Raw genomic sequence first — 66,452 nt, 5'->3', positions numbered from 1 at the left:
CACAGTTTGGTACCTCAACCTTGCTGTGGCCGACTTCATCTTTGTAGCATTTCTACCCCTCAATGTAATAAACCTTGCTTTAGACTTCCACTGGCCTTTTGGCAACTTCATGTGCAAGCTCAACACCATGGTACTTATTCTGAACATGTTTGCCAGTGTCTACATTCTGGTGGTGATTAGTGCAGACAGATGTGTGTCTGTGGTGTGGCCTGTCTGGGCTCAGAACAACCGAAATGTACGTAAGGCCTTGTTTGTGACTCTGGGTGTTTGGGGGGTGGCTTTGATGATCGGCTTTCCATATTCCATCATCATGGACACAGAGCAAGCGTGTGAGAATGAAAACAAAACTCTCTGCTTAAACAGCTACGCTATTTCTGATGACTATAATGCAGAATCTCCCAACATACTGCGACAATTTCGTTATCCACCGATTATCATCGCCCGCTTCCTTGTGCTTTTTGCAGTCCCATTCTCTATCATTGTCTCCTGTAATGCTGTAATAATCCATCATCTCAGAAGAAACCACACACTGGCAAGGAAATCAGGTCGCCCCTTTAAGATCATTGTTGCCATTATCATCACATTTTTTCTGTGCTGGTCTCCCATTTATATTATGGATCTAATTGTGCTGGCGAAAGAAATGGACACTTCAAGTGGTGTCATTGGGATCCCTTTGGCCACCAATTTGGCCTTTCTCAACAGCTGCCTAAATCCACTGCTGTATGTGTTTGTGGGCAAAGATTTTAAGAAAGAAGTCTGCAAATCCATTCTAGCTGCAATGGAGACTGCCTTCCAGGAAGAGGAGAAACGCTCTCAGAGTTATACTAAGTCAGTTAGCACAAATACAACTCAGCTTTGAAAACTGATGTGTAAGGCTGTTAATGACACAAAGAACCATAAGGAAACAATATTACTTCAGAGAAAATCTTTCTAGACCTGTGTTGTTTGAAATATGTGAAAAGGTTTAATAAATATTTATGCCCATTTCACTGATCTTACAATGTTAATTTAATGGAAATGGCTAATGTCATTTGTTTCTTAAGTCATACATTAAGTTTGCATTAAGTTTGTACCATTACAGAGCTGAAAGTGATTGTAAAAGGCCTGGAAAAAAAGAGCGAGTCAGTAATTTCAAAATAAGTATTACATATGTTTCTGTTTCCTGTTCATTTTACTGGTTCTTTTAACCTTTAACAAGTATGATTTGGTTAAGTGGAAAGTGACACTTTAAACACTATCAGTGAGTATAACGTATTTGGTCTGTATGTACATTTACAACAACACCATGTGAATAATTCGATTTTATGGTAATTATTTAGCATAACAGCTTATCTCCTATTAATGTACTGTATAAGATAAATGATATGATGTTACGTTTAACAAAACTGCAGCTTTGTATAATTATTTAGTCTTTAGTTTTATATAGGCATATTCTTATATACAAGTTAAATCAAATGCCATGTCTTCAGTTCCTCTCCTCACATGAATCTCTTCTTATATTTACATTTATTATAAAATATTTACTATTATATAGGACAGGGAGGTTGAACCAAAGTTTCTGGGTTCCAAGATTAACACTATGGCTGTGCTGTTGGGTACAATGAGACTAATATAGTCTGCGGAATTCAAGGAATTTTTTGTCTAAAGATAAACATTTAGTGTCCTAGTTACCATGGTGCTGGCTTAGAGTTTAGTCCTCTTTCTTTAGGTGTCTTTTGGCAACAAAAAGAGCATGTGTTTCCCTCATCTCAGAGTTAATGTTTTTACATTGTAGCCAAGGTTCTTGTGGCATGGCAGTTATGTTTGAAAGAGACATCACCACCAGCATATGGCTCCCATGTACACTCAGCAATGTGCCCATTACCACAAGAAGTACTTACAAATATATACACATCCAAAGTATTGGAGCAAGACACTATAAGGGCCAGATACTGAGATCACCTGACACTGGGTTGAAAGCTGCCAAGCTGACATACCAAGATACTTAGGTACCATTAAGGAAATTACATCATTCTGAGCCATCCAAGCCATAGGTGGTCTTGGAGTCATCGTCTTTTCTGCACTTCTTGAGATCAGCATGTATTCAATAAAATGACCCACGGAAACCACTTTCATGCAGCAGAACCTGATAAAAGAGGATGGGTTAGTCCAAGGGGTCGCTGTGCTCATCTCTAAGAAGGATGTGAAGCACCATAAAACCCAGACCCCTTTATTCTTAATTTAATTTGTAACTTAAATTATCTAAAAACTTGATTGATTACCAGTACTTGCACTATAATAACAAAGCATCAATTCAAATTTTTAAAGGAAAGAAAAAACATAGTATATGTCAGTAACTTGAAGTACTTATTAACTTTAGCATATTTTAGAGCATAGGTGTCAAACTCTGGCCCACGGGCCAAATTTGGCCCGCAGCCTAATTACATTTGGCCCGCGAAGCCATACCAAATTACTATTAGAGCTGGCCTACTGGTATTATACAGCTAATATATATATTGTTTAGTATTAAGCTTTGCTTGTTCCATATTCAGTTTTCCAGCAAAACTTATTTGAGTCCATAAGAAAAGATTCATTCTTATATCTGGAGGAAGATTTTTTTTTTCAATAAATATTAATGTTAGCCCGCGACTTTGTTCCAGTTTTGAATTTTGGCCCACTGTGTATTTGAGTTTGACACTCCTGTTTTAGAGGAATGGAAAATGTGTCATCATGTTACATACAGTTATTTTTTAGTGGATGTGATAATGATTGGTAATTTTGTTGCCCCATATTTGTCATGGTCAATGTCTATGTGTTTTGGGGTTTTATTAATATTCTTTGATTTGGTGTCATTCATTGTTTTGGTTCTCTTAGTTGTTTTCTGCTTATGTTATATTTACAGTTTCTATCTTTAGTTTTCTGTCACTGTGCCTTCCCTGTGTTCCAGGTTTCTTGTTTAGTTACTTTAGTCTCCATGATCCGTGTTCCCTTTCTGTCTCCCCAGTCACTCATGTCCCCTTGTCTGTTTCTTTCCTGGTCACAGTCTAAAGCCTGTGTGTCTTTGTTTTTGTCCTCGTGTTTGTTGTGCTTCCTGTTTTGTGTTGACACTCTCTCATCATGTGTTCATTGTGTTCAATTTTGCTTCCACTGCCCTGTTATGTTCAGTTCCTCCTGTGTTCCCCAGCTGCCTCATCTTCCCTGATTATCCTGCTGTGGATTTACAGTGTAAGTTTCCCTTTGTGTCTCACCTTCATGTTCCATGTACTTAGTGTTTAGTTGTTTCCCAGTTTTGGTTTTGTTAGTTTATTCTTTGTCTCCCTTTTCTTTGAGTTTGTATTTTATGCAGCCAAAAATAAAAGGCTTGTTTTTTGTTCTACTCCGTCTCCTTAGTCTGCATTTGGGTCCACTCTCTCCTTTCTATGCGGTCTGCCAGTGCAGACCTGACAATATTTGGTCAATTCTTTTGTTGGAGCAATTGAAATTATGATTATATAGCACAAATTTAACAGGAAACACACAGTCACAGTAAAGAAACAGAGTCATTTGTCTTCAACTGTCCCATGTCACCTTTTCTTTATGTCTGATGTCCCTAAAAACTGCAGTCTCCAATCTGTAACAAACCTAGCTAATGGTGAAGCTTATTGATTTTGAGTCTGTGGTTTATGAAATACCTGCATAAACCACAGGAGTTCCTATTACAGACTTTCCAAAAAGTCATTCACAGAATCTCTTAACCTGATAAGAGGAAGCCATGTTTTATTAGACGTTCCGTTCCATTACGTTCCAGTTGTTGGTTTTCTTGAGAACTAATAATCACGTTTGTATTGACTGTCATAAAATGAAGTAAAATGTCATGTCTCATTAGGTTTTAGAGAGAACGTGTCCATCCACCATGTATGCCCTATGAAATTCCGAGTTAACTTCTAAATGTTTACCAAAAACTATAAAAAACTATATTGTGAAAAGGAGACAAATTTGCTTGCTTACGTTAGTATTTTGTTTAATTGAAACTGTAATTATTATCGTTTTTGATTTTGTTCTGTGCCCCGTCTTAATCATCACCACACATTTAAGACGTTTTTTCCTGTTCTTGATGTTGAGTTTATCCAGCATTCAGTATAATCATTTATGTTCGAAGTTATTTGGCATATTTCTGTTTTTATCATTATTATTTTTATTATTATTAAAAGTTACTGGAAAAGAAACTGCCATGGCTCCATCATTATAAGACCACATGAACCTATGTCCAGCAGTTTTTACTGGTATTTGCAGATTGTTTTCTTCTGGCTTAAGCCATGCAGGCGTGCAAATTACTGTTGCCAAACCTTTGCTCAAAGGTAGCTGAGCTGGCTGATTGTTGGGGATCGAGATCACAACTAAAGGTGACTGTTGTTGTGATCTGGTGCTATATTGAAAAAATGAATTCAATAGAATTGAATTGAAACTATGTTAAAAAATAATATAATTCTAAGAAAAACATTATAATAATATGATTTTAATATAAACTGGAGAGACAGTATAGCTAGAAAGAAAGATTGAACAAATAACTGATCAATTTCATCTGATGTAAGCAATTGAAGGACCTAGAGGAATTATTACTTTGGCAAGTACACACTTTGGATTTGTGTTTAGTAACTGGGAGAATTTAAAGTATTTAAACCTGATTGCTGGATTGTCTGATCATAACCTGATACTGAAAATTAGAAGAATTATCTGGAATCCCCCAAATGGAGTAAGAATGCTTCCAAAATGCCATTTAGAAAATTACTTAGGATAATGTGTTACTAGTTGATTTGGATGAATGCAGCCCACATTTTTCCAGACCACAAGAGAATACTACTGATATTTTTTCTATAACGTTTGAATTAGAAATGTATTCCTTTGTTAAATGACAATTTATTGGAATTGATGAAAGAACTGATAAAGGATTGAAACTGATGAAAAATCGAGATAATACACCAGATAATAATTTCTAATTATCCAATAACATAACACGCACTAATAGTACTGACCAGCAGAGGGAGCTGTTTATATGCTAAACATTCCACAAATAACAGACCTCAGTCCTGTCAAGTAAAAATCAGCCCAGAATTGCAACTTCTAAACTTCACCTAAGCAGTAAATCAAGAGTTTATATACACGCGTAATTGTGACAGTTTTGTTCTTACTTCAAACTTATGTAATTTAATGATTCAGTGAAGCCAAATCATTCTGAATCGTCAACATTTTGCAATCTGTTATTGTTATTATTATTAATATATTATTTCCCCGGAGACACTCAATGTGCCTCAAGTAAGAAGAGGTACAGTGAGATTTTTGCTTATCTTTCTATAAATATGAAAGGTTCTAACTCCATTGGTCACATATATATTGGTATACTTCTGCATCTCGAAACAATACAATATCCAGCATGGCTTTCAAAGTTGCTTAAAAATATACTGTATAACAGCAGTGGCAGCAGTAAAGTATTGACAGAACATTTGTCAATGTTAAGGTGACCTGTACTATTGTGCACCCTTCTCCCACTGGTCTGTGGGTGCTTTCCAATTATCCATTTTGCTGAGTAAGGTCCCTAACTTAGAGCTGGAAGTATCTGTGTGGCAGCCATTATAAGAGCTGTTCCAATTTTCCAAATACTAAGTAAAGAAGTAGCCAACAACTATTCATGCAAACAATTAAGATGAGAAACAAAGTTGAGCAGATCATATAAATGTTTATTGTAGCTGTATTTTCCATTCCACGCCATAACCTCCTGATATATTTATAGCTTTTATAAATTTAACAAATGCAGTTTGTTAAATTCACCACACTGCTGGAATAAAATCTGCTTCTTGTTGAATTGCTTCCCTTGATAACGAACGGAGAATGCTATATCAGCTAAAGATTATGATCAATTCAATTCAATTCAATTTTATTTATATAGCGCCAAATCACAACATAAGTCGCCTCAAGGCGCTCAGTGTTCATTAGTAAAGTCCTTTGTTGTACTGCAGTATTTAGGATTAATTTTTAAAATGAGTACAGGACAGCTAGGATAAGTGATGGTTGGAGTGAATTTTATTGCTGTCATTGAAATCTTTAAGGTCAAATCCTTAACAACAGGAGGAAAGGAATTACACAGGACCCCAGCAGTAAAATATTTTTTTTTAAATCTATTAACTTTATATGATATTTATATTAATTTGATCTTTTTTTCTTATTTTTACATTATGCTCTAAAGTAGTGATGTGACGTTCTGTATCGAGGCTGTATGTCTGTGAAGGTTCTATCGAGGCTTCAAAGCTTGTGTCGAGTAATGGAGGAGGCGTTTCCGCGATGCGTATTTATGGGAGGAGCTGAAAATGATGACGTCCGAAGCCTCGCTGCCCGGCTGTACCACGTGACTGGTTCATGAAGCGGTTCGGACTTTGCCGCGAGCTATGACAGCGATATATAAACCCCTCAGACTCAGAAGAGAATGGAGCCAGCTAAGAAGAGGAGGATGTCCTCCCCTGTGTGGGAACATTTTGATCTTATTCCTCCCAACAAGGTATGTAAATTTCTACAGAAGATGTATTTTCATAATACTGATGGTGCAATACAATTTATGTTAAGCGGCTTTACTTTTGTACAGGGTGAAGTGTTTGCTATGTGCCAGGGAGCTGGGATATAACAACAACATCCATGCTTAGGCACTACAGAGCTTTGCATGAGAATAGGGGGAACACCGATTGTGGCGTAAGATCAGGTGAGCCATGAAATGCCATGATAATATAGCATGCAGTAATGTTACTAAATGATATAACAATATTATACAACTGTAATAAGTTACGTGTGTGATATTTATATTTGTGCTTTGTTTTTGTTGTCTTTCCTCAGGAGAACAATCTCAAATAGATGAAGACCTGGTTAGCATGGTGATTGAGGACTCCCAGCCATTTAGCATTGTGGAGGACAAAGGATTCAAAAGATTTGTTAAATCATTAAAGCCTACCTATGTTCTCCCCACTAAAAAGGTCATAAAAGCAGTGAAAATTTAGTTTTTACAGAATAAAATGTGGGCAGGATTGCAGCTCAAAGCCTCAGTGTGTAGCTGTCCATACCTCAACGTTACAAAAGCACAACCACTGTCCACACCCCAACCACACCTCACCTCACAGTAAATGATCGTTTCCATTTTAAGCATTTCCAAATAATCATTTTCCATACTGCCAGCATAAATATACACAGTATACTGCCATCACTACAATATACATGTTTTACACACTCCTTTTGTTGTTGACATTTACAGGCTGTGTGCAAAAGGCCACACTCTTCAAATTCATGCCAACTAATATTTTTACGTCCAGTGGATGTCCTACTAGAGCAAATGAAGCTTCAAGATGCTTTGTGCTGGGGTGAACCAATTGGATGAAAAGCTACAGTGCTTCATGAAGCTTCATCTGCCCATCACTACCTGTAATGCATGACAGCACTAAGCTATAGTTAAAATGGTGGCATAGACTCTGTTTTGCATTGTTTGGTATTTTATATGGGTATATGTTATACTATATTTCTGTTCTTTCTGAGTTACCCGGCCTCCGCTCCAGTCCTTCCTGGTTTGGCTGAAACAGGAGGCTGAGGGTGGAGCTGGTTTAAATGCAGAAGCCAATCAAATGGACTGGACCATCTATTGTGATCATGTAGGGGGAATGGGGTTCTTCTTGAATGATGGTTAGCTGTTATCTCTCTAGTTTTCACCTTTGGTGTATATAATGGTTTATTCATTTGCTATATAACTGGAGCTGTTTCTCATTTGGGAGGTCAGTTTGTTGAGTTATGTTTTGTTAAGTAACTTTTGAGTAGTTTTGTCAAGTTAACTTCTTTTATGGGCCCACTTGGTTCTTAAAAAAAGGTTATTTTTTGTCATTTTGAATTTTTATAATCATCTTGTCCTTTTTGGTATTTAATAAAACCCATTTTTTTAAAGTTTACATTTGTACCTGTGTGTTCCTGGCTGCTTGGTTTATGGTACACGGAAAGAATCAAGATGAGACACAAAAAGCATAGAATGCATGAACAAGAGGGACCTGTAGTACCGGTTAGCAGACAAACCGGTGGAGAGCAAATGAAGCCGCTGGCCTTAAATACTGCTGGCTGGTAATCCCTGGATTGCCGTCAGTTGAGCCTACCAGCTGCGTTGATGAGAGCCTTGCCCAAAAGGTGGGACTGTGAGTGAAAACAAGGGAAAAAGCAGCCACTTACCCAGCCTATGACAACTGAAGCCTTTCATTGAACTACCAAATAAACAAAATGGTACTCTCTCTCATGGCAGCACTGCTATAATTTTGTTCATATTTAATAAAATAAACATGTAGACATAAGTGGATACATTGGTTTTGACTGCTAGTGAAAATTGTTTTCTTTACAAATAACTCTCTCACTGAACTAACACAGCCAGTCTCTCAACATGCTTGCACTCTCTGCTCATATTGCCTTCATATTAAATACATTTTTGCTTTTTAAAGAATTTATTTTAAGATAACAAACACTCCCTGGATACTCAGCTCAATGACTCAGCTTCACCAACAGTAAAGACAGCTGGAGGAAAAAGAAAACACCAGAAATGGAAAAGTAATATGATAAGTGTGTGTTCATTTCCCATCAAATTCCAGTTTCTCCAATTCATCTGCTGCAAGCTTTGAGTCTTCAGTGAATGACAGGAAAAAGAGCAAGAAGTGCCACAGTTTGGCAAATGAAGTATGCTATCTAGAACAGTTTTTTTTTTTTTTTACTCAAAAAGAACATTTCAGACTAATTTGGTGATGCATATTATACAAATGCATGTTACAATGAGGTCTGTTTTGTATGACCACTCTTTTGGCTAATTTAACATTTCCAGGCATTAGGAGTGTAAATGTTAGAATCAATTCAACACATTTGTACTTGTCCATGCCACTGCATGTGTTGTGATTGTATTTCTCTCTCTGATGTCCTTGTTTAGAAGCACTGATCTTCAGTCTTTGCTGAAACATTGTACTACATGCAGTTAGGCTCCTTCGCATGCTTGCTGGTTCACCTTGTACTTGAAAGAATACTTACCCGTTGTCTTTGTTTGTGCAGATTCTCTTTGGAATGACTTTCCCTGGAGAGGGATAACTCACTGCCTGTTAGCTTATCAATGTTCATGAGCGAGGTTTTGTGGAGTCATTTGGACCTGTGGGGTTACATTTTAAGCATGTGCATGATTTCTTATCTCTCTCTATGCCATCAGCAGCCCCGAGTCTAAGCTGGGCTCTTGCACTTGCAATTTCAACCTTCTGCAGGTATTCTGTTCTGTCAGCCATCAGCAGCCCCACACCATTGAAGCTCTTATTTCCTTTCTGCATCTTTCAGCCTCCACAGCTCTCTGCTCCCTTGGCCATCTGCAGCGCTGTGCCTTAACCCAAGCTCTACTTCTCTCCTGGCCTTGACATCTTCTGATCGAATGGCACTGGAAGGTGGCCACCAGGCCCAACATTCATGCTGATGCTCCAGACAGTCTGTTACTCAATCCAGCAGACTCGCCTTTAGTCTTGTTCGAGATCCTTTCAGACCTTCCCAGTTTCTCACTCTTCTCTGTGCTTATGCTTGCTATGCCTCTCAGTGCTATGCATTACTCCTAACGTGCAGGCCAGAACTGCCGAGCTTTCTTTCTTTCTTCGGCGCCCTGCTCTAATCCCTTTCACAGCTGAGGTTGCATTCCATCGAGAGGGGCTATCGGAGTCTAACCGCCAAACACCTCTAATTTCTGTTAATCAATAAACCATGTTCATTCTTTCTAGATCTCTCCTTATTGAAATGCTAGTTTTCCATTTAGCTAACTATTACCTTCAGGTGTGTTTAGGCTGTGACTAAGTTATTGTCATTAAACATATTAAACAGTGCAACTATGGTCATTTCATCTACGTCAGCTATTCTGTGATTGTTGAAGGGCTGATCAAGTCATTAGTGTGGAGGGAAAAGAGAAACTGACTCAGGACACAGCCCCGAGGTTCTCTGGTATTGGAGATGGCATGCCATAACATCCTGGGTCTTTCACTTTGGACAGGAGGAAACTGCTAAGGGTTTAGCTTTGGTCTGACATAGGAAACTGTCCATCCATGCATTCATTTTCTTCATCCACTAAATACTATGACATTAAAGTTGAATTAAGATTAAAAATAAGGTTAAAACTAACCCAGCAGTTTTAAGATGCATGTATATAATCTAGTCTTTACATTGCAGTAGGCAGACAAACTTCTTTAAATTTACTAATGATTTAGTAAAATCTAAACGGATGTGAATTTAGTTCAGGGACATCAAAATAAAGCTCACAAGTAAGCTTTAGATGGCAGAGAAATATCTTTGGTCAGTTAAAATCTGATGTGGATGCTCTTCATAGCAGAAACATCCGGAACAGATGGAACAAGCTAAATGGTATGTTCTACTCTATGCTATTATGTCTTATTGGTTGTGGGTTTCCTCAAATTGATTTCGTAACTTTACACTGGTCAAAAACCAAAGCGAGACAGCTAACTGTCAAAGTTATATGAGCAAGATTGCAAAACAGGATGTTAGCAGCCCCACACTGGTCCCCTCTCTTCTGCTTGTAGTAAAAATTCTGTTTTTTTATTTATTTATTTATTTTTTTAATTTTAGCTTGTGATGGGTACATTGACTCTTATTTTGTTCTCTTATTTCACCTTTCCTTTTGTTCTTTGTTTTTATGCAGTTTAGCTTGACTTATATTAATCTTTCATACTTTGTTCCAGGATTCTTCAAAAGTGGCTTCATCCACACCAACAACAGAGCTTTACTAAAGTTGTGTAATCTTTCTTTGATAATTTCCTGTTTTGATCTTGGAGAATTGTGAAATCATGCTGACATAACTCTGGTCGAAATAATAACATAGGCTTATTTATTAAGATTATATAAGTTAAACCACTGTGTTTAACAGAAAGTGTTGCTTTTGTGTGAGCTCGGGAGGGAAGTGTGGCAGTCCGTGAGCAGGAAGTCCGTGGGGATAGCGAATGGGCCAGATGATGCACCGAGCGATCTAGTTGAGCCGGAGGACAGGCAGGTGGCAGACGCCGAACGCCGGGTCGAAACCTGGACACAAGTAGACGGATTAAACACAGTTCCAACCAGAAGTGAATGCACGCTTTCGTGGAAGTCTAGTTACCACTGTGAGGTGATTAACGGACTGGCGTGGAGCATCCGTCAGCGCCGGGTTAAGTAGCTCTTCATGTAATCACCGCGATGGAGAGCAGGTGTGCCGGTGATGGCCCAGCCCGGGGGTGTGGCTACCCGAGCATCACGCATTCCACAGACACAGGACCACGGACCATGACACTACCTGTGAGAAGCTGGGGACACATCAGCTCAAAATCCACAGTGCAGCTGCTCATGGCGTCCCCATGGCGTCCCCATGTTGTCACTGGCATTATTACAATTAAGTAGGGTGGCCCAATTGATAGGATAGTGACTTAAAGTAATTCACAGTAAGGTTCCTGGCATATTTGTAGCTTCTATAAACCGTTTGGTCAATGTTTCGTTTTTAAGACTGTGACTGATTTCGTCCATCTATCTGCAACGTCAAAAACAAAACACCAAAATCAAGCTTATGGTTAAGTTCAATAAAGAGAAATTCTATTCACCTGTCTTGCTGTATGCCTGCTTGTCTATTCTTTACATTATTTCCACTTTCTCACATGGTAAAACTCAGAGCTGACATCATTGCTCAAGTCAAACGATTTTATGCTTGCCTTTTGTGAATCGATCAGCTTACATTCTGCATGTCTTAAATCTCAGTGCTTTTCTGTCAAAAAATCTTTTCATTATTGATTATTTAATTTGATTATTTTAGTATTTCATTATAAAATTTTAGTTTCGATAATACTCTTTGTCCTAGTGGATTAAAAAAGGGATCTTGTTACTTTTCAGTCAAATAAGCTTGTTCAACAACTTCAGTCTTAAAATTCACCCGCTCATCTTAGGGATTTATTCAAAATTGAAGGTACACTGAACCAGCATGGCTACCACAGCATTCTGCAATGACACCTGGTTTGCATTTAGTTGGACTATCATTTATTTTTCAACAAGGCAATGACCTTAAGACAATGGCCCCAATCAGAGTGCAGTGCTGTCAACAAAGCAACGGGTGGCTACTTTCAGGAATCTAAAAAATACGACATATTTAGTTATTTATCCATTTTGTGTTTGCTACATAATTCCATATATCTTGCATCATGTAATTGATGTCCCCACTATGTATCTACAATGTAGAAAGTACGAAAAATAAAGAAAAACTTTTAAATGAGAAGGTGTGATCAAACCTTTCACTGATAGTGTGCATGCACATCTGAAAGAAGAGCTTTGAAAAACAGACATTACAAAATGATTTAATTTTGTTGTTTCTTTATGTCATTCTTAAGACAGTGATGGAGACGACCAATGACTCGTTTGATCTAATCGGTACAACTGCAACTGCAACTGCACCTGATATTGGCAATGATATTGGGCTGATAGACAGTTTGGTACCTCAACCTTGCTGTGGCTGACTTCGTCTTTGTATCATTTCTTCCCCTGAGTGTGACATACGTAGCTTCAGGTTTCCTCTGGCCTTTTAGCAACTTCATGTAAAAGCTGAACACCACCATCAGCTTTCTGAACAGCTTTCTGACCTCCATGACATGCTGGTCAGTCACAGGAGCACGTTCAGTGAGAGACTGAGATTACCGAAAAGCACCACTGAACGACACAGGAAATCATTCCTGCCTGTGGCCATCTCCCTGTACAACGCATCCACTTAACACACTGGTTACTGCTACAACTACACATGTTTCTTTTCCAACTATTTATTTATGAGTGACTTATGTATGTATGTATGTATATATATGTATATATTGTACTATTCTTAGTTAGTGTATTGTCTGTCTTGTCTTAATGTTGGTTTAAAATGGAGCACTGTAACAAAAAATAATTTCCCCCAGGGATCAATAAAGTATTCTGATTCTGATTCTGATGTTTGCCAGTGTCTACGTTCTGGTGGTGATCAGTATGGACTGATCATCAGTATGGACTGATGATCCATACTGTGTTTGTGATGTGGCTCAGAACCACCAAAATGTACACAAAGCATCCTGTGTGAGTCTGTGTGTGTCCCTGATTCGTGCCACCACATTATGTTTTGCTTTAGAGATATAAAGATATATGAGTCAGCGTCGGCGATGACCCTAAACCCTAACCATTACCTTTATTTTTTGGAGAAAATGTCATTTTTGATGCATGTTAGTAGGAATCGTTACATTCTTTGCTGACAACGCAACAATTTAGAAAAAGCAAAACTTCGCGTAAGATTAGATTCCTCAACAATGATGGCTCAGAACACACAGGCTTAAATATTACGTTAAAAGTAACTGTGGTTGTGAAAACCAATTCTGGTGAGGCAGAGTGTGTAGGATGAACGTCATCCTGTGAGATCATAGAATATTTTAGAAATATTGCATTAAAAAGAAAAGCAAACTGACATTATTACGGGAAATCCTTCACATTTGTCCAAATCTGGTTTTGATTTGTTTGCAAAGGTTTATTTCAACAAATCTTTTTTTTTAAGTTTAGCTTCAATCTAAATTCTTATGTTTCCACTAGAATCCGACCTTGATGCTGTTCATGTTTTAGTCACACGTTACTTTTTGAAGACACACAATGTGTGTCAAACTTGTTTCACTACAGCGTCTTTCACAGCTAATAAAGAGACTTCATTTAGATTAGAAAACAGGATGCTGACAGAAAACCTCTACGGTAGCCACTGGAAAATACAGATGATCTCATTTTGGTTTCAGACTTTTTCTGAAAGCCAAATTCAGCAGCGGTTTTTTTTCTCAGAATGGGTTTATATATAATCAATGTGTCACAGTTTGATCAGTGATTCTTCTGGAGTGGATTCATCAACAACCAACAACAGAGCTTTACTAAAGGTAAACAATATTTATTATTTTGCTGCTGTAAAATTGTCAATAATACATTTTTTTTTTGGTTTCACTCTGTCAGACATAATTGCTCAACTTCTTCTGAATCTGTCTGAAACCTCACCTTATCATCCAACAATAGTGTTAAAAATATGACGTATGTAACTGCCTACAAATGCCATATTTTGCACATATTCACGTTAAAGTACAGAGGGTGACACTAATTAATCTTTATTAAAAAAGTCACCCTGTGATTCTTAATTATTTTAGCTAACTGAGCGCTGACTTCTCATGGTTGTCAGTCAACACAAAGCAACAAAACTGACAAAGTTATAGATGCTGCTTCATGAGTGATACATCATGGCAGACAAAGAAATACAAAATGTCCATGACCTCATTTTCCTACACCTCTCACAGACTGATAGCGTCATTAGTGACTTTCAGTTCGTATATGTTAATAGGAATAATAAAGTAACAACAAATCGTCCTCTTTTTAGAAGTATAAGTCATGAACCTATCAAAACCAAACATAAAACTATCTAAACTACCTCTTTATGTGAATTATTAGTCTGCAAAACAACAGCTGTGCATCAAGAGTTAACATATGTTATAAATGTAGACAACAGTTAATCTGTGTATATAGGTCAAACACAACTTGAGCTTTTTAGTCAAATACTTAACATAGTGACACCATTGAATATGCTATCCCAGTGTATATATGTCATAAAAAAAAAACACTACCTGCCATCTTTAGTAGGCTTGATTACTGTAACAGCATCTTTACAGGTCTACCTAAAAAATCAGTCAGACAACTACAGCTCATTCGGAACTGCTGCTCGAGTCCTCACTAAGACCAAAGAAGTGGACCACATCAGCTCAGCTCAGAGGTCTTTACACTGGCTGCCTGTGCATTTGAATAAAGCACCAAATCCACACTGTTTTTTAAGCTTAAACTTCAAAACTTACATTTTAACTACTGGTTTTATCTACTTTTCCTCCCCCCCCCCCCCCCCCCCCCCTCCCTTCCCTTATATAGTCTCGTAAATGTATTATCTTCACTCTTTAATTCTTCCTTTTACTTAACTCATTACTACTGAAGTCTAGAACTAATTCATTTTCTAAATCTGTAAATGAATTAGTCACTGTTCATGCTCTTCTATCAAGAAATAATCTATACCAAAACAGCCAACTACAATTTTTTTCACATGTTCTGCTTTCATAGCCTTGATTATACCTGAGATATCTGACTTACAAGTGACCCTTCACTGCTAAATGCAGTCAGTGTTTAATTGAAGCAGTTAGTGTTTAAGATTTGTTTACAACTAACTAGACATTAAGTAGCAATTTAAAAAATAACTGAGTATCATTCAATGCAATTAGTTATAACAGAAAGAAAAAAATTGAAAGATGAATTTTACATAATGCATTTATATATTTATTTGACAACTGCTGCACCTGTTTACCAGTATGCTGAGTTGAGACATTCTCTGAACACCATGTCTATGGTTGTGTACTCCCTGGCTTTTGTCCTCGGTGTGCTCGGGAATGGAGTGGTTATCTGGGTGACCGGGTTCAAGAAGAAGAAAACTGTTAACACAGTTTGGTTCCTCAACCTTGCTGTGGCTGACTTCCTCTTCACTGCGTTTTTGCCCCTGAGTGTGACTTACACAGCTTTGGATTTCCACTGGCCTTTTGGCAAGTTCATGTGCAAGCTGAACACCACTATCAGCTTTCTGAACATGTTTGCCAGTGTCTACATTCTGGTGGTGATCAGTGTGGACAGATGTGTGTCTGTGGTGTGGCCGTCTGGGCTCAGAACCACCGAAATGTACGCAAGGCATCCTATGTGAGTCTGTGTGTTTGGGTGGTTGCTTTGATTCTCAGTGCTCCATACTTCATCTTCAGGGACGTCGGACCATCGTACCACAATAAGGATATCATCAACTGCTTCAACAACTATGCTCTTTCTGGTGACGAGGACACATATAATGAGACTCATCAGGCCATGATTATCACGCGTTTCCTATTGGGATTTGTTGTGCCCTTTACTGTCATTGTCTCCTGTTATGCTGTTATAATCCATCGTCTCAGAAGAAACCGCACACTGGCCAATCAGTCAAGTCGCCCCTTTAAGATCATCGCTGCCATTATCATCACTTTCTTTCTGTGCTGGGCTCCCTTTCACATCATGGGTCTAATTGAGATGGCAAATCACATGCCAGAATATTCAAGTGAGATATTAGATGATATCACCATAATTGGGTTACCAATAGCCACCAGTATGGCCTTTCTCAACAGCTGCCTGAATCCACTGCTGTATGTGTTCATGGGCCAGGATTTTAAGAGTCAAGTCCACAAATCTATCCACAACATCTTGGAGACTGCCTTCCAGGAAGAAGTTCCTCGCTCTTATATCTATACAAATGCAACCACTCAGAACAATAAGAAGTTAGAGTCTGACACACAGTTGTAATGCGATTAAAGAGATAAATACATTGTACTGTACATAGTGACTTTAACTGTGTCTAACAAATTACCTTTTCTTTAAATTCATGGATCCTCTCAAATTATAGAGTTCATCTCTTAAGATTTAATAATATTAATTAATTAATTTTAGGAATGTTGATCAAAAGCATTCTCTTTTTTAACTATATTATATATTATTACTGTGATATTGTACAGCAAGTTAACATTTCTGGGGGCATTTGAAACACTTTGGAATGCTAAAATATTTTAGTGTAACTTCTTAACATTCTTAATCAAAAAACAAAATAATGCAATGCCTATTACGCACAGTATTCTCCATATGTACCAAAAACAAGTGAGAAACACATAAAAAGTGACAAACAGGAGCAACTTGATATATCCATCTATACTACCTGCGATTGTCTCAGTCCCTGTATCTTTTGCCCAAGTTTTTATTTTCGCAATAATTTTTGTATTTGTGTTTATTTATATTGGGTTTTGTACTTTTATTTACAAATTGTGGAAATGGATTGTTTTCTTTCTGGTTGTCTCAGTTTTGTGTTTGTTTTCTTAGTTTTACTTATTTTAGAACCTAGTTTTCTCTGTGTCCAAAGTAGAGATGGCACGATACCACTTTTTTGTGTCCGATACCATCCATCCATCCATCCTCTTCCGCTTATCCTTTTCAGGGTCACGGGGGGCGCTGGAGCCTATCCCAGCTGTCATAGGGCGAAAGGCGGGGTACACCCTGGACAGGTCGCCAGTCTGTCGCAGGGCTAACACATAGGGACAGACAACCATTCACACTCACATTCACACCTACACTCAAAAAAATGAAACGTTGACTTTAATTAAAATTATTTTGTCAACAGGTTCCACGAAATTGAATTATGTTAGTTTAAAGCAAAAATCTTTAGTTCATCTAATTTAAAAAAACTACTTAAGATTAACAAGACATATTTAAGACTAACTAAATCAAGTTATGTTGTATGAACATAGATGATATATTTTCAGGTTAGATAGTTTAGATTAGTTACTTCAACACATTTCTTATTTGTGGCAGTAAAATGTTAAATTTAAGTTAGATTAATTCAAATATTATATTTTCAGCCACCTTGTGCTTTATTAATTAGTTTTACATAAATCTATTTTGTCAACAGGTTCCACACAAATGAATTAAGTACATCCAACTTATTTTTTAAAATTTATTTTATTGCCAACACATTCAGTGAGCATTTGTGTAAACCCAGTCCAAAATAAAACACAACAGCTCATTAGGGTTAGTAATTAACAGTATGTAGACAGATGCAACATCAAGACTTTAAATTAAATGTCTGTATCTACCAGAAATAGAAGAAAAAAAAAACGCATTGAAGATCACATAACACATTGATAAGATGACACTTGAGTTATGCACATGTGATGCTAGTAAGGTCTGTGAGTGTTTTTTTCTTTTAGTGTCTAAAATGGATAGCAAAGTTGCTATTTGCAATGATTGCTTAGGGTCAGTCCAGTAACACAATGCCAATGAAGTGCTTTCCTTTAACAATGCAAAGTGAAGTGTCCACCTCAACAGCCACAATTTAAAAAAAAAAAATGTAACAACAACAACAACAACAACAACAATAATAATAATAATAATAATAATAATAATAATAAATAGTCCACTGATATTAGCAATCAAAGAAAATTACATCACCATCCCAAATAAAACTTTAACAAAACATGCCAACATTATGGTCTAACAATAAAACAGCTTGTCAGCGTTCAGTTTTTTTGCAACAGCACAGCAGTAACCATTTAACACTCGCCACTGTCAACATTTATTTTACCAGTGTTTGGGCAAAAAACTTCAGATGTAAACATTTTAACATGGAAACAATTGTTCGTCTTTAAAAGTCCACAAAATATACATTCATCCTGCATTCCCAACTTGGATGATCTGATATCCTCGTGTTGGTGTTGTTCCCAGACCATCATGAAAATGTTGTTCCAGGTTCAACATTGCAAGTGACCAATCACATTGTTGTGACGTTATTCTATTCCAAGCCATTCGTGCATTTATGAAATTCCAATGTTGCAAGGACAATATCAATTCTGCTTACTGTTTATTAAAGGGTTACGGTTAGGGTTAGGGTCAGTTGATCGGCGGACAGAGGCGGTTTCACGCAGCTTAAGTACAGTTTTTTGTTTTACGCCGGTTTTTCCCGAAGTCGCAAAAGTATGACGTCACAACATTCTGATTGGTCACTTGCAATGTTGATCCTGGAACAACATTTAGTATGATGATCTGGGAACAACACCAACACGAGGATATCAGATCAACCTCCTAACTTACCCTTATTTTTAGTATGTATTGCAATTACCTTTACAATGCACACAATGTAACACAAACTGAATATGAACATATTTCCACCTCATAACAATATGCCTTGAACGCTAATATACACACCACCCTTCAACATTTCTGGTGCAGTATCATCTCTCAATTAAATCCTTTAAATCTCAATACTTTTGATTGTCTCTTAGCTTTCAGTCTTGAGGTTAACTGAGATTCAGTGCATATATCCCACCCATTAAGAGTGCACATGCAGAGGCCAGGTCTTCCAGGTCATGCAGGACACACTAGATGGTTATACCCACATCGGCTGGAGGAGTGCTGGCATCAGCTCTTTCGATGGTAAAGATAGCAAGGGTAATTTGTTCCAGCTCCCTCTGAACAGCTGTAGCTTAGACACAAAAACATAGAAAAATGGCATCCAGTTTTAAAAAAAGAAAGAAAAAGGGCCAAAGCTACCCTTTAATGACGTAAACACAATATTAGGAACATGCACCCCAGTGCGCCACTATTTCAGACTACAGATTCAACGATAAATATAAATAGTTTGGGTATACAAGAAGATTTCCCAAAACATTTAAACAGGTTCCATGCAAATTACAACAACAACAACATTACAACATGCAACAACATTAGTTATTCAAAATTTGGTTTAATACAGATAAAAAACTAAACTAAAATTACCAACCAATTATTCTTTGAAGAGGATGCTTGGGTCTTCATTCAGGTAAAAAGGTAGTGCCCTGAGGACACACTCCCTCCCCTTTTCAATGGTTTCCTTCTGTAGAGAGTGGCAGAGATACAGGAAGAGAAAACAGATATACTTTAGGATGACAGAAACTCACATTATACGCAAAATGAATGACATATCCACTGCACAGATAGACATGTACACAAGACCAACTAATCATCACATGGACATGAATAGTTAACCTGTTGGGCAGGGTTTCCACCACATTATATATGTCCATAATGGAGGTAAAGACAAACTAATACATCATCTTTTTTGCATTCAAAACATAACATAAAAACATTCACTTCTGGTTTAACCTAAATCAAGGGATCAGATTTTACATATGTTTAGGTAATTTAAATTTTCCAACGTTTTGAGTACCAAACTTTGTCTTGCTTAATATAAATGTAAGTGCACTGTGCAGCTACCATACACTAGCTGTTTAAATTTGAAAATGATCTTATTAGCCATAATATTTTGCTACCAACAGAATAACGCACCTGTGTGGCTGGGGCCAAAGTTTGTCTAATTTTCTTCCCTGCAACGCCTCCTTTTTTCTTGAAGACTTTTATGAGCTGGTCAGTGTATTGGTCAAGTTGTGTAAAAAGCCTTGGAACATGTGCAGCAGTAGTAATCCTCACATATTCTGCTTCCACCTGAAAATATGTCAACAAACACAACATACTGTACTGTAAATATACATACTATATGTACACATATACAAACTAAAACTAATGTAGTAAGACCTCATTAAAGCTATAATTTTAACACAAACATTTACACAAAATGCTAATGGAGCCATTACAGCTTTTATTGTTATTTATCAAGTTCCAAAAAATATTGATCACAGCTGATCTGAAAAGAATTTCATGCCTCAGGCCCTTGAACTGCAACCATGGTTCAGATGTGGAGAAGAAATAACAGGGGCATGGGATGGGTCACAAAAGAAAACTTAACTTATAAAACAGTTTTGTTTTTAAAAGTATAACAGTTCACATACCACATACAAGCTCAGCAATACCACATACACCACATCAGTATAGGAGGGAGCAGGTAAAGGCAGGATCTGAGATTTATAAAGAAAAAAAAAATTAATTCCTTAATTTCAAGAAGCAAATTATTGTTTGAATTACAACTAAATAAAATACTACTCAGAAGAAAAGCAAGAGATTGACACTGCCATGTGCTAACTTTCTATAGAAGCAATTATCACCAGGTCTGTCGACCTCCATTGTCTGTCCACTCATATGTCTTGAATAATTTTATTAAAAAAAGTAAGTGTGTACTTTCACAAACTGTAATTTATAACTACATTGATATGTATAACTCCGCTAGGAAACATGCTGTATTTACAGACCATTTTTACATAATACAGATTACTGATAGAGCAGAACAATGGTGTCACAGTGGCTTTCGCCCTTGACTTTTTGGATTTTAAATGTCACTTTATGCTATCCTTGCTATCCTATTCGATATTTCCGACTCTCGGATTACAGAAAAGGAATCCCAAGAAAGCAAATGGAAAAATAACCCCTTGAAAGAATAACCCCATGAACCCCTGTAGCTAATCCCTTAATAAAACAAAAAACAATAAAAATGTTTCTTACACAGTCCACAAAATAAGCATGTCCAGGACCCAGTAAAACTAATGTAAAACAAGCACACGCAAACGATATAACATGTCTTGTAAGACAAACGCAAAATATAACCATGCTGGACATATAGATACTACACAACATAGTCAAAGAAAAAAGTGGTCTTACCTCTCAAAGAAACAGCAGCTTGGCGCCAAAACAGCCTTTTTCAGTTAAATTTGAAGTCTTGTGCATGAGCAGGCACAAGCCGTGAAACCTTCTTGTTCTGCGCGGTTTCATTACAACTGTTTTTGCATTACTGCCACCTTGTGGATATACAAGGTATATCGATCCTAATTGACTTAACTTAAATGTTATGCGATCAAGTAACACATTAGTATTATGTACGTTGAATAATAGACACAATTACGTAGACTTGATTAGAAAAACATATGTTAACTTAACAAAAACATATATTTTAAGTAAAATGAAAATAAATAATTAATATACACTGAACAATCCACCTCATTCATTTTTTTGAGTGTAGTGACAATTTGGATTAATCAATTAACCTATCCCCACAAGCTGCATGTCTTTGGACGGTGGGAGGAAGCCGGAGTACCCGGAGAAAACCCACGCAAACACGGGGAGAACATGCAAACTCCACACAGAAAGACCCCGGCCTGATGGTGGAATTGAACTCAGGACCTTCTTGCTGTGCGGCAACAGTGCTAACCACCGTGCCACCGTGCTGCCCTATATATATACCTATATGAATCCGATATAGTGTATTTTTTAATCAATAAAATATCTTGCTGCATTTTGTATAAGTTCATACTCAAGTAAAAAAAACAAACACTAAAGCTATTCTGTTATGCCTGTATGCAAAAACTATTTTATAGTTCAGCAATACTGATCAATCTAATAAACGTAACCTACATGATCCTCCCTATTCTGGTATTTTAAACAGTACTTATCAGAAATATTAAGCAACCTAATTAATAGGATTGCCACCAAAAAAAAATAGGGAACCACCCCCCACCCTCCGCTTCGTGATGCATTAATCGACATAATCAACTTTAATTTAATGCACGTGTAAAAGAAAATTCACAGAAATCAATTATTTTTCCACAATAATTAAATAGATTCAACATCTTTCTTCAACAGAACTGCAGACTGCACAGATGGTACTGTCCCAAAGGAAAAAGTACTATAGCTTACTAGAGTATATTAGACTTAATAGTTACTATATACAGTAATGGACTTCTATACATTTTACAAGAGATTAAAACTTTGGATGTAAGATTCAGATAATTATTTATTAAAAGCTAGCTATTTTAAATGAGATCTCCACTTCATTTTTCATGGTGAACCGCCCCCCTTCCCCGTTAATGCCCTACCTGCCCCCCTGGCAAAACTTTGCTAGACCCGCCCCTGCACAGTTACCAGCTGTCAATAAATTCTAACAACAGCTTATCAAGCTTAAACGTGCTGCTGTTGTTTAGCAGCTGGTTTCCTCGTTCTGGCGCAAAGTTGATCAAAAACAAACAAGAGACGGGAGCCGATCAGCTGATCATTGATCAGTTTCATGATTGAAGTAGCAGCAGGAGAGGGAGGGGGAGAGAAGAGGCAGTCGCTCCATATATCGGTTGTTAAGCTTAACGTGGGAATGCTTTAGAAACATTCAGAGATGAACGTAAACACTTGCTTTACTTCTCTCTGGGATAACTTCCTCGGAGATGAAATGCTGGTTTGGTAGTGAGGCTTCAAATGCTCAACCAAACCACCGACAGGTCTTGCACTTGCATGACGCATACAGCTCCCACGTGCTAAGGTTATGAGCTGAGTTACGCCATGTCGCAAGTTTTCTGAGGTGCTTTTGTGATATTTAATGGATCGGATTAATTTTTTTATTTCTCTCTGATATCCGATCCAGTAATTTAGGTCAGTATCAGACCGATACCGATACGTAATATTGGATCGGTCCATCTCTGGTCCAAAATTTGTTCATTAATTGTAAGTTTATCCTGTCTCTCCTATTTTCACCTTCCTAATTTCAGAACTCTGTGTTGTCTCTGTGTTTCTTGTCTTCTTCCTGCTTCATTTTGATAGTTTTTGTGCCTTCTGGTTTTCAGTTCAGCCCCCCACCCCCACCGATTATCCCCTTACTGTTGGCATATAACTGCGTTTTCTTTCCAGCGGTCTTCCTTGTCCCCCCCTTACTCCTTTATTGGGAACTTGCTGGTTACTTTGCTGTTTCACGGAATGGACTTTGTTTCCCTGGACTCTTTTATTCGGTCTATGTCAGCCTGCCTTTGAGTCTATCTGCGTCCCACCTGCGAAACATGAGAGTGGTGCTTCATTAGTTCTGATGGTGCTTCATTGGTAGTATCGTTTGTCACAGATGTCTCTCCTGCCTTAGGTGCCACATTTTTCTTTTGTACAGCTGACTCACATCAGCAATTAAAGGTATTTAAAGGCAGAGAAAGGTGAGTAAGCTCTGGTGCCAGAGTGCCATGTGACGGGTTTTATCTAGTGAGCTGTGTGAGTGTTTGGTGGTTGCAGCTAGTGAGCTGAATCTTGTGATTGTTTGCTCCTGCTTGGTGGAGAGGAGTGTGTTTGGTTACTAACCCTTTTCTGACTTACTTTTCAGTTTACTGGCCGACGCTTGAGTTTTGTTTTGTTTCTTTAAATGGTGATAGTGGCTTGTCCATCTCTTTTAGTTGAGTTATTAATAGAAACTTTAATAAAACTCTTCAATTTAATCATTTTGCCTCTCTGTCTCCTTTTTCCGACCCGGACACTTTTTGTTACTCTCCCTAATCGCCTGGACCCTTTTAGGGGAACATAACAGCTAGTTCTACAACTCATTTGATGAGAAATCATTAAAATCACAGAAAACACATTACATATACCAGCAGAGGGAGCTGTTTTATATAAATGCTTCAGTGTTAAAGGGCAGCAGTCTAAAGAGGAAAACTGCCTTCGGGTGGCTCTGATTTATATACAAAAGGTAGATACGGGAGATGTGAGTTCTGCTTCCTTTATTTCACTTTGTTAAACAGAATTTCCGTATTTATCCTTTATGCTCATGTACACATTCTTTTATCTTTTTCTCCACAATTATCTCGTAACAAAAACCACAACATCAAATCACACTGTTAACCCACGTGGTTACTTTGTTTTCTGTCTATGAATATACAAAATAACTGCGTTATCGCACAGAGTCCTTTACAAAAACGTTTCTGAGTAGTATCATTAACACTCTGATCAGTTTGCTTTGAATCCTTTTCTATATATCTTAATCAGCAATTAGTTACTGATTACTTTTTTCAAGTAACTTGACCAACACTGCTCCCCACTTATCTGTAAGTGATCATGCACCTGTTCTTGGAGCAACTTCAGTGTTTGCCAGTAATGAGCAAAACAAGGCTTTGAGGAAAAAAATGACACATTCAAAGCCGTTGTGCAAAAGTTTCAAAACAATCTGAAACCAAGCTTGACAGTGACACCTACTGGCCACTTTTGCTATTGTCACATCTTGATAATACTCCCCTGTGAAATAATGATCCATTGCATTGCTAGCAATACAGAATTCTCAAGAATGATTTATTATTATTATTATTATTATTATTATTATTATTATTATTATTAAATATACCAGAGAATCAACAATTGTGATTAATGCATGTTTTGGAGAAATACCCATAAAAACAAGGAAGGAAAAATGCTGAGACTGTTAAAGAAAAGTTGTGACTGTAACATACACGTGTATTCTGGGATCTGGCAGCATATTGTATTGACTAGCAACTAGATGTGAAATAAACAAATTCCCCATGTTTTTCGATATCCCAGGACTGTGGACTTCTCAGTGTCAAGCAGTGTGCACACCCAGAAGTCCTGTACAATTCGTAACTAAAATGATATATTCAAAACAGAAAATACTTGTGATTGGCTATCAATGGAGAGAGGCCATGGTTTAAACTTTAGCCCTCCCTGGTTAGTCCTGTCTGTACCTTGCTGCGGTATCACAAATACAGGAGCACCATCCTCCCATAACCCCCACACATTCCTAAGGCAGCCGCTCCTTGGTTATGCTCTGTGTTAGTGTCAGGGTGTACCAGTCTACCTTCAACACCCCCCTTCACACCAAGGAGTTGCACTGAAACTGCACTGAAATGTGTTTCTAATAGTGTCTCATGTGTAAGTAGGTTTTGCATGGCCGTTTGAAAAACCTCTTCAAAAATAGATAAGGCAAGAAATATATAACTACTACTCAAACATATATAACAAAACACCTATTATCTAGTTTGCACATAAATCGGACTGGAAACTTGTTGAATAGGGGATTAATCAAAACCTGAGAGTTCAAAGTTCTTCGTAAAGTAAACAAGTGAAAAGAAAAGGTTACATATCCATGTGACTATGAGAAGGGAATTCATACAGGCTAAACTAACTTGCACACACACATAAATACAGACATGCAAAACAACATGGATCAAGAAGCCACATGTATTGAGTAACTGTGGTAGTTCATGATATAGTTTTGGTTTTGGTTGAACTCTGTAAGACCTAGTGGATAAGAAATGGGCATTTTGTTTCTTTATTTCATTCTTATTTGATGGGAATCATAATTTAGTTTTACATTCATTAACGTACATTTGCTCAGCTGCTACACTGTGATTATTGGACTGAACCTTCTCACCCAACTCCGGGCAGCGACAACTATTATGATACACATAACAAATGCCACTTTGAGTGAAAGGACAGGCAGTTACACTTCCATTTTTATTAAAAACACATTTTTTAAAAAGAAAACAAATAACTGCATTGTCTTATTTTTGTTTCTAATAGTTTTATGAATACCACCTTCTCATGGTTCAACTCCACACAGAAAGGGCCTCGGTCACACAGTCGATCTGAAAACAGGACTCTCTTGCTGTGAGGCAACAGTGTTAACCATCATGCTACCCCATATTTCAAAACTGTTATTTCCTGAAACCTTTGGTGTTCCTTTTTCATGTTTATTTCCAAACTGAAAGTCACAGTGACATCTGTGAGATATGTTACCACTATTAGGATCAGCACACAAATGTTTATATTCTTTTTTTTTGCCTGTCCTGTTTGGATCTTTAGCCATCAGAATTGTTGTCTGAAGGCTAAGAAAGATGCCAAGCGATTTATTTTACCAATTGCATCATCATGGCCTTGCCATATTGGTCCATTTGATTGACCTTTATTATAATTATGCATTTATTTGATTTGATATTTGGTTGTTACAGACGGGACAGACATGACTGGGGATAGGAGAGGGAGAAAGAATGAAAGAATGAGAGGGAGAGATGAGATGGTGAGAAAGGGGGGAAGAAAAAAAAAGAAAAACAAACAAAACACCTGGATCACCTGTATGGGGATAAGAAAAAATAGAAGAGAAAACAAACAAAAAAGAGCAACATACTAAATACAACACCATCACAATAAACTAGTTAACAGTAGATAACAGTAGATACTAAATATTGCATGTTATTGTGCAGTACGCAAGATTGACAGCGCACAATGTGCTTTGACGTAGCAGCCAAGAAGGGTGTAGTTTGTGTCTGTGAACACCCGTGTGTACACCTGTGTGCACACGGGTGTGGATCAGCACGCTTGTTTATATTCTAATTTTTCCGTGCCTCTCATGAATCGTAAAATTCCATGAACTCTATGAATCAACATGTCTTTACTTGCGGTCAAGGAAAGTAAATAATCATTAGTGAGCTATAATTATTAGTGATCTGTATGCTTGGGCGGCGGTTTTAATTTTCTAGAGATATTAATTTATGATAACTTAATTTATGATAAGCGACATTTTACTATTCATGACAAAAATTGGTTGTTGTTGTTGTTTTTTTATTTAAGGGCAGCAACAGAAAAGTTGGGACAGGGTAACAAAAGGCTGGAAAGTAAGTCATTCTAAAAAGAAACCGCTTGAGGAAACATTTTGCAACTAATTGGGTTAACTGGCAACAAGTCAGTAACAAGACTGAGACAAGATTACCTTAAATAGGCAGAAGAAGTAAAGATGGGCAAATGAAAAAAAAAGGCTATATCAATAAACTGTGGAATGATCTCAGAAATTACGAAGACTATGAATAAACTTAAAAATGGGCTTTAAAAAAAGTTTTGATTTTTGTGAGCAAAATGCTCTCATGACTCATCGAGTGAAAACTACTAGCCAGCCAATCGGTGACATGCAGTCTGACAACGTCACAATTTAGTACCTGGTCGGATCGCTTGGAACCCCAGCCGAGCAGGTTCTAAAAATGTACCTGGTATCAGGTTCTATGGCCTAATGGAAAAACCTGAAAACCATGGTGAACCATGTCAAGTCAATCTGAGTAGGTACTAATAGAATTGTATTGTACCAGAGTCTACTCTAAATGTTTGTCAGTGACTTTCTGCTCTACTTTGATTGTTGTGTCTTTTTTGTAGTTTTACTTTCCCTGTCATATTGGGTTTGGGTTAGTTTTCATGTCATACTGAATACTGCCTGCTTGTGTTTGACTTTATATTTCTTGGATTGCTTCATATATACACTACCAGTCATTAGTTTGAACAAACTTTCTCATGTAATTCGTTATTTTCACTTTCTACATTGTAGATACACACTGAAGACATTAAATATATGATAAATAAATTGATAAATATGTCTTATATTTTAGATTACTCAAAGCAGCCACTCTTTGCTTTATTGACAGTGCTGTGAACTCTTGGTCTACTCTCAATGCGCTTCATGATGAACTCCATCAGTTGTGTTGTGCAGAAGTCAGGTTGGTACACAGCTGATAGTCCTAAAATCTATTGAATCCAAAATAATGAATCACAAAATCATAACAAACTCAGCAGCTTTGGTATATATTTTATATTACCATATAATTTAAACTTATTTATGAACACTTGACAAAATGTTTTTAGTTGTTTTTGTGAATAACATTTCGATCAATAACATATTTTTAGCTTAACTGCTTTCCCACTCATATTGTAGGTCTACAGTTTACATTCTGATCACAACACATAAGGTGTTTCCACAAGCAGTTTTACAATTCCTTGCAATGTCATGGAATTATTCCATGACATGAAAAAATACAAGAAGTGGACAGTTGACTTTTAGAGTAAGAAGTAGAGTTAAACAAGACTGCAAAACAGGATGTTGATAGACAGGGAAAAACAGTTTTCATTCTGATTTCTGTTGCTCAATGCTCGATTTTCTTCTGTTGTTGGTCCCTTTAGTTATCCACCTCCTCTGCACGTCTTAAAACCATCTCAGCCTCACCCCCTTAACTTTATCTCCAAATCAGTAAACCTGAGCCAACCTAACAACCTCTTCCTTTGAAAACCTTTCCGTACTTCCACACCAGCGGATTCATTAAACACCTTGTTCTTTCTCTGCCCAATTCAGTTGTACTTTCCTAGAGATCTGGTAAGTCTTTCCTTTATGCTTTATAACATTTAAAGACTTTTTATAGGTGGTGACTTTATAGAGGTAATAATTATTCTGTAACCCACATCTGTAACCTAATTCAGTGTGAATGCTCTTGAGTAAAAACAAGGAAAGAAAGAAAGAAACCCATTAGGAATGTAGGTACAATGAGCTGAAAGGTTCATGTTTTACAATCTGTACTGTTTTATAATATATGCCACTGACTGTGGAGATACCTTGGTTTTCCTCAGATTGTTTCATAGCACAGCTGCCTTAGAGCACTGGTTCTCAAGCTGTGGTATGTGAGCTCCCTCTAGTGGTATTAGGATTTGACAAGTGGTATTATCACTTGTCACATCCTGTTTATGACAGTTAAAATAAATAACATTTATATAAGAAATAAAATTGTCTCGTGTGAACTGTATGTGGTGTACTGCTGTACTTTAATGTCAGTCATAAGGGTGGTACTTCAAGAGCCATATATGTCATGAGGTGATACTCATTGTGAAAGGTATGAGAACCACTGCCTTAGAGAGTTAAGAAAGAAACTGGAGGAAAATGGCAAAATAAGATAGTGATACTAAGGCCATGCTGAAGACAATGCAACAGTGCTGTCTCTCATTTTTTCTTTCTCTTTCATTTGTCTGCAAACTTTTGCAAACTTCGGGTGGATCTGCCTTGTTATAAATGGCAAAATACGACCCACAAATTAGTCTCAGTTATAATAACCTGTCAGAGTTTGATGAGGCATTCATCTGCAGAAGATTCTTCAACAACCAACAAGAGAGCTTTACTAAAGGTATGCCGTCTTTGTTACTTTGCTGTTGTACGATTGTAAAATCATCATGTATTTACTTTTTAATAGATAAACCTCTGACACTTAAGACTTTCCCAGTTTTTAATTACTAAGTCACTCATGATTAATACATTTTCAAGATTCCGCCCCCAAAAATTCAGTTCCCTGAATATCTATATGCATGCATGAATGGATGGAATATATATTTATACATATATAAAAAAAATTAAAAAGAAGGAAATTCATTTTTTACACTATTGCATAACGTAGAAACACTGACTGCTGGGATAGTTATTCACTGGAAGTGTAGTGTTAAATAATCAAATAGGCTAATTTCTTAAAATTAAGTTAAACCACTGAACTTAAGAGACAGCATTACTTTCATGAGGGTAGTGACTTTTAAAGTAATTGCCGGTAAGGTTCTTTGCACAGTTATAACTTCTTTGACCTCTTTATTCGTCAAAATGTGTTGACTAATACATCTAAACCAAGCTGCAGGCAGACATAAATGTAGGCAGCCAAATATAGCATGGTGCAAGCAGTTAGAGTAACTGCAGAAGTTTGTTATCATCTGTCAGACCTAGAGGTTAAGTAAAGGTCTTTTTCACTGAAGAAAAACAAGCAGTAATTTAATTTGGGGTTTTTTCCAATTCCATTGACATAGTGTTGCTCAACAACTGCACAGTGAGTATTAAAGTCCACATTCTCACCCAAACCCACACAGCCATCATGACCATTATGATGGATGTAATTGCCCAACGTTTAGTACATCAAATGGACGATTAGGTAAACCTGTGATTGGATTGTCAAAAACCCTTTAATAGTTATTTTATTTAGTAAACTGAGAAACCACTTTTCATGGGTCAGTCAACAAGTGGCCAACAAAGCTGAAAAATATCACCTATCATTTAAATGATCTTTTTTAATTGAGCATATTAAGTTTAATTGAGCATATTAAATACACATAGTTTAGTCTAGGTTGTATTAATGTGTCACAGTTTGTTCTGATATTCTTCTACTGCACATCAACCCACACCTGACAGAAGAGCCATACATATTTTCTTCTTCTTAAGTGTCTTATTGGATGGCATTGGCGTTTAGACTAGATGCCCTCTCTCTCACACAGTCCAGCAACTCATTTGGTGTTTTCTTCCTTCGGTCTTGTATTCTGCCAGTGACGGTTTCTCGCCTTCTGCCTTGTCTTTGTTCCCTTCAATCTTTTCCAGATTTAATTCCAATTGTCCTTTTTCAGTACTTGTCCCAGAGAGTCTTGCTTGTCTCTCTGATGTTTTATTTAATGATCTTTTGGTGTGTGCGCATTTTAAAACCTCTTCATTAGTCGGTCGTTCTTTGCTTCCATACATGAAGATAGGTGTGATGTAGACATCTAGGACTCTCTTTCTTGTCTTGAAGGAAATTTGTCAATCAACTGTAGTCCTTGCAGAGGTAGCTTTCTTTCCTTTTGCAATCCAAATCTTGATTTTACGTAACAATCTTCATTACTCACAGTAATACCCAAATATTTAAACTTATTGCCTTGTTGTGTGGAATTCTTTAGTATGATGTTGCACTATATTGTCTTTCTTTTTGGAAATGATCATTGTCTAAGTTTACTTGAGATTCAAGAAAATGAATGTGGGACTTAATGTCCGTCCCACTTCTTCACTCTTCTTATATACAATAAGTATTTGTTTTCTGTAGATGTTGAATTGATTACAGTGTCGTCTGCACATCTCAGGTTATTAATGAGGTGCCCATCAACCACAATGCCTGGCACTCCTTTAATCTCGCAAGATATAATCACTGTATAGAGGAAACAGATCAGCTGACAACACACAACTTTGCCCTACACCACTTCTGAGTTTGACAAATTTCGAAACCAGAAGTGAAAATTTCTTTGTCACTTTTGATTGCCACAGTTTGTTCCAAGTGCATGTTCTCCATAATAGGTCTTTTTTTGCCATTGTTCAGAACTAATAATAACTATTAGATTTTTGTAGCTGATAGTGCTGAAGGCTTTCATGTCATCAATAAAACATGAGTACAGATATTTTTGAAGTTTAACTGCTTTTTCTGGGACGCTTATCAATATAGCATTTGTTGTTCCTTTGCGTTCTACAAGTCTGAATTGTTTTTCTTCTAATTCTGTTTCAATCAGTTCCAACAAATAAAAATTTATACTTTTTTTTTGAGGACTGCAAATTTTAAGAATAATTTAAGTTTTTCTGAAGTTCTTGGTCAGATATTTATTTTTTCGTGTTTGCGTTCAATTGTTGGGAAATTACGGTGACATACTCTTTTAGTGTTGTAACATCATTGCTGATTTGGACACTCTTCAGTTTCCTGATAACTGTGACTACATGCATACATTATGCTCAGCAGCCAGTTAAGAATTTTCATATCACATTGTGAATGTTGCTGCCACAGTAGTGCAATCATGAACTGAAGTAGCCATTAACACTGAATGGATGGATTATAATCTAATTTGAGCTGAAAACAGTGCTATCAACTACAAGTGATGACCTTCACTGCTAAATGCATTTTATTTGCTGTTCATTTTGAGCGTTTATTGTCTAAGATTCATAACTAACTATAAATTAAACATTAATTTAAGAGTAATTAATTTATATTTCTGTGCAATATGTGAAGACAGAATTATTATCAATATCAAAAATGACTTTTACATAAATTCATGTTTTTTTCTATGCAGATCTGAAGACATTGATGAAGATGACCAACAACTCTTTCGATCAAATTAATACAACTGCTGCACCTGATAAAAATGACTCTGTGTATGGTGACAAGTATGATGGGCTGAAACAGTCTCTCAACACAATGTCTGTAATCCTTTATTCCGTGGCCTTTGTCCTCGGCGTGCTCGGGAATGGAGTGGTTATCTGGGTGACCGGGTTCAAGATGAAGAAAACTGTTAACACAGTTTGGTACCTCAACCTTGCTGTGGCTGACTTCCTCTTCACTGCATTTCTTCCCCTGAGTGTGACTTACACAGCTTCAGGTTTCCACTGGCCTTTTGGCAAGTTCATGTGCAAGCTGAACACCACTATCAGCTTTCTGAACATGTTTGCCAGTGTCTACATTCTGGTGGTGATCAGTGTGGACAGATGTGTGTCTGTGGTGTGGCCTATCTGGGCTCAGAACCACCGAAATGTACGCAAAGCATCCTATGTGAGTCTGTGTGTTTGGGTGGTTGCTTTGATTCTCAGTGCTCCATATTTCATCTTCAGGGACACTGAGAAAATGTCTGAAAACCAAATCCTCTGTTTCAGCAACTATGCTCTTTCTGATAACTATACAGCACCATCTGTGATTCAGTTTCGTCATCTAGCCATGACTATCACTCGTCTCTTCCTGGGATTTGCAGTTCCCTTCACTGTCATTGTGTCCTGTTATGCTGTCCTAATCCATCATCTGAGGAGAAACCGCACCATGGCCAGCCAATCAACACGCACGTTTAAAATCGTCACTGCTGTTATTGTCACTTTTTTCCTGTGTTGGGCTCCCTTTTACATAATTGGTGTAATTGAACTAGTGAAATTCACGTCTGCTACTCAGAGCAACACATTAGATCTTGTCATAGGTGTCGGGATGCCTCTGGCCACCAGTCTGGCCTTTCTCAACAGTTGCTTCAATCCACTGCTGTATGTGTTCATGGGCCATGATTTTAAGGACAAAGTCCGCAAATCCATCCGAAATGTTTTGGAGACTGTCTTCCAGGAAGAGGAGACACGCACTCGCACTTACACAGGGTCAGTGGTCACCAGTCAAAGCAAAAATAGCTCAGATTTGAATACTGAGGTATAAGAAACCAAATAATTAAACTGTAAATGGCAGACAATTGTGACAACTATCTTAAAAATGATTCTAAATGTTTCAAAAATATCTTAAAATGCTTTGGGGCTTTTTTACTAGCCATAGCATTAATCTGATACATGACTGCATGAATCTATGAATCACAGCAGTCCATTCAGGTTACTTTTTTATAGAACTAAAAGCAGTTATACAATGTTATTGCTTCCATTATTGTTGCCTTTTTTCTGGGCTGGACTCCCTATCATTCAGCTGATAGTATTTATTCCACCAAATGAAAAAATTCACTATGCCATTCAATTGGGATCTTTGTTGCCAAAAATTTGGTCGTTCTTCACTGCTGCTTGAATCCACTGCTGTATGTCTTCTTGAGACAAGATTTTAAGGCTGAAATACAAAAATCCATCCTGAATGTGCTGGAGAGCCTTCCAGGAAGAGGAGACACACTCTCCCAGTGACATGAAGTCAGTGAACACCAGGCAGAGCAGAAAGAAGTCAGATTAGATTACTGAGGTATAAGGCTGTATATGAGGTACATAAACATGTTAAAACCTTTAATAGAAAATTTCTTTGAGACTTTTTACTAGCTGTAAACATGACTCCAGAGTAAATCTTTATAAATCTTTATAAACCTTTAATGAATGAAATTTTGTTTAATTTTGTTCCAATAAACAAAATTTCAAATAAACCCCGCTCATAAAATTATGGAAACAGCTAATGGTACAAATGGTACTGTGATGTATTATTTCTGTGCTGTGTTGTTTTTCTTGCCTCTTTGGCTCACAGCTCTGCATTAACTTTGTGCTATTATTTTTTTTTTTTTTTTTTTTTTTTTTTTTTGCTTTAACTAACTCATGAAGTCTGCCATTCATTTCCATGTATTAATAATCCGTGTTATGTTTTATGTTAATATATTATTATGAGCTGACCACCATTGAGTTTTCATGTAAACATTTACATTTTATATTAAATATTTGACATTCCTACAGTTCCATTAGTAACATATCAGACAATCTCACTGATAGTTTCTCTCTTTTAAAGTTTTTTAACCCCAGGGACGTCAATAAATAGTGACAGTAGTGATCCTCATTTATTCACTGTTCCTGTATTGTTTTATTCGCTGAACAAAAAGTATTATATTTACTTACATACATTTTATTTTATTTATTTATCAGCCATGGTGTGAAAAACAGTATGGGCCATTATCACAAGAGGTTATTGTCTTAGTTTGTTAAAGTTCTCTATTCCCATTCTGGTCAAATTTGGTTTCATCGTTTGTTTACAGTACAGTTACAGAGCCAAGTGACAACAAATCAAAAGACTGCTGCCTGTCAGTGGCCAAGAGCAGCCTGTATTCAGTTTGAATACTGTTATGAATTGAAACAGAACAGTTTATAACTTTATTAGTTTGTAAATAGTGTTTCACTGTTCTATTTAACTTTTGGTGACAGTAGAAAGACTGAATCAGGGGATCGTGTGGGAGAGAAAGGGAGAAAGCTGGATGAAGATGGCAAAGAGAGAGAGTGCAACAGAAATAAGTAAAAGCAGACATGTAGTCAAAGTCAGCAAAAAATTTAAAAGCCATGATCACTTCCATCTAGTTCATATTCATTGATGATGATGTCACATAACTGTATTCTAGGCAGTGTGTTACACTGATATCTAATGCTCAGCTGCAGGGGAAGAGTGGGGCAGTGGGTTGTCAGGGGAAGCTGGTAGACACAGCATATGACAATTGTCTAATCATGCCCCACCACCCACCCCCAGCACAAGAGAAATAATGGTGCAGCTGAGCTGAGTGACAGAGCAAGCTGAGCAGTAAAGTAAACATGAATATTGCAGTCTGACAGCACACTGTAAATAAAACAATTGAACTAATCACAAATCTGTGAGTGTGTGTATTGTACCCCCCCTTCTAAGAAGTGTTAAAGTATACTTTAATACTTCTTAGTGTTTTTTAATTTTTAAGCTAAAAATAAAATAAATAAAAATTCAAAATGTAATACTGAGAAAACTGTGGTGGAATATGACTTGAAAATATATTGAATTAAATGGGGTTTTATACTTTAACATTGAAAGACAGCAAGAAAGAACAAAGTTTTGCTTTTGATCAGATCTGCTGTGGATTATTATAAATTTTCCTATAATATGTGTAGAGATGCATACACATAACAGCATTCAGTTGAAATATGAGCACTTTAAATATAAAGTAGCATACATACCTTGAAAAACTAAATTTTAGTTTTTAAACTCATCTTGATTTTGTAGAGAAGGTGATCAGGCTGTTTCTTCATCACCTGAGACCAGCTACACTGGATCATCACCAGCTTGTATCTTTATCCCTTTTTCACTCAGTGAAGTCTTTCTCTTTTCATGTGCACTGGTAACCAAAGCGTGTGATATTTGAAATAACCTGCTCGCCTTCTCGCACACCCCATACTAGTAAGGCAAACTCACATACAGGCTCAGGGGGACGGGGTGAATCTATATACAAAGATGAGATATTAACACTAAGAACACAAAGGAATACTCTGAATAATACAAGCTAGGCTATATTAAGTAATGTAATGTATGGCACCATGCAGACATGTGGAGAGCATGCAAACTATACACAGCAAGGTCCTGGTCACACGGTGGATTAGAACACAGCATTTTCTTGCTGTGAGGCAACAGTGTTGACCACCATGCTGCCCAGTATTTCAAAACCTTTGGTGTTCTCTTTTCATGTTCGTGTCTAAATCAAAAGTCAGAGTGACACACTGTTAGGATCGACACACAAATGTTTATGTTTACATCTTTCTGTGCCTCTCATACATCGTAAACTTTATTAACAGTATCAACAAATCTTTACTTGCTGGCAAGTGAACTCTGGCATGTCTCCACCGCGTTACTGTAATCTGATTACTTTTTTCAAGTAACGAGTAAAGTAAGGGATTACTATTGCAAAAACGGTAATTAGATTACCGTTACTTTCCCGTAGGAACGCTGCATTACTGCGTTACTAAAACCGTGATTTTCTGCGAGAATGTCTCATGACAGTGACGTAAGCGAGTGCGCCGTTGGTGACAACAGCTGTGTGCAGATCAACAATGGATCATATATCGATTGTGGGAGAGAGTATGAGCGTGCAGCGTTTAAAGCGTGGAAGTACTGACCTTACTTTGAGTTTGATTCCATAAAAAGTGACAAAAACATTAGCGTCCATGGTGCGTGGGAAGAAAACTTCTTTTTACAGCGAAAAAAAACCCTAAACTTCCAAGCAAGCACCGAGTGCGCTATGACATGATGGGAAACTCACAGAGAAACTCGCGGATTCTTCAACTGACCGCGGCACACCTGCACCAGGGTAAACCTCCGCCTACCCTAGTCCTGCTTTACAGGTGAAAATAGAGCAACAGGACCGCTAGTCTTTGACTTTATTTATTTTCTGCTGTGTTTTACTTGCATCTATTTGAAAGACTGAGTGTAAACACAAAAAATATTTTATTTTATGTGCTGGAATGTGCAGAAAATAGGTTTCAATGTTAAACTAATTTATTCAAGTCAGAATGTTGCATATAATTAAATTTTTGCTTGATGCATAAAGTTAAAAGATTAAAACTGATAAAACAAGTTAAAAAAAGAGACTTTTCCATTTGATTACATTTTGTATGATGGATTATGCAGAAAAAGTAGAATTGGGCTGAAAGATCTATCACTTTATTACCTATTCAGGTTGTAAATCGGGTTTTTAAAAAGTAACTAAGTAACTAAGTAATTAATTACTTTTGAAAATAAGTGATCAGTAAAGTAACGGGATTACTTTTTGGGGGAAGTAATCAGTAATTAGTTACTGATTACTTTTTTCAAGTAACTTGACCAACACTGGTCTCCACACCTGCGGGCAATTGAGCTCCCAGCATTTAAGATTAGCACTCAGCACTACTCTTTGCCAAGTGTTCTGCTAACCACAGTTAGTGCTGGCCGTGACAGCTTTTGCTTAAAGAGAGATTGTCATAGAAAGAAACTTACCTCGTGTTTTTCTCTGCAGCTGCTCAGCCGATTTCCACGCTACATCCCAGACAATACTCACCTTTTCTCCTGTCACTGGCCTTAGGCTTGGCAGCTCTGTTCTCCTCAGCTCTGGTCTGCTCAACTAACCTGCCCTCCAGCCGCCCTCATTGCATTCAACAGATTCTCTGCTCTTGGAACCCAGCCACCTCACCCGGAACTCCTACCTCCCCTGTCGCCAGTTCTCCACCTGCAAACTGTAAGGCAAACCTGCTTTGATAATAACTCCTCTGGATCGTATGGACTCAGTCACTAAATGCACTCTACTGTGCATTTAGTGGCTGTGTGTTGAGAATCCCGTGTTGAGAATCCCGCTTGCATTCCCTGAAGGCTGTGGCTTTCCTTCATGCCCCTGAGCTTAAGCCTCTGTAGTCAATGTAACAGCATCTTTACAGGTCTACCTAAAAAATCAGTCAGACAACTACAGCTCATTCAGAACTCTGCTGCTCGAGTCCTCACTAAGACCAAAAAAGTGGACCACATCAGTCCAGCTCTGAGGTCCTTACACTGGCTGCCTGTCCGTCAGAGGATAGACTTTAAAGTTCTGATGCTGGCCTATAAAGCTCTGAATGGTTTAGGACCAAAATACATCAATGACCAGTTGAACCATCCAGCTCATCCATCCAGATCCCTCAGGTCATCTGGATCCGGTCTTTTATCAGTTCCCAGAGTCAGAACCAGACACGGAGAAGCTGCATTCAGCTTTTATGCTCCTTATATCTGGAACAAACTCCCAGAAAGCCTCAGATCAGCTGAAACACTCAGTTTATTTAAATCCAGGTTGAAGACTCACCTGTTCTCAGCTGCATTTGAATAAAGCACCAAATCCACACTTTAAGCTTAAATTTCAAAACTTACATTTAACTACTGATTTTATCTACTGTTCTGATTTTATCTGTTTTGATTTTATATACTGTTGTTTGTTTGTTTGTTAATTAGTTAGTTAGTTTATTTGCTTGTTTTATTCAATTTTAAACCATGCTTTTTATTTGTTCTTGTTTCTAATGTCTCTGTAAAGCACTTTGAATCACCTTGTTGTTGAATTGTGCTATACAAATAAACTTGCCTTGCCTTGCCTTGCCTTGCTCATGTTCAATCCAATTATGTTTGCTTCTAATCATAGCTTCACGTTAAACTCAAAGACTTAAGAAATCTTTGTTCATAGTTGATGGTCTAGTTGTCCTGGTAATGTAATTGTGTTTTGTTTCTAGTTATTGCTTTACATCACCTTTACAAATGTAATAATTCTCAGTTCATAGTTCACGGTCTAATTTTCCTTGCAGTTTAGTGCTTTGTACAATAAAGTTGTGTTATCATGCTAACCTGTGCCTCCATGTGATTTTGTCTATTCTGACATCGGCCTTGACAGATTTGAAGGTCACAGGCAAGAGGTCAGAAACAGATGGGGCATACAATTATTTAAAAGAGAGAACCCCATAGTTTCAGAACATATTTTCTCTGTTGAAGAATTTGGAAAAACAGCATCAAATGTTCCCTTCTGTGAGCAATTAAAAAGAAAAACCACAGGTCAAGTGCCACTTATGTACAGACCATAACTGCTGGTTTTACAGAAAATTTGAAATGATGTTAGTTGCATATGTTGTATAAAGTTATCAGCAGTCTTGGGGTATTTTATTTCCAGTTAAAAACAAGAAAATAGTTTTATTCCTTTAAGCATTTTTATTGTGGAAGACAGAAACATTGAGAAATTTGATGGGGGGGGGGGTTAAGTGCACTTGAAGGATCTTGTTTCAAGTGGCAGTAACACATAACGTGATAAAGCAATTGAAGTAAAAGGTACTGTCATGTGACCGAGTGTGAACCCAGATACAGGACTCAGCTGACTGACATAACTCAAAGTCACAGCTTTACTTAATGCTGGTAAAAAAAAAAAATAATTCCAGAACAAAAACTCAAAGTCCTGGGTCAAAAACTCAGGACCATAAGATATACACAGTGTCGCTTATTCTCCTTCTGTTAAAGTTTCTCTCATAGCGATTCTTTCAAGAAGAGCATCCACATCCAATTTTAACCAGAATTATTATTTTTTTACCAGCATTAAGTAAAGCTGTGACTTTGAGTTATGTCAGTCAGCTGAGTCCTGTATCTGGGTTCACACTCGGTCACATGACAGTACCTTTTACTTCAATTGCTTTATCACGTTATGTGTTACTGCCACTTGAAACACCTTGAATTTCCTCAGACTTCTTTCAAAACTTAACACTGACCAAGCACAAGAAGAACATTGATGACTGTAAGAGTTAACAAGAAATTTCAAGCAAGATGGCAAAACAGGATGCGGTAATTTTTTCTAACACATTATAATTGTTATAACAAGTTGCATGGTACATTAATGACAACACAACAATCATTTTTCTGTCTCTGTCTCTTTAGAGCGGCTGAGAATTTCTCACAGTTTTTGAAAACTTTGAGTGGATATGAGTTGTTGGGGGTGGGGGAGCGTGAACATTTTTCTTGTAAAACACAGAGGGTCATAGCAAATACAGTTTGGGAACCACTACCTAAGGCTAAGGTAGGGAAGGTGGATGGCTTACAGGCAATGGCAGAGTGTCCAGGCCCATGAGCCTAGTGTGCAGGCAGTTTGACTCCCCTGTAGCCTTGCACCAGTGGTCCCGTGCCTGCAGGAGATTTCCTTGCATGCCTAGCCGAGAGCAGATTGCTTGGGGCTTGCCCCCAGTGAATCCGCCCCTGGCCCGTCTGGTCGCCCGCTCATTTCCTAGCCAGGACGCTTGGGTAATGGACACCATGCTAGCTGGGCTACACAGCGCCATTGCAATTCAGGCCTGTCTATCTTACTCTTACAACAGGCCATTCAGATGCAGGTATGATCTGGGGACCCTGGCAACGCAGGCGAGTTCCTGGCTGCTTCCAGTCACCTAGCTTTGCTCATGAACGAGCAGGCCTTTTCCACAAGTAGCTCCTTGGCCTCTTTCTGGGTGGTACACGGCCACCTCTGACTGACTATCTCAATCCCAGCTCTGGCAGCACAATCAGGACTGCCTAATGAGGCTGCCAGTTGAACCTACAGCAATTTTGGCCCAGGGGCAATCCAACTTCTGCAGGAAGTTGGAGTAGTCACTGTGATGGTCAGGACATGTTGAGGGCCTGCTTAGGCATTCTCTGAGTGTAATTAGGCCCAGGGCTTCCGTGACTTAACCTGCTCCCAGGCCGTGGGAATCTCAGGCCTCAGTTGGATATCTTTTGCAGATGCAGCACCCACATGCAGGGCAAAGGTGGAGGACGCGTGGCCAAGGCTCAGCTGTCCACCACCTTCTGACATTTCCATAGGCCAGGCCACCCAGCTCCCTCTCCTGTCTGCTGTGGAATGCAGGGTGGCCTGGTCGGCTCTGGGGGCAGACCCTTAGGTGGTGGTGCGGAAAATCTGCAGGTGCTACCACCTGCAGATTTTCCGCAGACCCCCCCCCCCCCCCCCCCCCCCCATCACAACCATCACAACCTTCACCTGAGTTAGCAACTCCCAGCAGACCCTCACCCTCACAGGTGACATTGACCCGAAGGACGAATGCTTCCAGATCCAGATCCAGATCTGGCAGGGGCAGTAACGTTTCTTACAGTTTTGAGTCCTCCCCTCTCTCTCGCACCCCAGATGTTCACGCCATCCTTGCTCCTATGAGGCGGCAGGACCTCAGGGTCCTGAATTACCTGGACGACTAGCTGGTCTGCGCCATGTCAGAAAAGCAGTGCCGCAACCATGTAGCGCTGCTGGTATCCCATGCTCAGCCTCTAGGGCTGCGCCTGAATCCCAAGAAGTGTAAACTGTAACTGTCTCAGATCACAGCATTTCTGGGTATGTCCCTGGACTCCATCAGAGCTTCCGCATCTCTTCCTGCTGAACGGTGTCCGGTTCTCAGGGCATGCCTAGACCAGTTTGGTCTACCCTCTCGGTTAAGCTTGGGGCTGTACCTCCACCTCATGTGCCTCATGGCTGCCACTGTGCGCCGCTGGACCAGCTTATAGGTGTCCCACCATATCAACATGTTGGAACAGGCTGTCCTCCTGATCTGTCACTCTAGCCGTATCTGCCTCAATTTCAGGGAGTCCATGTTATCATCAGGACAGAGAGTCCCTTAGAGGCTACAGTGAATGCAAACCCCTGTCCAACTCCAGTTGTCTCACTGGTTTTTAGAAGGCATTCTGCAAGCTTATGCCTCTGCAGGGATCCCCCCCGACTCACATTTTGCCACATCATGGACATTGTGGAGGGGCATCTGCCATTTGTGCAGAAGCAACATGGTGACAGGGTTCAACCTTTACTAGGTTCTACCGCCTGTATGTGGTAGCCAGCCCCTCTTTTGGAGAACTCATGCTGGGTGCCCCTCAGCAGCAGCCTTCATCTCCACAGTCATCTCAGCATCTTGCAGGCCGACCATAAGCAGCCCGCTCTGTTGCGGTCCTCGCAAATTGTGGGACTCGTTCAGGCCAGTCTTGCATCTGGCCGACTGGTGAAGCATTCTGATTATTCCATCACCGCACAGCTGTTTTATAGGTAAGCTGTGGGGCATGGCCGGGCAGGCAGGATTATCTTAAAGAAGTATCCATGCACCATGACGAAGGGGTGTTATTCCCTGTACATATAGAAAATATAATGGAGTGGAGAGATATTTAAGTTTTAAGTTAAATTTACTTTAAAGAAAATTGAAGAAATTAGGTATTGTTAGGCTGTGTTATTGTCAATAAGCAATGCCACACGGTGTATATCTCATGGTCCCAAACTTCTTTCAAAACTTAACACTGACCAAGCACAAGAAGAACATTGATGACTGTAAGAGTTAACAAGAAATTTCAAGCAAGATGGCAAAACAGGATGCGGTAATTTTTCGCTATAACAAGTTGCATGGTACATTAATGACAAGACAACAATCGTTTTTCTGTCTCTGTCTCTTTAGAGCAGCTGAGAATTTCTCAGTTTTTGAAAACTTTGAGTGGATATGCGTTGTTGAGGGTGATCACATATTCCCTTTTTCAAAAAGAGTGAAAAGATTTTCGCAAAGGAATAAAAACATAACAACATAAACATGTCAGTCTGCCCCAGGGCAGCTGTGGCTACAACTGTAGCTTGCCTCCACCAGTGTATGAATGTGTGTGTGAATGGGTGGATGACTGTAAAGCACTTTGGGGTCCCTAGGGGGGACCAGTAAAAGCGCTATACAAATACAGGCCATTTACCATTTACCATAAAAAATCAAAGGATGACAATATCCATATGAAATACATAAACCAATTTACATAAAGACTGATAAAGGATACTTTGTTGGATATTAGAATTTTGTCATAGAAAGTTAATGACAATCAGTTTTTGAAAAGGGCTAAAGGTACCTTTGAAAAAAAAAACACAAAAACAATGGCAACAAAAAGAACTATGCAGAATAGTGATAAAAAGAGCTGTATCCAAACCAGGAATATATGCAAATATTTTCTTATTGTTTTGGCAGCATCTAACTGCAGACATCAGTGACACTCATCAAGGTTGTATATTGTGGTATATGAGTGCTTATAAAATATTTAAAATGTTTACAAAATAGGCTTTCTAAATTTTTGGTCATCAACTTGTTTTCATACTTGCATTTTAATGCTTGTGTCTATGTTGTGAAATTACACCGACATGCTGTACAGGAGGACAAACAAAGAGAAAGTGTACATGTTTTTATTTTCTTACTCAAAGATGACTTCAGTAATATCATACGTCACTGTTTTAACACTGTCCCCACATGTCCCACACATGTAAATCACTTCGTAGCACACTCCTGTATTGTTATTTTTCATCTCAAGAGTGAAAAATTCGGGTTTTCTGAATTTTGGTATTTTATGTCATTAATTTATGCTAAATTTTACTCTTCTTTGCTTCTTTCTTAGCTCCACAGTATGAAGGCCTAGACAACTTTCAGTGCCTAAATCTGTGCTCATATAGAAAATCTCTACTCTGCAAGCATTACAGTAGAAATATTAAAGATTTACATACATTTGTATTGTTTCTTTATATCATCTTCACTGGTCTCAAGACTATGATGGATATAACAATTAACTCTTTCAGTCAAATCAATATAACTGCTGAACCTGATCCAAATGGCTCTGTGTATGCTGAGTTGTTTCAGTCTCTCACCAACATCCGTATTGTTGTTTTCTCCCTGGGCTCTTGCCTTGCGTGCTCTGGAATCAAGTGGATATCTGAGTGACCACGATCAAGATGAAGAAAACAGTCAATACATTTCAGTACCTCAACCTTGCTGTAGCTGACTTCTTCTTTGCAAGATCTCTACCCCTGAGTGTGATACACCATAAATATGGTCTATATGAACACATTTGTCATGGTCTACATTCTAGTGATCAGTGTGGAAATGAATCACAGTTTAGTGCACTTTACAGTGATTTCACCAGAATGTGGAGTGGACAGGTTTTAGTTGAGATACATGGAACGCATTATGAGTTTGCATATTGAGAAGCAGCTTCAGATGCACAAAACCGGGTTGGCCATAGACTCTATTTCACATGGTCCAACTGGGAGAGTACTCCCAATTACTGAGTAGAGAACCAAACCTTCTGGCCTTTGGTGTAAGTTGGTGCAGGGGTTCTGTTGCGATCGGCATACCCACTGCAATCAAGGAGACAACTAGGAGAAATTAGCACATGGATGCAGTTTCCCGTTACTGAGAGAGGACTGCTCTTATATCAGAGTCTGAGGCATCCACTTCGATGATAAATTAGCAGTTAATATCAGGCTGGGACAGGACTGGAGTGGTGGCGAAACATTTCTTCAGGAGATCAAACACTGACTACGCTGAAGGATTCCACTGGAAAGAGACTAGTGATGTGCGATACCACTGATTTCCTTTCCAATCCAATACCAACTAAAATTCAGGGTGGTATCGACGATACTGATCCGATACCGATACTCTGTACAAAAACGTAATGTTTTATTGTATTTCATAATACAATATATAATTGTATTATGAAATTGTAATGAGAATATAGTAATATAGCTTCATAATGATCAGGACATCAGACTACTTGTTCTCATTGCTTAATAATGCAGAATTATCATACAGAAATAAAAAACCTGAAGTTGTGCACTATTTGAGCATGTTGCCTGCCTGCAGTACTAAAGGACTCCGCGAGAGACGTCTGTCTCGCCCTGGTAGCACCTGTCCCTGTCCTCCTCTTCAGTTTGTCTCAACATAAGCTCATATTCTGTGACATGATTTACTCTGAGGTGTTTGACGAGGTTAGTGCTGTTGCCACCACACCTCACTGTCTTGCCACATGTATCGCAAACCGCGTCTTGACTGTTTGTGGAGGTAAAATACGTCCACACATGACTCTGTTTACGCTCAGCCATTGTTGTGAGTGCGCACGCCAGGGGCTGCGACACATTTATACAGCCGTATTTCGCACATGACTATGAAAGGCGTAAGAGGAAGTAGTTCCTTCCAATTCGAATGATATAGTTTGTTTCCACTGCTTTCCTGTTAATGAAAAACTAAAAATTTACCCCAAAGTACTAGAACATAAATTACTGGTATCGGAAGAATCGATATTTCAAAATCGATCCGCACACCACTAAAAGAAACTTTTGGAGAGGTTAGATGTGTTAAGAGTAAGGCCATTTTGCTGAAATCGCCGATGAAACAGCGATACAAGCTAGCAAAACTCTGGAAACATTGGAGATGCATGTGGTTAGATGGACTGGCAAGTCTACTACTACCTCACTTTTGCAGGCTCTGGTTTGAGGTTGCCTTTCTCTACTCTGTAGCACAAGAAGGAAGCTGTGTCAATGTGAAATTCATATTTTTTTCTATTTACAAAAAGTTTATTCCCCAACAAACATTGTAGCACTTGCCTGACGTGGGTTTCATGTTCTTGGGCTGATTTCAAAAAGATAAGCATGTAGACGAAGACAAAGCGATTAATGAAGTCCTGGAGGACGTTATTCACGAGGGACTGAAACACAGAGGGGACATTCGAAAGACCAAAAGGTATCACCAGATACTCAAAATGGCAGAGGTGAGGCTGGCTGAGTTCGTCTTCCTGGTGGAGGTATTCATCCACTCATCCACTTCCTTTACTCTTACCAGATGGTAAGTATTCTGCATGTCCAGTTTACTGAAGATGGTTGCTCCCTGTAATAACTCAAAAGGAGATGTGAACAAATGCAATGTTTTCTACGCAGGGTCTGATGGTCTTGCCTTTCTTCTCAATGATAATAAACTGCCAGTGGAGGACAGCATTTGTGCACAACAGTAGCACTTTAGCACCAAGCGTCAATGATGTAAACACACACTTCCCCACCATGAGTCTTAACTTAAGGCTCAGTTGGTGCGGTAGCTTGTTAACCCAGCTAGCTGAATGACAGAGTCCAAGACTTATTGAAAACACAGCGGTCCCTCACCTTTGTGGTTCATAAAAGTATGTGGTATATTTTGTGATCTAGTGAGCAATCATTGGCAATAATAACTAATTGAATTACCTAATAGGTGGCCTAATAGGCTTGCCCCACTTCTCTCACATTGCTTCTGGTGCCTCCTCTACTGGGTACTGCTAATCTTTGAAGTAATGCACACACCTCTAGGCAAGGTAACAGCACCCTGACTGCCATTAGATAATGTAATGAAATTGTTCACTGCCCATTGTCCACTTAGTCCTGCATTTCTCCTGGTGAGTGACGGTCCCTACATTTTAAATAAATATCTGTTCTTTCTAGTTTTCCATTTTCAAAGTAGGGTTATTATTTTTGCTTTAACAAAAAGCTAAGAGAGAGAAGCAAAAAGAGAAGAGAGTCATTGTTTCCCCACCTGCTGAACCCACTTTGACCCCCGACTGTACATATTTTCCTGTTCAGAGGCAAAGTCACCTCCTACAATATTTTTTTAAAATTCCCCTCTCGCCTATGCGGGCAGTCTGTCCTTCAAGCTCGGCACATTGTTTTCCCATTAAGGTCTGATGTGTTTTCAAAGTGTCCCTTTAATTCTTTGAACACTGTAAAAGTTAAGACAGAAATAAACTAAGAATCAAGAGAAAGAATAAATGAGATAAATGTAAGGGCAAAAATGGCAACTTTCAGAGTAAATACAAAAGCTGACCAAGCTTGCAAAACAGGATGCTGATAACAGAGCTATACTGGTGGCACACTATATTTTAGATTTTAGACATCTTTTGCTCTCTCTCTCTCTCCCTCTCGCTCTCTCTCAATTTCTTTCTTTGTGGGCAGTGACGTCTTACCTCACATATATTAACCTGGCATTTTTCTGCATTGCATTCATCAACAACCAACAAGGGAGCTTCCCTAAAGGTAAATGATCTTTGATATTTTCCTTTTGTAAGTTTGTAAAATCATCACATATTTGCTATGCAGGAATAGACTGACCCTGGTATTTACATAATACAATAAGATAATTTATTAAAATTAAGCAAACAAGCTAAGCTGTTGCATTTAAGAGAGAGCACTGCTTTGATGAGAATTCTTGAAGTAATTGTTTTCTGTCATATTATAACTTGTTTCTCACACAGTGATCGTGCGTATGTTTTTCTGTCTGTTTCTAATTGTTGTAAAAAACGCTTTGCTGTATTAAGGTGTATTCAAACCAAACACGAAGGTCATTACAGTTCTCCTCATTACATAAACATAAAAAGTCTTTAATTACAACTGACATGAAATTGCACTGGGCAACATGAACAGAGGGGAATCTGCCTTTGTGGCAAAATATTTCAACTTCTGAAAAAGGCTGCTGGTTCATGAAAATCATCATCTATGGATTTATTTTTACATATATGCACCACTCATTGAATAGATTAAAATAGCATAGTTTGAATGAGCTTAAATATTTTGCTTCACAATAAGTGCTGCTTTTTAAGATTACTTCATTTAAAATCATTTAAGAGATTTTATCAAACCTTTTGTCACCAAATTTTGTTCTTTTTTTCATCCTTGTGTCTAATTGTTACATAAATCAAAGGTCAGACAAAAACACCTCCTTATTTTCCTGCACCTTTTATTGATAATTTCAGTAACTTCATGAGTTACTGTGTTAACAACAAGCATGTCCCTGTTATACCCACTTTGTTGTAAAACTTATTCATCTTGAGATACAATATCTTATTTTAAAAATTGCTTTAATTGATTAGTTCATCTCTTAAATTCACTTTGAAATTTCTTCATTTCCTTCTTGGCTTATCACTTGTGAAATCTAGACCTTAATCTGCCTTAACAGCTTAACAGCTCTACTCAAGCAGAAATCTAAAAGATTAGGAAAATTAAAGATTACTTTACATACATTCATACAGACCCTGATGTCTCTTTTCTGTTCTTTTTGTTCTCTTGATATTACAGGTTTCTTGATAAACAATAATGGAGATGGCCAGTCTAATCAATACAACTGCTGCACCTGATCTAAACGATTCTTGGGTTGACTTGTTTTCGTCTCTTACCACCGTGGCTGTTGTTGTTTTCTCCCTGGTGTCTCTCCTCGGTGTGCTCGGGAATGGACTGGTTATCTGGGTGACCGGGTTCAGGATGAAGAAAACTGTTAACACAATTTGGTACCTCCACATTGCTGTGGCTGACTTCATCTTTGCAGTGTTTCTAGCCCTTAGAGCAACATCCCTGGCTTTGCAGTTTCACTGGCCCTTTGGCAATTTCATGTGCAAGCTGTGCGGCACTCTAATCATTCTAAACTTGTATGCCAGTGTCTACATTATGGTGGTGATCAGTGTGGACAGATGTGTGTCTGTGGTGTGGCCTGTCTGGGCTCAGAACCACCGAAATGTACGCAGTGCAACCTATGTTAGTCTGTGTGTTTGGATGTTGGCTTTGATTGTCAACATTCAACATTATTTTTACATGGACACAAAGAAAGAAACTGAAAACACAACTTACTGCTCCAACATCGGTTTTTTTGAAAAAGCAACACCAACTGTCATTCAGACCATTGTTATCACCCACTTCCTTCTCGGATTTGCAGTCCCCTTAACTGTCATTGTCTCTTGTTATGCTGTCATCATCCATCGTCTCAGGAGAAACCACAGCCTGGCCAGCCAATCAAGTCGCCCCTTTAAAGTTATCACTTCCATTATTGTTGCCTTTTTTCTGTGCTTGGCTCCCTATTACATCATTGATCTTATTCAGCTGGTGATATTTAAGGCACCAAATGCAACATTTCACTTTGCCTTTCTAATTGTGTCGAATGTCGCCTCGAATTTGATGGTTCTTCACTGCTGCCTGAATCCACTGCTGTATGTCTTCTTAAGACAAGATTTTAAGGCTGAAGTCCGAAAATCCATCCTGAATGTGCTGGAGAGTGCCTTGAAGAAAGAGAAAAAACACTCTGCCAGTGACATGAAGTCAGTGAACACCAGGCAGAGCAGAGAAAAGTCAGATTTGATTACTGAGGTATAAGGCTGTATATGAGATTAATAAACATGTTAAAACCTTTGATTGAAAAATTTGGGGGACTTTTTACCAGCTGTAAATATAACGGCAGATTAAATTTTTATAAGGTTTAATAAAATTATGTGCTTATGAAATGAATCTAAAAATGAATCTAATGGAAACAGCTAATTGTTTAAATGTTGCTGTGATGGTTTATTTCTTCACTGTATTGTTTTTCCTGACTACATTAACTTTGTGCCATTATTATTATTATTGTTGTTGTTGTTGTTGTTGTTGTTGTTGTTGTTGTTGTTGTTGTTGTTGTTGTTGTTGTTGTTGTGTGATTATAACAATGTTACTTCCCAGAAGAAGAACCAGTCAGCAAAATCAAAATCAGTATTACTTTTGTGTCCAGTTCACTTTGTAAAACACAAACAATACCAGGCAAATTTAGTTGACGGGACATGACAGCTCCCACAGATGCCATCTTAGATAAGCATGGATTGGGCAGTTAAAACATACTTTAAGGATAATTCATTCACACAGCCTGCCATTTATTTCCATGTGTTAATAAACAGTGTGTAATGTTGATGTCTTATTGTAAGATGACTTCTTCTTACCAATATCATGCAAAAATTTATATTATATATTAGATATTTGACCTTCCTACAGTTCAGTGTATTCATTATTATAATATAAGATCATTATATCATTATCATGATATTATGATGCCAAACAGTCTCACAGATTCTTATTCTTCTGCTTTTGCTCTTTAAAAGTTTTTTTAACCCAATAAAGAATGACAACTGTGATCATTCTTGTAATCACTGTTCCTGTGTTGTTTTACAAATAAACTGATATGTGTATCAGTAGTATTTACTGAAAAAATCATCAAACATTGGATAATAATAATCACTTTTAAAAATAAATAATGTAGGATTATCTAGGTGAATAAATATTATATTTATTTATCAGCCGAATTGTGAAAAAAACTTTACAATACTTAACCGTGTGAAATAAAGTATAAACAAGTGTGTGATGCTAAATATTAAGCAGTTGTGAGATACGTAACAATGAGGTATATTTGTATTAAAGATTATTAAATTCCAACACTTGGCCTTATGTGTGAGTATAACATGGTGAATGCTGAAATCCTTCCAAGGTGGGGAATTCCCAGACTGGGAGACCGGGTGCTGATCAGACCAGCTTGACAGCAGTTTAGGTCGAAGGTCGAGCCACTTGGGTTCATGCCAGCTATTGCAAAAAGATTCCACAAACACAGTAATAACCCAAAGGGTGAAAAGATTTCCACATTGACGCTGAAGAAGACAACAATGGTCAAATTTTTATTGAACCACTAGCAGCAGCAATTAGACAGAATTCAGTAATTAAGGGCATAAAATGCAAGAACGTGGAACATAAAATCAGCCTTTATGCGGATGATGTGTTACTCTTTCTCCAAAATTCACAAACCAATATCTCTGGGGTGATTGAATTGATAAACTCTTTTGCAAGAATATCAGATTACTCAATTAACTGGTCAAAATCTACAGTTCTACCGATTAATTGCTCCCTCCATAATTCCTCTTCTACACCACTGCAATCAGGAAATATAAAATATTTAGGTATTAATGTTTCTCCCAAGCTTGCAGATCTAACTAAATTAAACCATATCCCACTTTTAAAGAAGTTAGAAGATGATCTGGCTAGATGGAAATGTCTACCCATATCACTCATGGGAAGGGTTGCCGCTATAAAAATGATGGTCTTACCAAAAATAAATTATTTATTCTCAATGATCCCAACTAAACCGCCACAAGATTGGTTCAGATCGCTAGATTCATGTATGTCCAAATTCCTTTGGAAAAATAAACCCCCACGTATAAGCTTAAAAACACTACAAAAGACCAAGGATAAAGGAGGACTAGAACTGCCTAACTTTCAGCACTACTTCTTAGCCAACAGGCTTCAGTTTATCTCAGGATGGCTAAAACATACCCTCTTAGATGAACCTTGGTTAGATGTAGAACAAGCACTTTGCAATAATCTAGAGATCTCAGACCTACCATTTATCAGCTCAAACATCCAACGACATGAATGCTTTAAAAGCATCAACATCAGCTCTTCTCTGACAGCATGGTGGGAGTTTCTAAAATTGACAGCGTCTTCATTAATCCCATGCAAACGTACACCTATCTGGAACAACCCTGACATATTACAAAACAATAATATGATAAACTTTTCAGATTGGAGTGGTAAAGGAATCAAATATTTAGAACATATACTAGAAGGAACAGAATTTATCTCATTTGACGGACTAGTTACACAATATGGGATAAACAAGAAAAGATTTTTAGAATATCAACAAATTAAATCCATAGTAAAAAAGAAATTTAAACCGGGTCAAGTTGAACTACAAACACCACCAAGTGTGGTTCAATTTCTTACTCTTAAAACCCCCAAATTACTATCCAAAATATACAGAATGCTTTCTAAAACAGATGAATCAATATCACTTCCTATTGCAAAATGGGAAGCGGATTTATCAGTTAACTTAGACCTAAACTTCTGGTCTCAGATTTGCTTAAAAACCTTTCATCTAATTAGAAATCCCAGTCTTCAATTAATTCAATACAAAATATTACATAGAGTGCACTATACAGGTCATCGGATGTTCAAGATGGGCTTTACGTCTACCAACAACTGCTCACACTGCCAAACCAATTCACCGGACAATTATATCCACGCTCTTTGGTTCTGTCCACCAGTTCAGAAGTTTTGGCGCGAGATATGTGAAGACTTATCGAAGTGTCTGAAATGTAACATTCCAACTTCCCCCTTAGTGTGTTTGTTGGGCAGCTTAGATAATGTCGCTTCAGAAAAGAATATCGCCCATATGGTTTTCACTGCCCTATGCATAGCCAAGAAAACAGTCCTCATGAACTGGAAAAATAAAAATAATCTTAATTCTAACCAATATAGAAATTATCTATTAGATTACATTAGTCTTGATACAGCCTCTGCCACCACATCAGATCAATTGCTCTGGGCTCCTTTGATCACCTAGTGGGGGTGGGGGGTCATAGTTTGGTCCCGCCTTCACTGTTGTGATTGGTGTGGGGGTAGGGACAGGCTTAGGGCGTCGGGGGGTTCCCCGGAGGCATCTTCCTTGGGGGGCTCAACCCGGGGTAGCGGTCATGTCCGGTTAGGGGCTCTGTTGGCTCTCAGGTGACTGTTTCCTCGCGGCTGCGTGCAGCGGGGCTAGGGGAGGGTCTGTGCTGACGGACGTGGGTTACTGACCTGGTAGCCTGGCTGCCCCTGGGTGGGTCCGGGATGGGCGTGAGGTTCTGGGGGCGCTCCGTCTCTGGGCTGGGGCCCGGGCCGGGCCTCGGGGGCTTGGGTCCTGGTTGGTGTGTTGCCGGGGTTGTGGGCGGGTGGGTGCATGGGGGCCCAGCCCTGGAGCAGGGTGCCGCCGGTGCATCGAGCCACCTGGGGGGCTCTTCAACTGGTGGGGGAGATTGTCACATCTTGCAGGAGCTTTCCTCTCCTCGGGAGCTCTCCCTGCAGGAGGGGGAGATACAGGAGAGGTGGAGGAAGATCTCAGCCTGGGTGTTTATTGTCTTATGTAGTCTGGAAGATGAGTGGATGGTGGGGTGGGTGCAGTTTTCTCTGTGGTGGGGTTGGGTGGACTGTCCCGGGCTCTGTGGGGCCGGGAGGCGCTGCTGCGCTGGGCCCCGGTCTGGATGGGCCTGGGCCCCCTTTCCCTGGCAGGTCGCGGAGTATGGGGGTGCCTACTGGGGTCAGCGGGGGAGCTGGCCCCAGGGAGGGGTCACTTCCTTCCCTCCCCATCTCCAGCTGCCTCCCTCTTCCCGCTCCACCACAACCACCCACACATGCAGGACCTTGGAGTAGGGGTATGTCACCAGGGTGCAGAGGAGGCTACCCCCCCCCCCCCCCCCCCCCCGTCCCCTTCTGGCTGCCTCTGCCTCAATTTTATTCCACAACTTAGACATTCACATTACTCACACTCTCATTACACATACATATAGGATCTTGGGGGTGGGCACGATACACGGAATCCAAAGTACCATCAGGGTGTACACCCCACCCCTGGCGTCGTTGCCCACCTCTCAAGGTTACATACACGTAGACATTGAGGGCTAGCAGGAGGGACCATGCGCTTACCTGCTGCTCTCTGGCAGGTAGCTCCATGCCCTCCTGGGTTTTAAATGCACCTTTGAACACACATGCATCAACACTACAATGAGCGGGTGGAGGGAGGTTTGGAGTCTTCTCTCACCCCCATTCTCTGCGACCTGCTGGAGCGGGGGGGCTAGGAGGAGGAGTTGGCCGTCCGACTGCGGTCTGGAGTGTGGGGCCTCCCTGCTGCTGCGGAGTCGGGGCGGTCTGCCTCCCCCCACCGCAGGGAAAAGGGTAACACCGCCTGGGTCTGGGTGCAGTTCCCCCTCCAGGGGCAAGGGTACCTAGACCCGGTTTGTAGAGTACGCTTGGGGAGTGTGATCGTGTGTACAGCGTCTCTTTATGTCTGTCTCCACGTTGGTTGAGTGTGGAGTAAGTGCATATGAGAGCATGAGGGTGGGAATGGATGTTTGTATATGTGTGTGCCTGTATTTCTGTGTCTATATGTCAGGTTGGGTGTCAGGCGCCACCTCTCTGGGGACATCTTAGGCCCTCCAAGGTTTGGAGGCCTATCTCCCCCTACCACCACTTCCCTGCCAGTGGCGGACTCCCTCAGACATCGGTGCGTTGGCGGTTCTTTGTGTCCGGGGATGGGCGTCCAGGTACACACCGGCTCACTCCTTGGCAGCCGCTTATCGGGGCCTGGAGCCTGGGGCTCGCTCGGGCCACTTCGGAGGTGGGGTGCCCTCGGCCTCTCGGTCTGGGGCTCGGTCACTCAGGCACGGCTGGCTGCCGGCGGAGCTCACGGGCGCGTCACTGCAACTCCCCCTGGCTTCTGCTCCGCAGCTGCTGAGTGAGCCCTCATCTGGGACTCTCCTCAGCTCTTTCTGGGACAGTGGCGCAGCTGCCCCTCTGTTGGTCTTCCTTGGTCTCTTGTGTTCTGGGGGCCTCTGGATGTCTGGAGTTTTGATCTCCTCCATACCTGCTTCATGCCCTGGAGGACGGGGCTGTGGCCCCCCCACACCCTCTAGCAGATCATTACATGAAGGAACCTTTTAAAAAAACAAGCACGTCCATGCTCACAGGTGTACACACGGGTGATCACACCCACAAACTACACCCTTTTTGGCTCCTACCTCAAAGCACACTGTGTTCTGTTGATCTTATGTGCTGCACAATAATGTTTAATATTTAGTATTTACTGTCATATTCCCATATATCATTGTGATGTTGTTTATTCTATTACTCTTGTTCTCTTCTGCTTGTTTTCTTTTTTCTTTCTCAGCAGGTGATCCAGGTGATCGATATATGCTTTTTTTTTTTCTTTCTTTCTTTTTTTTTTCTCTGCTCATTCTGTTGGTTTTTGTTTTTTGCCCTTCTCCCCCGTCCCTCTTCTCAGCTGTTTCTCTTTCCCTCTTTCTTTCTCCCCTTCTTTCCCCCAGTCCAGTCTGTCCCGTATTCAGTAAGTGAAAATAAAATGAACAATAAAAGGTGAATCAAATGGACCATTACGGCAAGGCTGGGATGGTCAATTTGGTAAAGTAAATCCGTTGGGCATCTTTCTTTGCCTTTAGACAACAATTCTGATGGCAAAAGAGCCAAACGGGACAGGCAAACAAAAAAAAACAAAAACAAATCATCAAACATTGGATAATAATAATCACTTTTAAAAATAAATAATGTAGGATTATCTAGGTGAATAAATATTATATTTATTTATCAGCCGAATTGTGAAAAAAACTTTACAATACTTAACCGTGTGAAATAAAGTATAAACAAGTGTGTGATGCTAAATATTAAGCAGTTGTGAGATACGTAACAATGAGGTATATTTGTATTAAAGATTATTAAATTCCAACACTTGGCCTTATGTGTGAGTATAACATGGTGAATGCTGAAATCCTCCCAAGGTGGGGAATTCCCAGACTGGGAGACCGGGTGCTGATCAGACCAGCTTGACAGCAGTTTAGGTCGAAGGTCGAGCCACTTGGGTTCATGCCAGCTATTGCAAGAAGATTCCACAAACACAGTAATAACCCAAAGGGTGAAAAGATTTCCACATTGACGCTGAAGAAGACAACAATGGTGTACGACGTGCTCTGCCCTTTCAACCTATGGCTCCACTGGAACAAAAGAGTGAGAGGTGAAAGAGTTTGTGTATAAATACACAGACAATACACATATGCTTTCAATTATGTAATTTAAGTGATCTAGGTAGCTTTGTACGTGCTTTGGAATTTGTACGTGTTTTGGAGTTTGTACGTGCTTTGTCTCTAGGGGCCACGGTATATATTTATATATAAACATATATAAATAAAACCACAGGGTTTTTTTAACATTAGTCATTTCTTTTGTGCATAATTTTATATTGGTGTTGATAATAAATTAATTAAAGCAACAAAACAACACTGTAAAAAATCAAACTTGCAGTTGTTGAGCTTACAGTCATTTCTTTCACAATTCAACAATAAAAGTTCAGTTGGCCCATAAACTCAAATACATTAAGGGTTTCAACTAATCATTTAACGTTTTGGAGCAAAAGTTGGTCTCAGATGAAATTTATTGCTGGCAAAATGAATGAATTCAAGTTTTACATGAGTTGAAGCTATTGGCGCCTTTCTGTGCCTGAGTACGCATGCGCATCTCATATTTTTGGATGCTACGGGGGCCAATTTGCGCTTTTGCAAGGACTGAAAGCCACCTGGCCGTCTGCCCTAAAAGAAAAAAAATCCAATCAAGGCCTGACCAATAGATCAACCGAGACTAACTAAATGTTTTGAAATTAAGCTCTTTTAACCAAATTTGAAAACAATGTGATTTTTATATAATGTACCTTTAAAAGTTTTCTTCTATTTTTTTTTTTTTTTTTTGTTGCTTTGTAGATTTGTGCGGAATTCTCACGCATTACCACCAAGGATCTCAAGGGGACCTTCATGACTGCCCTCAACACTTACTCACTTCGGCTGATTAAGCTGTATCGAATTAGAAAAGCTGCTTTCCGCAATGACATGGATTCCCTGTTGCAGAAGTTTGATGAACAGGTAATATATAAAAATGTATTTGTGTCTGGTTTATGAGGAACCTGAAGTTCCCACTGTAACGAAAGATACTTTATTAAATATTTACTAAATTGATGTAAAAATTGTTAGTTTTCAAAAAGTGTGTCCTGAATGGGATTATAAGCTAACAAGCAGCGCTGTGTTTGGCAGATTGCAGGTCATGACAGACAGTTCAACTCTTTTCCCACTCATGGCACTTTTTGTTATAAATGTTGTAATAAGTGTGCTACATTTGTTGCACATCAAAATTACTTAAAAAATAAATAAATAAAAAAAACTGACAAAAACATGACCAATTATCTGTAATAACTCATTTCAACATCTTATTTCTTAAGGCTGTATTTTGAGCAACAACACTTAATGTGTTTTAAAAACAAAATGGTAGGTTTATAAATGAGACTGAGTCTTATTTGATTTCCTTGTTTTAGGTCTCAAACATAGTCCAGCATCGACGAACCATCAGTTTGGAAGGGTTACCGATATTTGTTCGCGACGACGAGACCAAACTCTTCTTAACATGTCTGGTGAGTATGCAAATCTACTCAATCTTCATTTTTGGTTTTCAGAGACTTATATGTACTGTTGTTTTTTTATTTTGCATAGGATACAGATCCAGTTGAGAGGGCAACCCGAGGTGTTACGGTGGGCATCCTCACTGTTCTGGAGGACTACGTGGGACCCAACTCGCAGTCCACAGTGGTCAACACTGCCATTGTTTTGGAAGAGGACATTATTCTTGATGATCTGCCAGACCTTCCCACTGCCTTTGCCTACTTGTTTGGCCTACTTTATGGGCTCAACATGGAGTTTCCCAAAGAACTCAAGTACACATTTGAAGCTGTGCAACACATTTTTATGGAGTTGACATCTACCTGTTCCCAGAGGATAAGAAGCTTCAAAACCAAGCTCTTAACCAAAGTCTAACCTATTTGACAACATGTTCAACTCAAATGCAACTTGTGTAAAACAGAATGGCAATTTGTTTTGATTTACAGTTTTTGGGTTTCATGGCAAGTTGCTCTGAAAAAAGTTAATTTCTGTCTTTAAGAAAACGGTATGGTGCAGAAAGTTCTGAATCAATGTCTTCTGTTCTAACTTTACCTAATGTAGCTTGCATGGCTGATTGCAGATTTCATGTCTAACATGTTATTATAAGATGTTGAAAGGTTTTATTCTAACTTGAGCTGTTTTAAAAAATTTTATAATCTGGTTTTATGTACATTTGTACTAGTTTTATAACCAATGTGGCGCGATACTGAACTTCACAGGAAATTGGAGTGTTGATACCATTACTATTAAAAGACAAGTGGTGGAAACATTTGTTTGAAAGTTGTTTGCTGTATGGAAACCAGATAGAAGTTGTTCACATCCTGCCATCTGATGTTTTGAATCTGTTTGTTAGTGACTATCTATCAAGATAGGTTTGATATTCTGTCTGACAACACCACCTTTAAAATTGGATGAGTAACATTTGTTACAAAAATTTTTTTGTGTTTTTGGAAGGACTTTATTTGTGGCTGAATGTTGTCAGTATGTTAAAAATGGCTGATCTCAAAAGTCAACATTGTCAGTGGTGCAGTTGTGTTTGAACACAAAGTTATTTGAAAATCAACTGTGTAAACATTCATTGGTACAACAGGGAGCACCTCATGAAAACTATGAAAGATACTTTTTCTAAACTTTAGGAAATTGATTGGCAAAACAAAAAAAATATGTTGTGTAAACTTTAGGAAATACGTTGCCGAAACTAAAACTAATACCTTGTGTAAACTTTAGGAAATACGTTGCCGAAACTAAAACTAATACCTTGTGTAAACTTTAGGAAATACGTTGCAAAAACAATAAAATATGAGTTGAGAAAAAGGACAATTATTAATTTTGTCAACACAAAAACATTAGCTAAAGCAACTTATCTCCTAAACTTGAAATTATAAGTTATCCATCAGAACCTAAAAACGTAAATGCAGTCGGTTGCCTTGAGTTTTTAAGTTTTAGCAACGTTTTTTTTTTTTTTTTTACAGTGAACCTGAAGAGCCGGTTGGGAGCCGAAAGAGCCGGCTCTTTCCAGTGAGCGGAGCCGAAAGAGGTGGTTCTCTAAAAAGAGACGGAATTCCCATCACTATATCCAAGTGTCTTCATCAGTTCACAAAAAGAATGCGTTGAATAAAGTTTGACTTATCTGACTGTTTTGTTTTGCTTAATGCACCTTGTAATCCGTTGTGCCTTATGATATATTGTGGTAATGTGAAGTTCTAGTATTTTTATTAGTTTGTCGTAGTTGAGTGTGGTCTAGTTTATGTTATCATCCATGTCTTCTTGTTTATGAGTCTTTTCTTGTTTGTCATATGTTATGTTAACTCCGGGTCCAATAACAGGCACCACACCCGCAGTAGATGTGCTCGGTCTTGCAGCAAGCTATCAAATACGGTGCATTTCTCGGCTTTTAACAAAATGCTATACGTCGCTAGGTGTTTCATCAGATTCGAGGTGTTACCTCTTTTGCACAGTATCACCCTAAAGCACTTATTGCAGGCTGCTGAGTTCGCATTTTTTGCTGTGAAGTACAGCCAGACTTTTGACCGCTTTGCCTTGGGCATTTTTAATCTGTAGCTCTGCTCTAAAAGAACTACGTTCCTGGCCCCGCCTACTATCCTTGGAAAGGTAAAATGATTGGCTAGAATCCAAAGTGTATGACATCTCAGGAAAAAAAAGCACCGAAATAAAGCACTGAAATGTGCGCTGTTTTTCAGTCTGGTTACTACTGTTATGGATACCGGTACCCATCCCTACTCTGGACATCTTCTGCTTACACATTTTATATGCTAAGTTATCGCTAAGCTAAGCTAAGATTGGCGAGGCCAAGCTAAGTTTTGGCTAAGCCAGTGTGGGCATTCTCAGTCTACGTAGGGTTGCCAACCGTCCCTTAAAAAACGGAATCGTCCCGTATTTCGAAACAAAAGTACACGTCCCGTATTGAGCTAATAAGGGACGCACTTTGTCCCGTAATACAGTGAGAATCAAAAGTAGTCTATAACTTTTAATGGAATTAACGCTTTGTTTGAAAACATAATTCCCAGCCCCTCTCCTGCTTTGTGACCAATGAGCTGACAGCACACTTTGACAATTCGAGTATGACAATTCAGATTACCGCTCATCTCATTGGTCGAGGAAAGGTCGCTTACGGAGAAAATACCGGAAGACAACAGATGACCACAACAAGAAGCATGGCCAACAGGGAAACAAACGCAGACACTGCGGTGCAAGTCTCGGATGACAGTACACCTAAAGCTGGGCAGACACTGTGCGATTTTTTTCAGTCACGTTATTCAGCTCCTGCTCAAACTGCACGATTGACTCGCAGGGGTTAGAAGTTCGTAGGTCACGATGCAGGTCTCACACTATACCGCCCGATGCTCTGATGTGACCTGAGTGCTCACACTGTGCCTCCATAAAATGAAGGTTATTGTCATGTATTGATATGGCTATGTCTTAAGGTGATGACCTTTGAACCGGATGTTGTTGTCCGGAGGAAGCCCCATTAAGTGGCTAGTTGTAAGATGGACAGTGTTCAATAAAGCAACATAAAGACCGTGCTTTATGTCCTGATTCAATTCGGAGTGCTCTGCCTAATTTAGTAATAAGGTGGGCACACAACAATGGCGACGAGGACAACACGGACCTGGATTTGTTTTTGTGAGAAGTGTCAGTTCAACATGGACAGACTCGTGTTCATGGGAATACTGCTGACACAGAAAGGCATTGGCCCGACTGAAGAAAGAGTGAGAGCTGTGGTGGAAGCCCGAGAACCGAAGAATGCTACTGAGGTGAGAAGCTTTCTTGGACTGGTAGGCTTCAGTAGCAGGTTCATACCACAGTTTGCTACACTCTCTGAACCACTAAGATGTTTAACTCGAAAAGAAACTATGTTTACATTCGGGCCAGAACAAAAGCAAGCATTTGAAAGACTAAAGACTGAGTTAGCCAGAGCAGGTACCCTAGCCTATTTTGACAAAGAAGCCCCAACCAGAGTCATAGCAGATGCAAGCCCTGTAGGCTTGGGCGCAGTGCTAATTCAAATACAGAACGGAGAAGAGGTACCAGTGTGCTACGTAAGTCGGAGTTTAACAGACTGTGAGCGAAGATATTCTCAAACAGAAAGAGAAGCCCTAGCACTAGTATGGGCATGTGAGAAACTACATCCATATGTGTATGGCAGGAAGTTTGACCTCATCACAGACCACAAGCCATTGGAGGTCATATACAGCCAGAAATCTAAACCTTGTGCACGCATAGAAAGGTGGGTTCTCAGACTGCAACCATATGACTTTAAAGTAGTGCACATTGCGGGAAAACAGAACATTGCGGATTCACTGTCAAGACTGCTGTCTGACACAAAAGAGATACACAAGCATGAATCTGAAGAATATGTGAGATTTGTTGCAGTTAATGCTACTCCAAAAGCACTCACAACAAGAGAGGTTGAAGAAGCCTCTGCTACAGACTCAGAATTAACAGAAGTGCGAAGAGCTATTGAAAATGGACACTTTGAAAAATGCAAAACATATGCACCCATTGCAAATGAACTGTGTGTCATCGGCTACATAGTTTTGCGGGGAACTCGCATTGTATTGCCAGAAAACCTGAGAGCTCAAGCACTCTCAAAGCTCATGAAGGACATTTAGGAATTGTTGGAACCAAACAGCATCTCAGAACAAAAGTTTGGTGGCCAGGGATGGACAAAGCTGCAGAAAAGTTTTGTAAAGCTTGTCACGGATGTCAAATAGTAGCCAGACCAGATCCACCTGAACCACTGAGAAACACACTTTTACCATGGCGACCATGGACCATGGCGAGATGTGGCGGTAGACTTACTGGGACTGCTACCTTCGAACCACTCAATACTTGTACTGATAGATTACTACAGTCGGTACTATGAGTATGATGTAATGTCATCTACAACTGCTGAAAAAGTCATTGACTCTATTGACTGTATATTTAGCAGACATGGGCTACCAGTTACCATCAAATCTGATAACGGCCCACAGTTCAAATCTGAGCTGTTCAGAGAATATTGTGAAACTAATGGAATCAAACATATAAGAACTACACCAAAATGAGCTCAAGCAAATGGAGAAGTGGAACGTCAGAATGCATCTGTCACGGTCCTGAGTCTGTGGACTCAGTGTTTTTCTGTTTGTATTAGTTATCTTTGTTTTCATGATGTGTTTTGATTCTCTTGGGTTTGATTTCTGTCACTGTATCCCCTAGTTTAGTCCACGTCTGTTCAGTTTCCTGTTTTACTTTGAAAGTCTGTGTACTATGTCAATGTGTTGAGTTTTGCCTCCCCTTGTCTTGTCATGTCTGATGAGTCCCAGCTGTGCTCTCCTCCTGTTTCACATTCCCTAATCACCTCAGTATGTATTTAAGCCCTGTGTTTTTCCCTGCCAGTTGTTGCGTCCTCCACGTTTGTTGTGTGTGTATCCATGGTCGTCTTCCTTCAGCGTCTCCTGTCTAGTTAGTTTAAGTTGTTGTTTATGCATCGTCCAAAGGTGACTCTCCAGCAAATAAAGCCGTCGTTTAAGTTAATGTTTTGTCTCCGAGTCCTGCACGTGGGTCCAGCCACTGACAGCCACACAACTCATCGTGACAGAAGGACGCAACCATAACATGGACCCAGCGGACTCAGCTCACCTCGAGAGAGAGGTGGACCTTGCTCGCATCCTCGGACTGATGACTCGCATTAGCCACGCCTCAGATTTGCAGAAGTTCTCAGTCGGGCTGAATGCAATACAAACCATATTTGACAGAAATCCTCAACTGCGCAAGCTGTCTATTGCCTCGGAGTTCAGCCGTTCGCTGACCCAGGCTAAGGAGGCAGTCAAAGCCCGGGAGCTGGCCCAATTCACCCTCATCTCCTCATCCACACCGCCTCAGTCACAGCGAGCAAGCCTTCTCATGGCGCCGCAGCGGGCGGAGCATTCTAAAGCCCCTCTGCAGCAGCTGAAGTCGCAGCATCGGACTCCTTCCTCCCTCACGTCTGGTTCCGACCACCCCTCACCTGCCTCATGCCTGGCAGGAATGTGGTCGGAGGATGAGGGACCAGTCACTGTTGCTCCGACACTCTCCGTTTTTTCTGTCGCTCCGGTTTCTAAGAGAAAGCGGCGTTCTCGTCGTCGCCGTCCCTCACCGCAACCCGAGTCCAGTTCTGAACTGCTGGACGTGGTGAGTGAACAGAACAGTTGTCACCCGGCTTCTTCCACGCTGGGAATTTCCCGCTCTGAGCCGGCGAATTCGAAGTCGGTTAACTTTTTGACTGTTAACTCAGGGCCTGCAAAGACAGAAACTGATGATCCCAAGGTGGCTGACTCTGAGGCTGTCTTTCGGGACTCTGAGCATTCTAATCTTCCCTCTTTTGTGTCTTCAAAGTTTGAGAATATTCAGGAATCAGATGACCTTATTTCAGAGTCAAAAGAGGTTTTTTGTCCTGTAACTGAGAGTGGTGTTTCTGGGTTTCATTCTGAAAAGACTGGGGTTTCTGTTTTCGCTTCTCAGTCAGGTTATGTTGATTCCGAGCCATCTGTTTTTGGATCAGTTAATAGTGAGTTTCCAGATGTAGATTATATATGTGAATCTGTTATGAAATTTTCTGACTTGGACAATCATGATCTCACTCGGGACATTAAAGATGCAGCTCAAAAGACCATTTCTATTACCGCTAAACTAAACAGGGACAGTTCAATTTCCCAGCCACATTCCATCTATGCTGTGCAGGCTAGACCTCATGAGGCTGTTGTTGGTGTTGCTTCACCCATGGTTTACGCGGCTCACCAGCCAGTTCATTCTGAGGCTTCCTATGATAAACCTCATGTTTCCATAACCTCCACCGAGTTAAATTTCACAAGCCTAGAGTCTGCTTATTCAAAGACTGTTTGTGTTGCTCATTGTGAACTCTTCCAGACTATACGTCCTGTGACTGTCCAGGTTAAGACCAACCAGGTGTCATCTGCTGTTACCAAGCTGGCAAAAATACTTGGTTTGAACACTGCAGAAGTGGTTGCTCAAGTTAAAGTTTCGGATCCACGATCATGTTTGTATGACTCTGTGCGCCGTGCTTTTCAGCCAGTAGCCCTGGACACTGTGTGTGCAACTTCCCACGCTGCGTTTTGTAAGACTGTGTTTTATGTTGCTTCACACCCAGTTTCTTCAGATACCGCTTGTATAATTCCTCCAGCACCTGTGACTGCCCCTGAACTCGTTTTTTCTAAGACTGCTAACGTCAACCTGGACAACTTAAGAATAGCGGTTTTACCAAGGTCAGCCTGCCGTAAGTCTCGGTTTTCTAGAACCATGTCTGGTGCCATAAACCTGGTTTTCCCAGTGACTGTTACAGCTCCTCTGCTCTGCTCTCCGCATCCGGTTCCAGTTCCCAGGCAGACTATGGCTCCGTTCATCCCTGCACCTGTATCTGCTCCACGGGCGGGGATGGTGGGCGCCCGGTCATTGCCTGTGCCTGTTCTGGTTCCCTGGGTGGGGGCAACTGAGACCCCGCTGACTCCTGCACCCGTTTCAGCTCCTCGGGTGGGAGCAGCAGCGGTCCAGCTAGCTGCTGCACCCACACCGGCCCCCAGGGGTACGGCTGCCAGAACACAGCTCTTCCCTGGCCCTGTATCTGTTCTTCAGGTGGCGGTGGCTGAGGTTCGACCAGGCCCAGTACCCGTCCCTGTTCCCCGGAGAGGAGTTGCTGAGAGTCTGTTACCCGCTCTGTTGCATGTTCAACAACCATCACTACACCCAGCACGACCTTCATTGCGACCACCACTACAACTTCTGTTTCAGTCGACCGTCCAGTCTCACGTCATGTTAGCTGGGGGTTCAGGTGAACCCAACCAGCGTCCTGCCTCGTCTGCTGGGGGTTTAGGAGAACCCAGCCAGCCTCATGCCACGTCTGCTGGAGGGCCCGAGGAGCCCGTCCGGCCTCATGCCACGTCTGCTGGAGGGCCCGAGGAGCCCGTCCGGCCTCATGCCACGTCTGCTGGAGGGTCCGAGGAGCCCACCCAGCCCCACGCCTCGTTAGCTGAGGGTCCTGGAGGACCCAGCCAGCACATCCTCACATCTGCTGGTGGTCCTGGAGGACCCAGCCAGCACATCTCCACATCACCTCCTGCAGCCGTCCCGCTGCCGTCAGGTTCCGCAGCCGTCCCGCTGCCGTCAGGTTCCGCAGCCGTCCCGCTGCCGTCATCTTTGCCTGGTCCGGCCTCCGCACCCTCATCTTCACCTGGTCCGGCCTCCGCACCCTCATCTTCGCCTGGTCCGGCCTCCGCACCCTCATCTTCGCCTGGTCCGGCCTCCGCATCCTCATCTTCGCCTGGTCCGGCCTCCGCATCCTCATCATCTTCAGCTCCGCCTTCGTCTGGTCCTGCCTCGTCTGGTCCTGCCTCGTCATCATCTTCAGCTCCGCCTGGTCCTGCCTCGTCTGGTCCTGCCTTGTCTGGTCCTGTGGTTGCCACGCCGCCGTCGGTGCCAGCTCGACCTGTTCCGCCTCGCCTCTGCCAGCCGTTTTCCAGGCCACTAAGTTGGCGTCATGGCCTTCGGGGACGGCCTCCGGAAGGAGTTCGTCGCCACCGCTGGCATCGCGGCCGCCCTCCGGACCTGCTCAGTGGCCACCACTGCCTTCCGAGTGGTCGGCCTCCAGAACTGTTTGCCCGTCGCCGCCGTTGCTGTGTGCATGGTTGGCCCCCTGAACTGTTTCGGCTCTTGTGTTGTCGACTCCCGGACTTTGCTATGGACTCGTGGATAGTCTTGTTTTGTGTTGACCTGTTTTTGGTTTGTTCTGGTCTCTTGTGCTCCTTGTTGTTTGGTCTCTGTCCCTCCTTCCTGGGCCCCCTCCGCCCACCCTGGCCTGGTGCTTTGTGCCTTTTTTGTTTGGGGCTGTCGGGAGCCAGCCCTTTGAGGGGGGGTACTGTCACGGTCCTGAGTCTGTGGACTCAGTGTTTTTCTGTTTGTATTAGTTATCTTTGTTTTCATGATGTGTTTTGATTCTCTTGGGTTTGATTTCTGTCACTGTATCCCCTAGTTTAGTCCACGTCTGTTCAGTTTCCTGTTTTACTTTGAAAGTCTGTGTACTATGTCAATGTGTTGAGTTTTGCCTCCCCTTGTCTTGTCATGTCTGATGAGTCCCAGCTGTGCTCTCCTCCTGTTTCACATTCCCTAATCACCTCAGTATGTATTTAAGCCCTGTTTTTTTTTTTTTTTTTTTTTTTTTTTTTATATCAAACCACTTCTTTAATATCGTTAATTCCTGTGTGATCATTTCCAAAACCTGTGGCAATTCCCCACCTGCACACAGTATATTTGTGTCATCTGCAAATATTACAAACTTTAAAATCTCCGATACTCTGCAGATATCATTTAAGTACATAATAAACATTTTTGGACCCAGTACTGAACCTTGAGGTACTCCACAAGCTATATCCATCAAATTAGATTTATATTCATTTATTTGTACATATTGTTGCCTATTCCCTACATAGCTTTTTAACCATTCCAAAACCACTCCCCTAAACCCGTACTTTTCCAGTTTTTTTAATAGAATTTCATGATTAACAGTATCAAACGCCTTCTTTAGATCTAAGAAAACTCCGAGCGCATACCTCTTATTATCCATACATTCCGTTATCTTTTCCATTAAATCTATCAGTGCCAAGTGCCAATATAATTTATTTTGTGTAATAAACAACTGCAAGGATAGATGATTACAACAAATAGACGACTAATACATAAAAGTAATACATAGATGAATAATGATGATGAGTTATGATGCGTAATCATGGGAACAAGCGGGTTTACAAACAGGAGCAGCTGATTAGCATTAGAAAAGCTGAAATAATATCTCAACTGAAGCCAATTGTACTAAATGCACTATATGTGCACTGTTACAAGAATATTTTTGTTCTATTGCTTTCTATTAATTTATATAATTTTAAGTTAAGCAGGACAGAGTTCTTTTAAAGAAAGATTTACTTATATTCTCGAAGTTAAGCATGACAGGCTTCTGTTTAAGAAAGAGACCTGTTTTACTGTGTTAATGTTGTCATTTTGAGCTAAAAATAAATGGCTAAATGATCATCACACCTGAATCACATGATTAGTTCATTACCAGGCCTCTGGAGAACTTCAGGACATGTTGAGGAGCTAATTTAGCCATTTAAATCAGCTGTGTTGGTTTGAGGACACATCTAAAACCTACAGGGACACCAGCCCTCATGGACTGAGATTGCCCACCCCTGGGCTAGACTAAGCTAAGTTTTAGTTTGAGTTGGTGATTTTTATCATGTTTATTTGCCTCATTTTACTTTATTTAACATCATAAGTAATGGAAAGATGATTACATCTTTCCATTTCCATCCTACTACGAGCAAAGGCCATCAGCGTAGTAATAAGGTCCATAATAGAAGTATGTGGCTGTAATATGTTATGTAGCCTACTAACGTGATTATTGGTGTTTACATTAGATTGTAATCTGTGTTGTTTTCTTCATTCTGTTTTGTAGAACCACACACACATACACTCACACACATTGTCGGCGTGCTGACGCCTCTCCCGATCCTTTGAATCTGACCTGGTGAAAGACCACAACGACTGACTCAACAAACGACTCGAGACAGACTCCTTCAATTC

General features: G+C 39.8%; 4 protein-coding genes, 1 long non-coding RNA gene and 1 pseudogene across 8 annotated transcripts in view; 5 read left to right on the top strand and 1 right to left on the bottom strand.

The window, feature by feature from the left end:
* Positions 1-859, top strand: part of LOC146698380 (chemerin-like receptor 1) — a 1,047-nt gene extending 188 nt beyond the window's left edge. The window contains exon 1 of the mRNA XM_085472790.1: positions 1-859. This exon is cut by the window's left edge and continues 188 nt beyond it. Within this exon, the coding sequence (XP_085328916.1) occupies positions 1-859 (859 nt within the window).
* A 14,565-nt stretch (positions 860-15,424) lies between these two features.
* Positions 15,425-16,401, top strand: LOC146698379 (chemerin-like receptor 1; annotated as a pseudogene).
* Positions 16,402-17,908: 1,507 nt separating this feature from the next.
* LOC146698378 (uncharacterized) lies at positions 17,909-21,580 on the bottom strand. 3 transcript variants are annotated; one of them, XR_014923022.1, is made up of 5 exons: positions 21,229-21,580; positions 20,466-20,531; positions 19,966-20,121; positions 19,421-19,513; positions 17,909-19,123 (listed from the first exon to the last, which is right to left on the bottom strand). It is a non-coding gene; the product is annotated as an uncharacterized LOC146698378 (long non-coding RNA). The 3 variants fall into 3 exon arrangements; XR_014923023.1 differs by lacking the exon at positions 21,229-21,580 and adding an exon at positions 21,073-21,222; XR_014923021.1 differs by lacking the exon at positions 21,229-21,580 and having other exon boundaries at positions 20,466-21,222.
* A 7,640-nt stretch (positions 21,581-29,220) lies between these two features.
* Positions 29,221-33,934, top strand: LOC146698377 (chemerin-like receptor 1). The gene is made up of 2 exons (XM_085472662.1): positions 29,221-29,300; positions 32,008-33,934. The coding sequence occupies exon 2, from the start codon at positions 32,022-32,024 to the stop codon at positions 33,117-33,119; it is 1,098 nt and encodes a 365-aa protein (XP_085328788.1). The 5' UTR covers positions 29,221-29,300; positions 32,008-32,021; the 3' UTR covers positions 33,120-33,934.
* Positions 33,935-43,219: 9,285 nt separating this feature from the next.
* Positions 43,220-48,844, top strand: LOC146698376 (N-formyl peptide receptor 3-like). 2 transcript variants are annotated; one of them, XM_085472661.1, is made up of 3 exons: positions 43,220-43,302; positions 47,453-47,482; positions 47,640-48,844. In XM_085472661.1, exons 1-3 carry the CDS (start codon positions 43,220-43,222, stop codon positions 48,601-48,603), a joined length of 1,077 nt encoding a protein of 358 aa, XP_085328787.1. In that variant the 3' UTR covers positions 48,604-48,844. The 2 variants fall into 2 exon arrangements, with proteins under 2 accessions (XP_085328787.1, XP_085328786.1); XM_085472660.1 differs by lacking the exon at positions 47,453-47,482 and having other exon boundaries at positions 43,220-43,320; positions 47,628-48,844.
* Positions 48,845-55,634: 6,790 nt separating this feature from the next.
* LOC146698375 (uncharacterized) lies at positions 55,635-57,464 on the top strand. Its single transcript, XM_085473473.1, has 3 exons — positions 55,635-55,757; positions 56,204-56,299; positions 56,379-57,464. Exons 1-3 carry the CDS (start codon positions 55,650-55,652, stop codon positions 56,697-56,699), a joined length of 525 nt encoding a protein of 174 aa, XP_085329599.1. The 5' UTR covers positions 55,635-55,649; the 3' UTR covers positions 56,700-57,464.
* The last annotated feature ends 8,988 nt before the right edge of the window (positions 57,465-66,452 follow it).

This window comes from Copadichromis virginalis, linkage group LG11, assembly GCF_057382275.1.
Source record: "Copadichromis virginalis isolate Kocher_CV1m ecotype Utaka linkage group LG11, C_Virginalis_male_GT1.1, whole genome shotgun sequence".
Classification (NCBI taxonomy): domain Eukaryota; kingdom Metazoa; phylum Chordata; class Actinopteri; order Cichliformes; family Cichlidae; genus Copadichromis; species Copadichromis virginalis.
This window is presented reverse-complemented; position numbering and strand designations above follow the sequence as displayed.

Excerpts from the sequence above, each read along its gene's own strand:
- LOC146698377 (XM_085472662.1), top strand. The coding sequence starts at position 32,022 with ATGAAGATGACCAACAACTCTTTCGATCAAATTAATACAACTGCTGCA.
- LOC146698376 (XM_085472661.1), top strand. The coding sequence starts at position 43,220 with ATGATGGATATAACAATTAACTCTTTCAGTCAAATCAATATAACTGCT. Across the intron at positions 43,303-47,452 it reads GGCTCTGTGTATGCTGAGTT|ATTAGGAAAATTAAAGATTA; the intron begins GTTTCAGTCTCT and ends GAAATCTAAAAG. Across the intron at positions 47,483-47,639 it reads TTAAAGATTACTTTACATAC|CGTGGCTGTTGTTGTTTTCT; the intron begins ATTCATACAGAC and ends GTCTCTTACCAC.
- LOC146698375 (XM_085473473.1), top strand. The coding sequence starts at position 55,650 with ATGACTGCCCTCAACACTTACTCACTTCGGCTGATTAAGCTGTATCGA. Across the intron at positions 55,758-56,203 it reads TGCAGAAGTTTGATGAACAG|GTCTCAAACATAGTCCAGCA; the intron begins GTAATATATAAA and ends TCCTTGTTTTAG. Across the intron at positions 56,300-56,378 it reads AACTCTTCTTAACATGTCTG|GATACAGATCCAGTTGAGAG; the intron begins GTGAGTATGCAA and ends TATTTTGCATAG.